This window comes from Papaver somniferum, chromosome 10 (genome assembly GCF_003573695.1).
Source record: "Papaver somniferum cultivar HN1 chromosome 10, ASM357369v1, whole genome shotgun sequence".
Taxonomy (NCBI): Eukaryota; Viridiplantae; Streptophyta; class Magnoliopsida; order Ranunculales; family Papaveraceae; genus Papaver; species Papaver somniferum.
In genome coordinates, this window is record NC_039367.1 from 131,974,778 (window position 1) to 132,046,866 (window position 72,089).

Genomic DNA, 72,089 nt, shown 5'->3' on the forward strand with positions numbered 1-72,089 from the left:
TTTTAGCTTGAGTAAAGATCAAATCAAGAGAGAGATATTAACTCCTTGAGATACTTTTATCTAGATTGAGTCTGACTGTCTAGTTGATTCTCTAGCAAAGTATTTCGGAGTTAGTCCATACAGATTGCTAAGCGAAATATTGGGTGGTGTTGTTAGACCCCCGATTTTTCAAAAGGTTTTGTAGGTACACCTCTTGTAAACCTTCACGAGACTATAACTCGTCCACTAGGGACACCTAGGGGTTCAAAGGCTTGTTATTTATGCTAAAAGTAACCGTAATCTCGACGAGACGGAGTTGTTGTATTTTAGTTTTATTTTATTTGCTCGAGGACTAGCAAAGATAAAGTGTGGGGGAATTTGATAAGTGCCTAAAATACATCTTTTGAATGTCAATTTCTTATGTTTTTCTTAGCTATTTCCCTTGTATTTTCGTATATTATGCTTTGTTTGCATTTTGTAGATATTTTGGAATTATGTGACGAAAAACAATGGAAATCAGAGCTTAATTCATCATTGGACCTGAAGCATAGCAAAGGAGTCTACAATGCGCTGGAAATAGAGATTAATGGAGCACCAACACCATTGTCTCAAGGCAGCCAGTGAAATACAACTGCAGTTTACTAAAGAACAACCTAGTTCTGCTAAGGGGGCACCTCCCTTCTTATAAGCTTGTACCAGAGAACTTGGTCGAGAGTTGTTCTCAAGTCACAACCTAAGTTCTTCTGCCGTTTCTCCTTGTGCTGCATCAAGACCTGCCGCCAGTGCCGTAACTCGTGCATGACTACCATGGGCTAAAGTTTTTGAGACAAACACGGAGATTAGTGAGAGTTCTGTCGAGATTTATACAGGGAAGAAACAAAGCTTTGCAGCCATTGAAATTGATTAGCTGTCAAAGGTTTTGGGAGATTAATGGAACAAGATTCGAGCATACAGATTCTATAGAGGTTCAAGAGCTTTGGGTTCTACCTGGATTTGTAAATGGCAGCTAATAGAAAGGAGTTAATGGATGAATTCGTGAGAGTATTATTGCCGTATACTTGAAGAGTTCTTCCTGCCACTGATGTGCGATGAAAATTAATGTGCGCTTTAGAGTTCTGTTGAGTTTTGAATGAATGGGTTGTTGTCGAAATGGCAATTGTTACAGGTAAGGATATAGAAAGGATCGTTCAAATCAGGACGAAGTGTTTCTCTGGGGAACCAGCAAATGGCACAACACCTGTTCGAGAAAAGGCCTGAACCAGTAGCTTTTCACAAGTTCAAGTTCAGTTGCAATGGTTCAGTAAAGGAAGGGGCTACGCAGCTGGTTTGCCATGAGTTTGTGGGTTGCGTACAAGAGTTGTTGGCGGTGGCTAGGAGTTCATAGAGGAATCGAGATAAACAAGGACATCAGGTACCAATTGTTTCTGTTTTTGTATAAGAGTTTTGAGCCGAGAAACCAGCTGAAGAAGTGAGTTACAGCCATTAGTTTCAGTGATGGATGGAGGGGATTGAGATCTGTTTATAGAAGTCGAGATAATTTAGGAAGGATGGGCTCGTATTAGGTTTACACGCACAAGGAACAGAAAGCTATAAGAAGACCTAAGCCTACATCAAAACATCATCGCATACCCCCTTGCCGCAGTTCACAACCAACAGAGAGAGGAGCAGAGAGCTCCTCTCCAAACCCTAATCCACCATCTCCATCATCATCTGCATATCATATACCACCTGCATAACCTTTATCACCATCAGTCCATTCATATACAACATCACTTCACCACCTGCATCCATCTCCATCATATACCACCTCCATCCATCACCATCCACCATCTCCAAAACCCATCTGTATTCACCCACTTGCATCTCCGCCAGCATAAACACCAACAACAGCAGCTGCAGTCCACCGTATCATCACCATCACCGCCACAATCCATCGCCAGTTCCTTCACGCCGCAGCAGACTCCCAGGCAACTAACTCAGCAGCAAGTTTTCCACTCCACAACCACCATTCCCCATCCAGGCCATAGTTCCAATACCACCAGCAGCGAGCTTCCGTGGTTCACTGCCATACTACCACCCGTTCACATACCTCCACCAGTCCCCTTGCTGTTGTTACTTTGGTTTGCTTAGTTTCATATATTTTGCTGTGTATACCATGAACTCCAGTAGCTAAGCATCTTGATTGGGAACGATTTCGACGTCCGGAACATGAACTCCAATTGATATTTAAACTGCTTTGTTTTCTTGCAATTCTATCGTTATTGCTTATTCTCTACCGTGCCAAAAGTGTTTATGAATTATTTTCCAATCGTTTAAGTCGCGAATTGAATGGTTGATTGATGATTCTAATGCTAATTTGAGAATTCTTCGACCCGTAATTGTCTAGAAATTCTGAATACAAGTAGCAATATATGGGTATTGACGATGGGATTTTGTTAAATATCCATGTGTAGAGATTGACACTAGTAGATGAGTCGAACTTATGTATTTGTCACTAGGAATAGCCTATCTCACGGAACTTAATGCATTTGTTTAAGTCACACCTAGAGAGCGTACTTCTAGGAAACTTGGCAAGTAGAATCCGGTAGTCGAGCGCTTCCGTGTCCGGTGAATTAAGAGATTGCGGAGTATTTGAGCGTACTAAATATTCTAGGGTTATTAATAATGGGTACTTTGCAGAAACATAGCTATATTGATTAGATTCATGTTTCATGGCTTAGAAAGAGTCCTTCATCATTCTCATACTCAGATTTGCATTAATATTCAGAAATTGAATTGACAACTTTAGACTCAACTCTCTCTTAGGAACGAACCTGCTTGTCCTATACTACTAGTTAGTGTAAGAGAAGTAAGAAATTTATTTTTGCGAGTTCGACACCTCGTCAAAAACCCTAAAGTTTTTGTTCCGTCTTTTGATAATAATCAAGGTGAACAGGAACCAATTGATAATCCGGTCTTATATTCCCGAAGAACAGCCTAGATTAATCAATCATCTCACAACAATCTTAATCGTATGGTAGCGAAACAAGATGTTGTGGAATCACAAACAATGAGACGAAGATGTTTGTGATTACTTTTTATATCTTGCCTATCGGAGATATCAAATCTCAAGCCAATCAATCTGATTGTACTCGTACGATAGAAGATGCAAGATCAGATCACACAACTACGATAAAAGTATTATCGGTCTGGCTTCACAATCCCAATGAAGTCTTTAAGTCGTTAACCTAGTTTTAGAAGAAGAAAACCAAAGGTTAAAGGATAACCGACTCTAGTACGCAAACTAGTATCACACGTAAGGTGTGAGGATTAGTTTTGCACAATACTAGATGTCTCCTTTATATAGTCTTTCAAATCAGGGTTTTGCCTTGGTAACAAAGCAATCAATATTCACCGTTAGATGAAAACCTGATTTAGATTCAAGCTAATATTTCTCAACTGTTAGATCGAAAACTTAGCTTGTTATACACAAATGAACTGCACGCTTCTAGGTTTGTTAACCGTACCCAAACGTGTACATTATTGGTTCAACAATAGTTAACCAAAAGGTTAGCCATATGAGCATTTCATATCAACCATGTTCTTTTTCACCATAACTAGTTCAAATGACTCAAATGAACTAGTTAGAGAGTTGTTCAATTGCAAGGAAATCTTATATAACTACACAAAACACAATTGAAGCAAAGATGATTTGATTCACTTGAATCGGTTCATGAACTTTTATAGTCACGGTTTGAAAACTGCATTCCTTAGTCTTTTTAAAGTTTAAGTTCAGAAATCATCTTCAGATATATAACCTTCTTAAGTTCGCACACTAGGTTCGCGGACTTAAGCAACCAGCAGAGTTTACAAACTCCAGCAGAAAATCTCGGCAAGAGACCTTCCGCCGGTTCGCAAACTGGGTTCGCGGACTGGTACTCATGCAACTAGTTTGTCAACTCCAGCATAATTTCTCGGGATGAGAAGTTCGGCAGTTCGCAGACTTGGAAGCAAGTCATTCTTCCGGTTTCTCTTGATCAACAAAGTTCGCAAACTTTGGTTCAAGGAATAGGACTTATACATAAATGTGTTTCCACAACAATGCTTATGTCCATCATTGGTTATGTAATCTAAACTCTCATTTCAATCATTGAAACATTCTTAGAGGATGTTATACAGTTGTTACACCATTTCTTGTCAAAGCAATTTTCAAGATGATTGAAACATATGATGACTTTCTTCACTAGGTAAAGATAAACTTGGTCGAAGCGAAAAGCTTACCAACACATATTTCGAGATATAGATAGGAGAGGTATACTCGACTCGAAATACCAAATGTGTATAATCTAAGTCTATACATGTAGCATACGACTTTTTGTCCCAAGAAGTAAGAGATAGAGTAGATAGACTTTTGAGTGACAGATAAGTTCAAGTATTCACATACCTTTTTGAGAGAAGTTCCATTGGTTCCATGAGTAATTCTTCTACTTGTATGATGAATCGCCATGAAGTCCTTGATCTCAACTACACTTTATATCCTAGTCCGAGACTTAGCTATAATAGACTAGAAATCAAGAATTATAGTTTTGATCACTAACATTGACAAACATGCTTGATATAGCAACGCATGCGAGTTCGATCGAGCAATGCTCTAACACAATTAACAACCAAGGTTGGATTTCAAAATTGATCGATACAACGCACAACCTGTGATATTTCAATTATATAACAAAATATAATGCGGAATAGAAATAACACAGACACCAGAAATTTTGTTAACGAGGAAACCGCAAATGCAGAAAAACCCCGGGACCTAGTCCAGAATGAACACCACACTGTATTAAGCCGCACATACACTAGCCTACTACAAACTAACTTTGGTCTGGATTGTAGTTGAATCCCAATCAATCTCACACTGATTCAAGGTACAATTGCGCTCCTTACGTCTTTGATCCCAGCATGATACTACACACTTGATTCCCTTAGCTGATCTCACCCACAACTAAGAGTTGCTACGACCCAAAGTCGAAGACTTTAATAAACAAATCTGTATCACACAGAAAAGTCTACAGAATAGATAAATCTGTCTCCCACAGAAATACGTACGAGTTTTGTTCCGTCTTTTGATAAGTCAAGGTGAACATGAACCAATTGATAACCCAGATTTATATTCCCGAAGAACAGCCTAGTATTATCAATCACCTCACAATAATCTTAATCGACGCGGCGAAAGAAGATATTGTGGAATCACAAACGATGAGACGAAATGTTTGTGACTACTTTTCTATCTTGCCTATCGGAGATATAAATCTCAAGCCAATCGTTACGATTGTACTCAAAATGATAGAATCAACAAGATCAGATCACGCAACTACGAGAAAGTAGTATCGGTCTGGCTTCACAATCCCAATGAAGTCTTTAAGTCGTTAACCTGGTTTACAAGAAGAAACCTAAGGTTAAAGGAGAATCGACTCTAGCTAATACAAATAGTATCACACAGGAAGTGTGGGGATTAGGTTTCCCAGTTGCTAGAGTTCTCCCTTATATAGTCTTTCAAATCATGGTTTGCAATCAATGTTAGCTTGGTAACAAAGCATTCAATATTCACTATTAGATGAAAACCTGATTAGATTCAAGCTAATATCTTTCAACTGTTAGATCGAAAACTTAGCTTGTTACACACAAATGAAATGTACTATTTTGGGTTTATGTAACCGTACCCAAACATGAACATTTGTTAGTTCAACAATAGTAAACCAATGGTTAGCCATATGAGCACTTTCATATCAACCATGTTCTTCTTCACCATAACTAGTTCAAATGACTCAAATGAACTAGTTAGAGAGTTGTTCAATTGCAAGGAAATCTTATGTAACTACACAAGACACAATCGAAGCAAAAACGATTTGATTCATTCGAATCGGTTCATGAACTATGTAGCCACGGTTTGCATTTATCATTCCTTAGTTAATATAAATAAGTTCACAAACAATCGTCTTTAGATATAACCAGCTTAATTTCGCAGACTTAGTTCGCGGACTTAAGTTCCCGGAAGGAGTTCTCAAACTCCAGCAGATTTTCTCGGGTCGAGAACTTCGCGGACTGAGTTCGCGGATTGAGTTCACGGCTCTTGTTCCGGTTCTCTTGATCAACAAAGTTCGCAAACTTCGATTCAAGGAAAGAAGGACTTATACATATATGTGTTGCCACACAATGCTTATATCCATCATTGGTTATTTAATCTAAACTCTCATTTCAACCATTGACACATTCTTAGAGGACATTTCGTCAAAGTAAGCAATTCTCAAGGTGATTGAAACGTGTCATGACTTTCGTCACTAGGTAAAGATGAACTTGGCCAAAGCAAAATCTTACCAACACATATTTCGAGAAATAGATAGGCGAGTTAAACTCGGCTCGAAATAGCAAATGTGTATAATCAAAGTCTATATAATAAAACGACTTTTGTCTTAAAATAGGAGATAGAGTAGATAGACTTTTGAGTGATAGATAAGTTCAAGTCTCCACATACCTTTTAGTCGATGAATATCCACCAGTTCCTTGAGTAGTCCTTCGTCTTGTATGATGATCGCCATGGAGTTCTTGATCTCAACTACACTTTTTATCCTAGTCCAAGACTTAGCTATAGTAGACTAGAAATCAAGACTTATAGTTTTGATCACTAACATTGACAAACATGTTTGAGATAGTAACGCATGCGAGTTCGACCGAGCAATGCTCTAACAAGTAGGAGTCTGGAAACGAATATATATCATTTTCACATCTCCTCCTGCTGCTGCTACCCGTGTCTCTTCCATTAAATTTGGAGTAGAATGACGACTTCGACGACTTCTTAGACTGCTACTACCATGGAAAATGCCATCATGACCTAAACTCATTTGACAACTTGTTCCTACCAAAGTCTCAGGCATTTCAAAAGTTAAAGGGAAATAGTCATTTCTATCCCAAATTTGTGGGCCGATATACATTCGTGACCCGTTTTTTTCAAAATTATAAAACTTCCCTGTCGTTTAAAGTTACCGGTCAAAGGTGGTTGAGAAGTGGGGACTAGCTGAGCTGTCAGTTGAAGGTACAGGTGTTGTGCAGGTGTAAATATCTAGTAAATGAAAAAAGATGCATACAACCTTCCTTCTTTGTTTCAACTCTATCGAGTATGTGAAGATCAGAAGAAAGATTTTGTTGTTAGAGAAGATGGTGGGAGAGCAGAGAGAACAATCTGATTTGAGAAGATTATAAGCATGAATTTAGGATATATCCCAAACTAATTCAACAGATGTATCCTTATCAAGAAATTTCGTGCCACAAATTGGTTAGGGTTTCTCTCAGATTTTTGTTACTCTATCAGTATATAAAGAACCAAGATCTAAGTTTGTTTTCTATGCGTAAACCAGTTGATAGAGGGTATTTTCTAGTGAAAACCTAAGTAATTTCTAGCGTGTAATTTCTGTCTTTTAGAAGAAATGGGGAAGAAGATAATGGTTGATGAAGGATTAATGAACAAGAACACTGCCGCAACTCCAAGAAGGTATATTTTCACGAACTTAACTTTGTTTCTCTTCTTTGTTGTTATGAAATTTGGGTTTTTTGTTTAGTATAGGGTTTCAATTTAAGGATTTTCAAATCGATTTGAAAATTAGGGTTTCCCAATTTATGAATTTTTCCAATTAGGTCTGTATAGTTGGTTATGAGTTGTTCCTGAAATGGTATATATTCTGTTGTTGAACACGATATGTGTTTTGCTACTGAAATGGTCTATTAATGGTACTTTGTGGGTATGTTATCAGTTTGAAATTGTCATTAGGTTAGCAAAAATGATTTTTTCAGGTTTGAGAACATCTGTTTTATTAGCCTGCTTGTTGTATGTGAACTGTGGTTTTACTAGTTCGATCGAAAATAGTCTTTAAAGAATCCATCTAATTTTATGAAGGTTTAAAGATGATTTTGATTAGAAAGTTATATTCTTATATTTGTGTGGTTGTAGTAGAAGGGGTTTCTGAGATTACATCTCATTAATGAGTTCCTGAAATTGAATCTTCTTTTTGTTATCCTTTTGTCTCTAGATTTATGGGTGTTTCTGAGATTACATCTCATTACTTAGAGCATTATACTTGGTTTTTGATAATATATAGATGTTTATTTTGGTATTGGTATGTTGCATCATGTTTAAGAATTACGAGATTGGTTTTTATTCAAGTGTTTTACAAGCACTTTCACCAAAAAATTTGCAGTGGTCTAGCCAGGGTCTCTTAAACTAGTATTGACTGATACTTACGAGATTGAGAAAGTTGACTGATCATATATGCTATACGCATTTTCTGCTGAAGTTTTGCGTTCAGGCACTTGTGTATCTGTTTTGTTTAGTTATTTTAGCATTTTTGTTTATGAATTTTATTGTACATATCTGTTATAACTTAATAACTTATTATGAAAATTCTCTTGCAGTCACATGGAACCTGATTCTGGACATATAGTTACAAATAGTTGGAAACAGGCCCAAGCAAATAACAGGTTAGATGTCTCTTCTGTCATGTTCTGTTAGTCAAGATGATATGCTTTTATTTAGTTAGTAAACTGATTAATTTCAATGTATTGACGTTAATTTTTAGAGAGATATGCCTACCCCTCATGATTCTATTACCATTTTGCATGATTTTTAATGATATTTTGTCGTGTTAAACCATGCTTTACCTAATTCTTAGAACCTGTTGTCAAAGTGATCATATTCTGTTCTAAAATTCGTTTTTTTAGCATATGATGAATATCTGATAGTGGTAATGCGAGTTTGCACCTGTATCCGAGTTTGCTGGTAATGTGTGTAGCACTTCATATCAATGACCGGCATGTTCACATTTGAACAAAGATTTGTGGTGTGTTGGCTTGTAGTTTTATTTTGTTTCGTACTTTCATCTTGATCACTTTGCTGTGTTACTGTTTAATGCTTCAGATAAAAAGTATCTTTCTTAGCTAATAATTGCTTTGGTGCATATATTTTTGTTTAATTTGTTAGATGGCTAGGCAGTTAAAATCTAGCACACTGTGAGCTGCTATTTAGTTTTCCTCTTACCACAGTTTAGTTTCTTTCCTATTGGTGTATGTGCCTATGCTTAATGTCTCCCTCTGTTTCATCTTCCTACATTTTTAATCAGTCTTTTGTCTAAGCATAATCAAAAGAGAGATTACTTCCATGATACAGTATATTCTTTTCACTGGCCCTGTTATTGGTCTATTGCTTACAGTTTGATTGTTTGTCTGCTAGTGTGATAATATGATGTATGTTGGTGATAATTTTTTTTTAGCATGATGAATATCTTTTAGTGATAATGCTCTTTTGTTATGTAACAGGGATTCAACACCTCAGAAAGGGCCAAGGGTAACTTTATCTCACAGGAAAAGCCCGAGGCTGATTGAAAAAGCTAAAAAGACAGTTGGTGTTAATTTAGCAAAGATGGTTCTGGATTTTGAGAACCATGTTGAGGAGCCGACACAGGCTAGTAGTCAGGGCATTGTGAATCTAGATGATGATTCACTAGGTACTGAATTCTGGAAATCAGCCGCGGATAAAGTAGATGTTGTTGAAGAAGCTGTCAATGCGACTAAGGAATCAGTGTTGCACCTTCAGAATCTTAATGCAGATGATTGTCACCCGGAAGACCAACCATGGAGCCAACCACTCATATACAGTGAGGGTGAAGATGATGCAGATTGGAAGGAGTTTTTACACAATTTTAGTATGAAAAGCAGTGCTGGTAAGGATAGTGAGGAAGACGATGAAGGTAATGTTCATATTTTGAAATTTTAGAAATCATCGATTATGTTATGTTTACAATTTGATATTAATGTGTATTTGTATATGCCTCTGAACATGTAGATGATCATTATGACCAGTTGTTGGAGACGGATGATGAAGTTGAAGGTAGTGTTGGTTTCTCTTTTAAAATTGGTTTTTATAATGATATAATACCCGATGTGTTAATTACTTTTTCCTTGTTGATTGTCATGACTTGCAGTTGTCAAAGAAGTTAAGGAACCACTGATTGATTTTGAGATTGAAAAGGGTAAAGGGAAGGAAATTGCTAATGGATCGGAAGATGATTATGGTCCTGAAATGGTTGGTAGGCCATTACCTAATCATGAAGTTAGAGTGGTTGATAATGGGCAACATTGGTTTGATGACAGTGATTTTGAAGATTTCCTTGTTGCTGCTGATTCAGTGGATAATGAGTTATTCCCTGAACCAGAAAATGAAATACAAGTTGTAGTTGATGACAGAATTGATGAGGGGATGGAATTTCCAGACAAGACCGCTTTTAAGAAACATCTCAGAAAATACTGTGTATCTACTAGGACAGAATGCAGGTTTAGTAAGAGTGATAATTAGAATCAAGGCTGTGTGTAAAGGCTTTGGAGAGCCCATTCTATGTCCGTGGTATATATCTGCAAGGAGGATCCCTGGTGAGGCGACTTGGAGCATAAGAGATTTCCACTTGCACCACACTTGTATTGGGGATCCTTATGGGAGGAATTCATGTGCAAATCCAGAATTTGTAGCTCAACATGTGATCAACAAGCTAAGGGAGTCACATGGAAAGAATGTACCTAAACCTTCTGAGATTGCTGCCGAGTTTTGGACAAGCCACAACACCTTGATCCCGTATCACGTTGCATGGAAGGCTAGAAACAATGTGTTGGAGAGGATAAACGGAAGCTTTGATGAGAGTTTTAGACTCATACCAAGTCTGTGTGAAATGATCAAAAGGACTAATCCCGGATCAATTGCTACTTTCACTTACGGAAGGTAATATTATTTCTTTAATTGTTCGTAAAATTGATTAGTTTGAGTTCTAGTTTTAAAACTTTCCTTGTTTCTTCGTGCAGAGACAATCGCTTTGAATCTGTGACCATATCTTTTGATGCCCCAATGAGGGGTTTTATAAATGGTTGTAGAAATGTGGTTGGGCTGGATGGTTGTCACCTGAAGGGAAAGTATGGTGGTGTCTACTATCTGCCACTGCTCTTGATGGGCAGAATGGATTGGTTCCTTTGGGTATCATGGTTTGTAGAAACGAGTGTGCGGAGAACTGGTTCTTGTTCTTGAATAATCTCAAGCATAGATTGGCCGATCATCCCGTTGAGCCAATCAACTTCATATCTGATAGACAGAAGGGTTTGAGAGACGCTGTCCAAAAGTTGTTCCCTACTTCACCACATAGGTTCTGCTTCAGGTTACAAACTAACCTCCAACCTGATCATTTTATTGTTACAAAATACATAAAGTATGTTCTATATTCATGGCAGGCACATGTATGCAAACTTCAAAATGCACTACAAGGGATCTAAACTACACACACTATTCTGGAATGCTGCTAGAGCTTATAAGCCTAAACACTTTCAGGTTTGTTTTAGTCCGTAAATGAAATGAGTGACATTTTTTATTCGTAGAAAGTAAAATTCTTGTAACACTAAATATGTTCAACTGTAGGCACACATGGATAGTATGATGTCAGAGAATGTTAGTGCTTGTCAGTATTTGATGGGCGAGGATCCTAAAAGCTGGTGCAGGGCCTTTTTTGACCACAAGAGCGCTTGTGAACACTTGAGTAACAACTTTTTCTGAAAGTTTCAATAACATGATAACCAACATTAGGGAGAAACCTGTCTGCAAGCTAGTTTTGATGTATGGACAACTGGTGATGGGGCTGTTTTACAAGAGAAGAAATGCTTGTGTTGGATGGGATTCTGGGGATTTGGTTCCTACTGCCAAAAAATTATTGAAGAAGATGTTTAAGAAAACAGGGGAATATAAGGTAGAAGGAGCGGTTGCTGGCAAGCTTTATGAAGTCACAAGCATATATAATACTATATTCACCGTTGACCTTGAGAAACATACTTGCAGCTGCATGCAATGCCAGCTGAGGGGTTTCCCCTGTCAACACGCAGTCTGTGCTCTGCAGCAAATCAGTCCCAATTGGGTTGAGTAAGTGTGCAGAACACATGTAGTTTTATCTATGATTCTTTATTTATTACCAATATGTGAAATGTTAAACTTGTTTGTTTTTATTGTGTGCATTTTTATAGGTATTGTGCCAGATACTACTCAGTGGATAACTACAAGACCACCTATGCCCCTGATATGGTGCCATTGGAAGGGCCTGAGGACTGGGATGAGGTTTTTTCCTAACTCTCAACTATTCATGTTTACTTGTCCTTAATTGGATCTGATTTATGTGTGCACTATGAACTTAGACAACCTTTTACATTACATTATTAGGTTTACCTTAAATATTTGTGTGTATCTACTTAAAAGTACAATTGTGATACATGAATTCAAAGTACTCAGTGAAATATCTGAACTCAATTCTTCTCAATTCTTGTATGAACCCTGTACCTAGCTACTTAATGGATTTTAGTGTTTGGAAGCCGGATTCCAGACCCTGCAGTAACATATATAGTGTAGATATTTAGGATGTTTAATTTTTGCGGCGGCTAAGTAATCATTTTTAGTATTTTCATTCATTCTTTGTTTTTTTTTGCTATGTCTATTACTTGGGAAGATTATTGTACACCTATTACTTACTAGGTTGTTGATCTCTTTATGCAATATTAACTTCCTTTGTTCTTCTCTTATACAGCCAAGAACAACTATTGTTCCTCCGTTGCTCATTAGGAAACCAGGCCGGCCTAGGAAGAACAGAAGGAAGGCCTATAATGAGACCCTATCCGAGAAGAAAGTCAGGTGCTGCAGCAAATGCAAGCTGCCTGGTCACAACAAGACAACTTGTCCTGGTGGTGCAATTGGCTCTAATACAAAGAGAAATAGGTCTACATCTGAAGAAGGAGGACTGGCATTTCAATCCCAATCATCATCACAAGCTGGAAGTGCTGGTGGTTCTATGCCTGCAACGAAGAAGCCAAGAAAAGCTACGACTCAGCAGTAGTGTTCACTGAAGATTTACTTGAAACTAGTTTTGGTTAGGATGTCTTTTGTTTGCTTTCAAGTGAGACCTATGAAACTTCATGCATTTGCTATGTTTATTTGGTTATGTTTTAGTTTAGCTTTTACTTTGTTTGGATATTAGCTACCTCCCAGAGATATTGTTCTTGGATGTTTTGAGTATTGGATCTTTGATTCAATGTTATCAATAAATGGTAGTATTAGTGTTATTTGCTTGCCTTGCTCTGTTTATGCGATTTTATGGTTCTTCTGTCTGGTTTCTAACAGGTGAACAAGACAAAGTTTTTCGATGAGATCTCCTGAAGAAACGAGGAAACAAGTTTAACTGAAGGGTATATTGGGCATCTTAGGTCACCCTAAATCTGCCACATGTCAGTTAACACCAGTTAACTTGTAACTTGATGGAATCTTTGTAACGGGACTACTTTGTAAGTTATCAAAAAAACGGAATTATTTTGTAAACAACTTTAGAAAATGGGACATATCTGTAAATGACCCAAAGTTAAATTCTCCCTCTGCATATACATCTCTCTTAAGTGAAAATTCTGGAATCCATCGAGAAGATGCGTTAAAGTGTTCGACTGGTTCTGATAATCTTTTGGTGATGCCACCACACCGTAATATGGATACCTTTGCTGGAGACCTTCAGTACAAAGTGGAACAGTAACAATATCTCCAACAAGTGATATAGTCTGGACTTTCCAAGATATTTGAGGGCATATTTGACGAACCCATTTGACTGCTGGGATACATATATGCTTCTCTCGTCGGTGATGGAGGTTGGGATGGAAGGTCCGTGAGTAGCAAATTGCCAATTGCTGAAAAATCAACACTACCCAAGTTTTTTGGATAAACAACAATATTTTGGTACCAACTATAGTAATCAAAGTCATCATCTGGGGTTTGGATCAAATCTTCAGCTTGTTCCCAAGATTGTCCATTATTTATCACTGTTATCCAATCATCATGTGAAATTTTTGAAGTTGGAAACAAGTTGATTGCTTTTACTTTTCTGCCTTGTAGCTGAAACATATGTCTTTCTTTGTAGTACCAAATACCATGACCCGTAATAGGACTGTAAAACACAACTCGCTTGAGGCTTAACTCTAGCATGTGTTATTGGTTCATTGTACTCGTCAATAGAAGAATACGACATTGAGTTAATGTTGATACTAGTTCTGCACAGTTGCTGCATCCTCTGAACAACAAAGACATTTTTCATTTATTTGACCAACCCAATTATCAGCTTTGTACTTGTACACGACTGGAAAAATTAATCGGTTTTCGTGAAGATCAGGTTCGCAAACCCTGAAGTAAGTATACCACCAATACTGAAAATAACATTGATGAACATTGTTGTGTTAATGAATCACCAGTTTAACAATTAACTCGATAGTGAATCAAATAATAGAAAGGGATTGTGGCTCTTACCTCCAATACGAACCAAAATCCATTCAAGTTATATTTATTCCTACACAAGCATTCACCGAGACTTAAGTATAGCTCAGCTAAAATTGCAAACTCCAATCATAATTTGGCGCTTTAGTTAAATCTTTTAAAGACTCGAGAAAACCAATTAATGCCACTGAGCTAGCATTGAGAAACATAACTTGGCCTAACAACCACAACACAAATATACGTTCAAGCTCGGGATAATCGTCAACTCTGTTATTATCCATTTGTGTAGCATAACGGTTCAAAAAAAGCCTTCAACCCAGATACTCTTAATCCATATGAGTGTAATATTATGGAGTCTGGCTTTCCTTCAATATCATTTGCGTACAAGCAGTGACAGAGCTAGACTTTTACTCAAGTGAGGGCAAAATCATGAAGTAAAAATTTGGTCATAACGGCGGTTAGGCGATAGATTCCGCCCGATTTTCTTTTGAATTTTAATTGATTTTGTATCATTTTTTAAGTGCAAAGTATTCTAATTAAAATATAGATAGTACTTTACATTGTTTTGTATATTTATGTCATCTATTTGATGTAGTTTTAATTATTAAGTTTATAATTTTACCCAATTAAGTAGAATTTTGATTTTATCGTACATATTTTCCGTCACAAGTTATGTAATTTACAAAAAAATTAAGCTTAATGTAGTTAAATCTCAAAATCTCAAGTGGGGTCGGTCCTCGTTTCCCTCCATCGGTACGTATAAGGGAAGTAGTTGTATTAATCTTCCTTCCGATGTCCACTTTAATTGGTGTAGTACATCACCCTCACATTTTATTCCTGTCAGCATATACAAATCTAATGGTGTGAACCGTAGAAACAACATGGTCATAAATATAAAGTCTGTATCTAAACTAAAAATTGAATCTTTAAAAAATTAAAGTTTATATCTAAACTAAAAAAATAAACTATTGAATGAAAAAATAGAACTCATCACACTCGAAATCCTTGAAAAAGAACATATCTGCAGTGTTCCACCAACGTTCTATTATAGCTCGCACTACTTGAGTCCTGTGGTTTTTGCTTTTCATGAAATATAAACGCTGTCAAGGATATTTTTGCAAGGACTGTTGAACAACTTAGGGGAGGAGCCCAAACACTTCAATTATCTCAGACCACTGACCTCTTAGTTTAGGTAAATTAACTCGCTCGGGATGGTTAGATATATGCGTAGGTATACACCAAGTCCAACCAGTTGCCTAACATTTGCGAACTCTTTTTCTTTATCCCGGACCTAGACGACATCACTATCTGCAGTAGATTTTCTTTTGTCTTTTCTGTTTCTTTTTCTTTGTCTATTTGTTTTGGTACTCATTTGTAAAGAAATTAGGCGAAAAATCGCTCTGGTTTGCTCTCCAGGGAAGGGAAAAAGAAATTTGTATGAATGAAAACTGAAGAAAATGGTGATATTTATACACGGTAAAGCACCGATCGATATTGGACGAGTCTCAATCGCTGGCGGTCGAAACTAGACCTAATGATTCACAGTCGATCGCTAGGGATCTAAACTCGAACGCTTACCAGTGTTTCCATAATGGCGCGCCCAGTTTACCAGGCCACCTGGCATGGCATATGGTGGGTTAGCCATCCCCATAGGAACCGGCCTTAGCATTTAGAAATGTTGGAAAAACACTATTCTAACATGGGACGAAGGAAGGATGAAACGCAGAGGCCGACCGAAGCTGACATGGGACGAGTCTGTAAAGCGGGACATGAACAACCGAAACTTATCGCAGGAGCAGGCGCTGGACAGACAAACACGGAGAGCGGCGATCCACGTGGAAGAGGTAGAATTTCGGAACGTAGACTAAACGACCCCCATTTCTCTTGTAAATTTTCTTTGTCTCTCAATAAGCGAACACGTAAATGCAACCCTGCAGAGTGTGAAGGAGGGGAATCCCCCTGTAACACTGCAGTTGGAAAGATTGTGAAGGGGAGTCCCCCCACACATGGATAGGGTGTGAGTATATCCACGTTAATGGTCGAGAATTCGTAATCCCATTAAAACAATGTTTCTCCATCTGGTCCCAAAAAACACAAAAACGGCGAAGGTAAGCGTCAAGTAGGTGCCTGTTTTAGTGCGGGTTGTGCATGACTTGACAGGCCGGCATAAAAATTATGTTATACATTTACGAGAAAATCTTTAGTTTACCCCGTACTTGCTACTGGAAAAAGATTTTGGTTAACACTATTCTAAACTCGATACCTCGCGTCACCCGCCTGAACCCTGGAATCATAAGAATCCTCTGATAGTTTACTATTAACAGAATTACCCTTCATCCGTCTTTTTAACATTAGAATTTAGAACCCCGCTAAACCTCTCTTTCTCCATTCAGTCTCTCTCCCCGCAGAAACCCTAGTTTCTTCGACTAATTTACAGAATGATCTGCGCAAGTAAGTATCTTTCTTTTTCATTCTCTACCATTCATCCTGTTCCTCTTTCTAGATCTAGGGTTCTTTCCGCATTAACTTTTCTGTGTCGTTATTGTTTTTGGTTTCGTAATAGTATCTGGTGAAGTTCCGGAAGAACCTGTTGTTTCAAAAAAAACTGGTCATCTTTTTGAGAAACGATTGGTTGAGCGTCATGTAGAGGTTCGTGATTTCTACTATGGTTCTTGATTTTTGCTGTTAATTGTTTTGATATTTTTTTGTTCTAGATCTGTACATCGGTAAACAAGTACTTAGAATTGTTCTCTTGATTTCTGATATCTTTGTGTTTTAGGTGTTTTGGCAATTACTTGCTTGTTCTTGCTGTTCACCAGAATACTGCCTCAAACCCTATATTTGAACTGGTTCTAGTTTTAGGCTTAATAATTAGTTGATTATGTTAAAGTGAATGTAGTTTGAATGATAGTCATTGGTGTTGGTTGACTGTTTTTAGTGTTTGTTTCTTGTACTGAGAAGAACTAGAAAGATTTAGCTAGTGAACAACTGAAACATAGAGTGGGGAACTAGATAGTTTTGCTTAGTGTTGTTTGCTTACGAGTAGATTTAGTATCTCACTTGAAGATAGATGATAGCCCAATATTTGAATTGCTGATGTCATGTATAGTTTAAATGGTGGTCACTGGTTTGGTTGAGTACATTTTCGCCTTTTCTTATTAAAAATGTGGTTTCCAACTCATTCCTTTGCTAGCTAGTGAAATATAGAGACAAACTAGAAATTCGAGAGGGTCAGAATTATTCTGACAGTTCGATTTCTTGTTATTTTGTTACATAGGATTTTGGGAAATGCCCTGTGACCGGGGAGCCACTTACAATGGATGATCTTATGCCCGTGAAAACAAATAAGGTGAGATATGTTAATCTTGTTACTTATTGTAGCTTCTAACATTGATATTAATATGTTATTTATTTTACTTTTTGTCTTAAAAAATTTGTGCAGGCAGTTAAACCGAGACCATTACAGGCTGCAAGCATCCCTGGATTACTTGGAATGTTCCAAATTGTATGTGATCTCAGCGCTTGGTTTGTTTGTTTGTTTGAAGCTCGGTGGTTTCCTTTTGATATTTGTACTAGTTAATAATTATTATGTCTATTATAGAGGACCTTTGTTCATGTTCTAGCTTCCTCTAGCCCAGTTTTTGAATTTCGTACCTTCTTGTTTGTTCATATTGTAATTTTACTTATCGTTTTGTCTTTATAGGAGTGGGATCAGTTGATGCTATCACATTTTGCGTTGGAACAACAGTTACATACAGCAAGGCAAGAGCTAAGTCACGCTCTCTACCAGGTACAACTTTGGCTTGGATGGGAAGCTTAAATTCAGCTCTGCAGTACTTGTGTTTGTTAGACTGTAGGTTGACATTTTATTCCCATTGGGTATCTTAACTTGATTACATTTCTTCCAATCTACATCTACATTTGTGTATAAAATTTTTGATAAATCAGTTTTTGTACTGGTGTAGAGTCGGATTGGCTATTTTGTTTGATTTTCTTACATTCAATTAGATCACCTGGCTATTGTCTCTTCTAGAAACCAGGCTTCATTGAGGGGGTTCTTGTCGTTTCTTCCACCTGTTTGGCGATGTCATTGACCATCTGTTGCATATTATCAATTTAGTCCGCTTCAGTAAGCATAACTAATCTTGTTACCACTAACATTCGTTTGGAGTATGGATATATTGGCGTGTTTTATCTTAATTTCAACAACAAAAAACAAAAGGATCTAAGAATAACATGGAAATGTGGTTTATATTACGTACCCAAGTGTCTTCTTTTTATGTGCCTGATTAGAGAGTGCAACTTAGTTTGGTAAGGAAACAAAGGTGATACCGAGTTTTAGTCTCTGTAGTTTGTTCCTTCTTTTTTAGTCATGCATAACGAAAGCATGTTCTTCTTTCACATATATGGCATTTCATCTTTAATTGCGTTAATTAATGTAGTCTTTGTTGACAGCATGATGCTGCTTGCCGTGTTATAGCAAGGCTGAAAAAGGAAAGGGATGAAGCAAGGACTTTGCTGACTCTGGCAGAAAGACATGTTCCATTGCCAGCATCAACAACTGCAAATGATTCCACATTTAACAACGGGAAAAGAGGTACTTGTTCTACATCTAATAAGGTCGAGTTCTTCCAAGTATTTTCCGAACAATTCCATATCTTACCAGTTACCATGTAATCTTATGTGATTGCAGCTGCCGAGGATGTGAATATGGACCATGATGGGAAGAGATCACTCCCTGGGATTTCAGCTGATATTATTGCCGATCTTACCGACTGTAATACTTTACTGTCACAGCAGCGGAAAAAACGCCAGGTATTGTTTTCAATGTTCTTAGCAAGACTCCAGATCCTTTTGCTTCAAAAGGCATAGTTAGAAGTTCATTATCCCGCTTTCACACACTAATAATTGTCTGTGTTTGTTCGTTTCCAGATTCCTTCCACATTGGCTCCTGTCGATGCCCTTGAGAGGTACACCCAGCTTTCCAGCCATCCCCTTCACAAAACTAACAGACCTGGCATTTTGTCCGTTGACATACATCCATCCAAGGTATACAACTATAAGCTGCCATAGTGCCATGCTGTTTTTGGTACTGTTACATTCATTTCAACTAGCCTCTACTTTTGGAATCCTCATGTAGTTATGAGTCCGAACTTTCTGATCATCCCATTTATTGACTAGCAGGATATCATTGCAACCGGAGGGGTTGACACAAATGCTATTGTTTTCGACCGCACATCAGGGCAGATTTTGTCTACACTCAGTGGCCATTCGAAGAAGGTCTTATTCCTCACTAGGCATCCTTTTATCAAGCTCTTTTATGTTTGATAAGATAATTGTGGTACTGAAGCCGTGTTCTTTTTCGTAGGTTACCAGTGTCAAATTTGTACCCAAGGACGATTTCTTTGTTACTGCTTCGGCAGATAAGGTGATCATAGACTCATTATTTCAATTTTATATATCAAGCTAAATATATTAGACTGTGATTGTTTGTAAGGGTTTGTTGTGGACACCATGTGATCCAGAACTAGAATAAGCTCCCTGAATAGTTTCTATCTCTACGTAGTTAGTTTCTTGTCTTCTTTTCTTTGTCCATTAACTACCTATAACCACCATACTGTGTATTTAAAACACTACAAATCTGTCAGTCAAGGGAGCTATCCTGGTAATATTATTAATTCTTTTGGTTGAGAACCCTCAAATTGTTAAGGTTATTAGTTGATTTTATTTATTATTATTTTATTTTAAATTTTTGACTCCCAACTCAACTGCTGTGTCACCATGTTTGATGTTTTCTTCTTTTAATTTGTCTCTGCAGACTGTTCGTGTGTGGCAAGGATCTGAAGATGGAAATTATAACTGTCGACACGTCTTAAAAGATCATATTGCCGAGGTGAGCTTATTCATACCTGATTGTCAGTGTTTAATAATCAGGAGGTGCTTCTATTGGCATGCAGTTGGTATAAGCATGTAGAAACACGCACATTGGTTGCAGGATGAAGCCATTTATATTGTACCCCTTTATGTATTTTATTTTTACTTCTTAAAGTTAGTAAAATTTAAGTCATGGGTGCAGAAGTTATCATATTGTTGCATGCTAAGAGTTTCATCTTCCAGGTGTTTTTTATGCTGACTGGTGGTTTTTTTCAGGTGCAAGCTGTGACTGTTCATGCCACCAATAACTACTTCGTCTCTGCTTCACTTGATAGTACATGGTGCTTTTATGACCTTACTTCTGGATCATGCCTCACTCAGGTCTCACTCTTTTTGTCACAGACACTTGCACACACATCTTCATCTAAATCTAGCTATCAGTTGAAAGTTGATTGATTGATCATTTGCAGGTCGGAGATACTTCAGATGGAGATGGCTATACATCAGCTGCGTTTCATCCCGATGGTCTTATCCTTGGAACTGGAACGTCACAGGCTAATGTTAGAATTTGGGATGTGAAAAGTCAGGTATAGGTTTTCTTATTTGCTAATAAACCATCAGTCACTTTCACTTTCTATCGCTAGATTGTTTCATGCACGTTTTATTTACTTTGTCTTTTGCAGTCGAATGTTGCGAAATTTGAAGGGCATAGTGGACCAGTTTCTGCCATATCTTTCTCTGAAAATGGCTACTTCCTGGCGGTACGTGTTCCACACTTGGACATCCTTAGACAACAAAACATACACATTTCTCATTTTATTCCTTACTTCATCAGACTGCTGCTGATGATGGGGTTAAATTGTGGGATCTTCGAAAGTTGAGGAATTTCAGGACCTTTGCGCCCTATGATTCAAATACGTCAACTAATTCTGGTATATGCTTCTTGCTAACATTCCTCCACATGGAATCCTTAATTAAGAACTGTCACCTTTGAGTGACCCTCATTGAGTTATTCCCCCCTGTAACCAAATGGTGTTGATGTTTTGTTGTAACTGACTTGATAGTTGATATAACATGATAAACATACTGATTAAACCAGTTACGATTCCTTCAAGATGCTTGACAATATTGGTGGTTTTGCAGTGGATTTTGATCACAGTGGAAGTTATCTTGCCATTGCTGGCTCTGATATAAGGTTGGTAGTGCTTTTGCTGTCAAGATCAGTATTATTTTTCCATAATTTAAGTCCTATTACTGACCAAGTTTGGAACTGCTTTTGCTGTCGCAGAGTGTACCAAGTTGCAAATGTGAAGTCAGAATGGAACTGTGTCAAAACTTTTCCTGATTTATCCGGCACAGGTCTTGTTTTGTTTAATGTTGGCTCTTTCTTTCTATTTATTAGGTGGTTTCTAGCTTCATGCGTAGTTTTGATTTTATGAATGATATTCATTGAAATGATTGATGCAGGGAAAGCAACATCTGTGAAGTTTGGTCCAAATGCTCAGTATTTGACAGTTGGGTCAATGGACCGAAACCTCCGCATATTTGGGCTGCCAGGAGATTCTGCAGAGGAGTAGGCGTTGTTGTTGAGGCACTCCTTTGAAGGTGTTTGATAGCTTATGTAGTACTTCTGACGCTCCCAGAGAAGCAGAGGTACTTTTGTGAAGTAAAAAAGAGTAGAGAAGTTATGTATGGACTTGTAAGCTTAGTACTTGTAAGATGAACTTCTCATGATATTTTAGGTTCTTTCTAATCACAGTTATTCTTCATTGCGTAGTGTTGAAATTACACCAAACAATTCCTTATTTATTCAAATAATGCAACAACGAAAGCTTCCGAATTTTCAAATCCACCCAACAGCACCACAATTCAAACAAGTAGGAAATGATTCGAGGGCAGCATAACAGTGATGTTGGAATAACCAACTAAATTCGTAAACAATGGAGTGGAAAGTATTCTTATTAACACATGGCTATAATCCTGCCGCAAAATAGCACACTCATCAAGCGTTGGTATGTGAAGTTACGTGAAGTTTGGTTATCAAATGACTTGTGAATTGATCAATATATTTTCTACTAGAGTAACTATCGTCGATAGGTTAGACTAGGAACATAGAAATGCCGAGACTCGCTCTTGTTAACATATCTCGCCCGAGATTGGAACTTGAAAACCAGTTTCAATCAAGGCTTTTTAACCCGCATAATCAAGACCGGTTGACGAATGCTGATCGAAACGAGCAAGGTCGTTCTGTTTGGCAACATCTTGGAGGTCTGGTTAACTCGAAGGGAGCCAACCAAAACATACAAGTGATCGATCTGGATAGGCCAGAGAAAGCTTTGTTAGGTAACAACCATGTGGTTATTGAAAATTTACCTAGACGCAGACATGTACGACCTGAAGAGCAGACACTCGATCACGGCCAGAAGTAACTCAACAGAGTACGCCCAGAACCGTCGTCGGGTCAAAATGCCCCAGGAATGACGATGAAGTGGTTCGAGATCGGTACGACGAGAGAGAACCGTCTAGAAGTGAATCTTCAGAACCCGAAAGAAGATGACCTAGATGCAGAATGGAGATCCTTAAGGATAGGTCAAAGCAAGGAGAAAATTCCTCCGATGTGGATGTTAATGCAATAAGAGAGGCTAGTCTATGTAGGATGATCGAGAAAGTAATAACTAAAAAACATTCCAAAGAGGACAAGCTAAACAGACTTCACCGAGCCGCTGGAGTGCCTTTCATAGATAATATCAGAGAGTTCCGGCCACCAAGGAACTTTCAAGCACACAAGTTACCAGACTTCGACGAGAAAGTGGACTATCCAAATCAACATGTCTTACACTATGAAACTGCAATGACCCTCTGGTAATACAGTGATGAACTAATGTGTAAGATGTTCCTGCAGTCATTGAATGGTGGAGCAATAACATGGTTCAACCAGCTCCGGACACAGTCGATTAGAATTACCAAAAGTTGATTGATAAATTGTGTTTGTATTACAAACACAATCTATGTGATCGAAAGGGATGTCATACACTATTTTTTCTGAAGGTTCAAAAGGTGAGAGCATCAGACAGTTTACCTGACGCTTCAAGCAGGAATTGACTGAAGTAGATGATGTTCACGATAAAATTGTCATCAGGCCTACCAATAGGCATACCCATGTGATCGAGCGGGTATATATAATTCCTTAGTTCATATACCAGCCAAAACTTTGGAAGAATTGTATGATAGAGCAGAACAATATGCTCGGGTATAGGATGATTCAAAGGCTCGAGAAGTGACAGCAGTAGACTGAACATCCAATCATCAAAATGATGGGAATAAAGACAAGTCAAAGAATTATTCAAGTGGACAACCCAAAGATCAAGGTGAAGCTCGAGAGAAAAATCATGGTGAAAGAGGGGAAGCTGGATATCAAAAATAACATGATAAGGCCGACGCAATTGAGCATCCGACTAAGTGAGTTATATGAAAAAATAAGCAAAGATTTGAGACCCCCTCGACGTATGGCAATAGACACACGTGAAAAACGTGACAAAAAATACTGTGATTTCAACAAAGACATTGGTCACGCGACTGAAAATTATCGATATTTACAGTCCTAGGTCCAGAAGATGATAGAAGTTGGTGAACTACATGATATCAAAAAAGATAAAGGGAAAAGCTTAGGAGGATCCAGGCACATCACATGTGATTAATGTCAGCCATGCCATGATCCATTCAATGTCCAGACGAGCATCTGAAGATAAAACCAGGAGAAAGCTGAGGCAAGTGAAAGAATGGTGTGTGATGAAATACATCGATTTTTTCAGTGGACATGGTGCAGAAGTTTTGTACCTTGGATGCTCAAAGATCGAGTTCATTGAAGCAGATATGAGAGGAGTGTATAGTCCCCATAATGATGCTATCATTATAATTGCTTGGATTTGAATGTTCCGAGTCCATCATATCCTAGTAGATACGGGAAGCTCAATGAGTGTGCTATTTTGAGGGACCTATTCCGCTATGAACCTCTCTCACAACTTGATGATTGAAGAGGACAAAAGTCTCATAATTGGTTTTACTGACGAAGTTATAAAGGCGATTGGAAAAGTGAAGCTACCCATTGTTGTTGCTAAAAAATCGCTTTTGGGCAATTTCTTGTTGTTGGACTGTTGAGCACCTTACAATGTAATCTTGGACGAGACTGGACGCATGAGATCAGTGTAGTCACATCCTCATATCACCATTGCTTGAAGTTTGTTACATCTAAAGGAGTCGTAAAGGTGAGCAACGAACAGATGATATCCCATAAACGTCATGAGAACGCGATGGACGAGTACAAGAAATCAGAAGTCAGTGGGAATCATATCACGCGGATCCAAAAAAATAGCAATTACATAATCCTCTCCCACCAGAATCATATGTGGGAAAGGACGTGGATGATCCTCTAGCAGTGGAGAAGTTTTTCCAGGTCCAGATTGGAAACGAGAAGCACAAAACTACGTTTGTAGAGGCAGATCTACCCGCCTCCGAGCTTGATAATTTGCTTACACTGTTAAGGTAAAACGTTGGTGTTTCTGCATGAAGTTTTGCCGAGATGCCAGGGATATATCTGGATCTAACCTGTCACAATCTAAATATGGAGGAGAATTTTCGACATATTCATCATAAAGTTCGTAATATGGTGCAAAGTAAAAAAGCCGGAATGGCTGAAGAAGTCGAGAAGCTGTTGGATGCAGGATTTCTTCGAATAGCCCAATATCATAGCTGGTTGTCTAATATTGAGTCTATTTCAAAGAAGAATAGTAAAATATGTGTCTGTGAAAAAGCGAGGGTATAACAACCACGCCCAATATTTCGTTCGGCAATCTGTATGGACTAACTCCAATATAATTCCGAGAGCACCAGCTTATAAAGAGAGCTCAACCAAGAAATATATCAAAGAGTTATATCTCAATTTCTCAATACAATTTGCAATCGAACAGATAGAAATCTGTGAGTCCGATTGATATGAGAAATAACTTGGACGGTACCAAAGACCAATGCCCAAGTGTCAATCAATTTATATCAACAACCAAAGGTTGGATTTACCAATTGATTGAACTGTGCACAACTTGTGATATTTCAATTATATAAACAAATATTATGCGGAAAAGAAATAACACATACACCAGAAGTTTTGTTAACGAGGAAACCGCAAATGCAGAAAAACCCCGGTACCTAGTCCAGTTTTGAACACCACACTGTAATAAGCCGCTACAGACACTAGCATACTACAAGTTAACTTCAGACTGGAATGTAGTCGAGTCCAAACCAAGTCTCACACCGATTAAGGTACAGTCGGGTTCCTTACGCCTCTGAATCCCAGCAGGACTCTACGCACTTGATTCCCTTAGCTGATCTCACCCACAACTAAGAGTTGCTACGACTCAAAGTCGAAGACTTATAAAACAGAAGTACATATGAAGTTTTTGTTCCGTCTTTTGATAAATCAAGGTGAACAGGAACCAATTGATAATTGATAGGTGACAAATATTGCATAATTCTCTAACATTTGATTGGCATTTACCTCATCTCATGTGCCTTAATTTCCCATTTTATAACATATTATGTGTTTTACTGTCTTCAAGAATAATTACTTAATACTAATTGATTTTGTGTTTTTAGGTAGTAAATAAAACTTGGATGCTTAGAAGAGGAGATGAAGAGCATAGAAATGGTGGCCAGAGACAACCAAAGGAACAAGAGGATCCTGATAAATTGGCATGAAGAGTATAGGAAAAGCATCACACAAAAGCTGCGTTCGCTTGCAAGAGCTAAACCAAATGGTGGGCTTGGAAGAAGAATTATCAAAAGACCCAAGACCTTAGCCCACTTCCATCTTTAAACATAAATCCTGATGCTCCTACTGAACACCCAGCAACATTTCCACCCAGTACATCAATGATCGATGCAACTGCTCCACACTGAATCACCTCCTATTTTCTCTCCAATTTCACTCCATCGACCGGAACCTAACTCCACTCTCACCTTCTCCTTCTCTGTATCTGTGTACTCAACCATCACCAATCTCACCCTCTCCATATACTTAATCTCCCATCTGAAACCAACCCCTCTTTGTACACGACCTTCCTTCACCATCAATACCAACTAAACCATCTCTCTCCCTCATCCTATTTTATCTCAAACAGTAACCCTAGCTAGGGATATTCATAGGTTGAGGAAAATTGTACCATTCATGGAGACAAGATAATCAACTGTTGCAGAAGAGGAGATGAGGAAGAAGATAAGATTATCAGAAAAACAATTATGGTGAGTAAGTTTGGGAGTTTTTGAATTAAAACCCAATTGGGGAATTTATGTATAAATAGAGAGGGGATTGTAGAGAGAACTCATGCCCGGAGTAGCCGGTGCACCAAGCCTTAGTTATAATTTAGGTTTAATTTCAGTTTTCTTCATGTTTTAGTTTTCTAACTAAGGTTGAGATGAAACCCCTAAATAATTAGAATTGCTTGATTTTGTTCTACTTATTCTCCATGAATTTATACTGAGAAGCATGATTTAATCTCTGAATTCATAACAATTTACTTTCACCTTGTATGTCATGCATCCTTGGTAGTTTGATCAATTCTTTGTTATGTATTTAAGATTTGTAAACTGATTTAGTTCAATTTGTGATTGCCTATGCCTTAAACAGATAGGTAATGCTAGGAATTGACACTTATTGTTCAGTCTTTGATTGGTTGTGCCGTAACAAGACAACCAATGCTTGGGCTTGACAAATTTTTGGCTTGAGGTTAAATCGTCAATTTGTGCAAGTGATGTATCACATCTTCAAGGTAGTTTGAGGCTCGAACCTCTATAACTCCTTGATTAAAAGAGAACTAGTATATCAAATTAAGGAGTTCTAAGCATTTAGGTGGCGGATTCGAAACCGTAGTTATCTTTGTATTTGTTTTACATTTGTTGCTTTAGTATAATCATTAATCTTTGTCGCATCGATGCAAAAAACAACCCCCTTTTTGATTACTCCTTGTTAGAAGTCAGTTGTAGTAAGACCATAAAATCAACTCTACACCCACCTTGTCCCTGTGGATCGACGTGTATTTGCATTATACACAATAAGGAACTGTGCACTTGCAGTTTATTATAGGCTTGTTTAAAGACCTAACAATAATCCGGTCTTATATTTCCGAAGAATAGCCTAGAAATATCAATCACCTCACAATAACTTAACTATATGGTAGTAGAAGAAGTTATTGTGGAATCACAAAGAATGAGACGAAGAGCTTTGTGATTACTTTTTATATCTTACCTATCCCGAACAAATCTTAGAGAAGATAGTACTTAATAGGATAGAACATGTAAGATAAGAATACACAACTACAGAGAAAATAGTTGGGCCTGGCTTCACGAATCCCAAATGAAGTCTTCAAATCGCTAACCTATAATGGTTTAAAAAAAACCTAAGTTAAAGGAGAATCGACTCTAGTCACAATTAGGACACGGGAAAGTGTCGGGATTGAGTTTTCCAATTGCTAGAGTTCTCCATTATATAGTCTTTCAAACCAGGGTTTTCTTTCAATCAAAGCTAAGATATAGCTTAGTAACAAAGCATTCAATATTCACCATTAGATGAAAACCTGATTTAAGATTCAAGCTAAGTTTGCTTAAAACCAAAGCAATATCTCTGCACCGTTAGATGGTCTTAGCTTGTTACACACAAATGAAATATACCTTCATTTAGATATGTGTAACCATCATATACGTGTATATTGAGTTGGCTCAACAATAGTTAGTTAGCCATATGAACACTTTTGTCTTAACCACATTCATCTAGCACTTCTAGATCAAATACGATGATCAATCAATCATGAAAGATAATCAAATGAATCTAATTGTGTTACTAATAGAGTTGTTCAATTGTTCATTGTCTTATAGAAATATATATGAACCAGTTGAAACAAAATCAGATTGATTCGTAATAGTACAAAGTACTTGTATAAGAATCAATTCATGAACATTAAGCCACGGTTTGCAAAGATTGCATTCCTTAATTTATTAATGTATTTGTTCATGAGTATGAGAATCATACTTAACCTATTTTAGAACTTTAACCACTAAGTTTGCAAACTGGTACGCAAACTGTTAGAGCATAGCTCGGTTGAACCCACCAAGCGTTGGTATGTCAAGTTTGGTTGTCATATTTTAGTGAATCAAAACTCATTTAAAGAGTCGCTTGATTATTTACTAGAGTCAACATCGTATAGGTTAGTTAGAAAGTTATTAGGATATGAGACTTACAAGTATTACATGAAGATTTGAAGAATCTGAAGAAGTAAAGAGCTACAACGATGACATCATCCTTCCTCTTGAGATTAGTAATATTTGACTTGAACTGTTTCATTCATAACGTATCTTTCAAGTCGTGTATATTGAAAACATAACTGCGAAGCTGTGAATGATTATACTCTAGTTAGACAAATTATTAAGGAATTACAATACAAAGTATAACGTCTATCTTTTGAACTTCGTAAATAAGACATAAACATAATCGTATGAAAGCTATTGTGATTATGTGTATGGGTGAAGATTTCGTCCTAGGAAACAATGTTCTACATTCGTTTAAAGGAAGTACAATTCATAAACTTGTTTTATGAATCGAAAGGTAAATCACTAGGCTTATTGGTATTGTTATTCATTGCAAATCTTTGGTTAGCCAATATGTGTGTTTAGTATAACCGCGCATAACTTGTTTATATATCTTGGTAAAACTATTCACAATGCCTGACTTTTGTATTGGTATGAATTTTATTGGTGAAACCGATCTTAAGTAATCACCTGAGATGGTATGATCGATATTTGTAATTGGTGTGACCATTCCTAGTCATTGGGTAACCGATCCTAGAACTTGGTTGGGACTAATCACAAGATGTGTAATCGATCCTTGTAGTAGGTTAACAAGTTTTAGTAATTGGTGTAACCGATCCTATAACTTGTGCAACCGATCACAAGTAAGTACCATAAATAAGTTGTAAACGATCCTGGTACTTAGTTAACAATGTTTTGGAAACTAATGTGACCGATCCTAGTAGCCACTTGGAGGTAGAACCGAAACTTGTTTTGGTAGAACCGTTAAACCCATGAATGGTGATTGAATGTTTTTGATCAATCACATAGTTCTTGAAATCAGATGAAACGATTCTAAACTCGTTTGGAAGTGTGGCAAATCGGTTCCAAGATGGTAAATATGAAAAAGGATTTACCAAGTAAAGATATCGACATACTTTAAACATGTGCAGTAACTCTTATCTTTTATTGTTCAAAGATATTCCTTAATAACTAAAGGAGAATCCCGGATCGAAATAAATTGAGAATCTTTTAATTAAGGTTTTTAGTTTTATATGCTTTTAATTTCCAGCAATTAAAATGCATATCTTTAGAAAATAAAAATTGGTAATGTGCATTTACTAATTGGAGATTTTCTATTGAGATTTCGGTCAATAATTGTACAAAGCATTTCCAGGAATTATGAAAACCGAATTTGGAAATATATTGCATATCTTGAGAATATTTTCGGTTTTGGAAATTCCTTGGTGTCCAAACTTCCTTGGTCTATAAATATTGAAGTTTTCATTTCATGCAAACTATTCCTCAGAGCCATCAAAACTACCTAGTTGTGTTGTTACTGGTGGAGCCGTCTATTTGGAGAGGAAATTACCCTAATTAGGCGAAATCTCTTATGACCGCTAGTTTTAAAGACTTCTTTGGGATTGGGAAGCTCTACGAGTAACGTTGGTGGGAAACTAGATAATTGCAGTTTATTATTAGTTTTCGATTGATTTGATTGACTAATGGTCGTTGAACTTTGATTGCACCTAGTTTGTTTATGCTTGGGAATCTTTTCTTCTGATATAAGATTCACTCAAACTAGATCGAACTTTCGACGGGGATCTTTAGACTGTTTGTAGATATTAAGACGTCTTGTGATAATCCATTGTTAACAGACTCCGTTATGTGTGTGATTGATCACAAGAGATTCAAGTTGATTGTGTGCAGGTGTTATTGAAGATCAAGAAGATTTGAAGACAAAGAAGATTTCTTATTTGAGTTCTTAATCTTTGTGTGCACAAAACTTGATCGGTTGGGGATCTAACTATAATCGGTTTATCTTTTGATAGATTGGATTGATTAGTTGTGTAGATCGGCATCAATATTTAGTATCTTGATCATATCCTATTATTGATTGCATAGTTTAAACAATTACTTTGGCAGTTGTATATTTATATAGATCTAAGAACCTTACAAAGGAGTTTATTGGGATAAACGGAAGAGCCTTTAGTCAAACTCATATCACTTGTTTGAAACGAGTTGTTACCGAACAGATTTGTTATTCCTTTACTATTTGGAATACGAACCAAAGGAATTGTTCCAAGTGCATGACTTATTGCAAGTTGGAGGCGTAGGGATACAGACGGAACTATAGGTTTAGTTGTTTGGTCCCAACTATACGAAGTTGGTTTAGATTTTGTATAGCGGCTTAATCCTAAGAGTATTCAATTCTAGACAAGGTCCCGGGATTTTTCTGCATTTGCGGTTTCCTCGTTAACAAAATCTTGCTGTGTCTTTTACTTTTCTATTTCCGCGATCATAATTGTTTTTACTATAATTAGAAGAAAAATACACAAACTTTAATTCTTAATTACTTGATAGCAATCCTATTGTGTTTGGTTAAGTCCGAACCTATTATCAAGTAATCATACTTCGTTGTTGTATTGTCTCGATCTTGTATCCATAGTCAATCACGCTAGTTATCTTGTTGTCGTATTGTCTCGATCTCGTATCCATAGACGATCACACGAATTGTGAACCGATTAGTTGTATTGTATCGACTCAGTCCATAGACAATCACTTTCGGAAAAAGGACTTATAGGTGGAAAAGTTTTAGATTGACGTATATTTGGGTACCATCATCTTTTCACAAACTATAGTATCTGGACTTGGTCTTGTCCATCCGTTTGCAAATGAGTATGCAAACAGCAGTCCCGGACCTAACTCAGGTAGAACCGTTCGCATACTGGTATGCAAACTTGGTTTCCGGACTTTAACAGTTAAAACCGTTCGCATACTGGTATGCAAACAAGGTTTCTGGACCTAAATCATACCAAAATAATTTGCACACTGGTATGCATACTGTGATGTATCCAGACAAAGGTTAATTGTTCTAAACTCCCATTTCAATCATTGAAACATCCTTAGAAGACGACAATAACTGTCTCGCACAAACTATTAGCTTATAAGTAATTTTCAAGTGATCGAATGATCAATACGAAACTTTCCGAGTCGACATCAAATGACTGTCTCACACTGACGAGGTGTCAAACTCACAAAAAATATATTCCTTACTCTTCTAGCCTTGATCTCAAGTTCATTGCTGTTAGCTTGAATTCCAGACAGAACCCATATTTTCTTGCTGATTTATGTACTTAAATCTCTTCCTGAATGTCTTCGTTCATTGCCTATTTTCAATGGTAACAACTGCCGCTCTTCCATGCATTCTTGGCTCGAAAACACCCCAATTATATGTAATCATATGTAACTCATACCTATTCATCTTTTCTGTAGGATTCGAACAGCTCCTAACCCATCGAACACACATACCAGGGCCAGGATTACGCCGGCAACAACCCCTGGTTCAGTATTGAATGAGACGGCAGTGAACTGAAGAACAAATGATGCAAAGAAGTGTTCGTAGCCAACTTCTATCTCTTGCTTAATAGGAAGTGGGTGGTGGCCCTGATCCGAGAAGATTGGGTGCTTCAGTAATTCTTGCTAAGCCTAATATCCTTGCCAGGCTTCAAGTCAGTTAACTCCCAAATTTTCCAAACAATGAATTAAGCTTCTATTTGCTTTCTTTTACGCCACATGACTCTAAATACCTATAAAATGCAAACAAAGCGTAATACACAACCAAAACGAGAAAATTATCTAAAAAAATATAAGTAATTGATACTTAAATGATGTATTTTATGCACTTATCAAATTCCCCCACATTTAATCTTTGATAGTCCTCGAGCAAACAAAACAAAACTAAAATACAACAACTCATTCTCGTCGAGATTATGGTTACTTTTAGCTAATGTAACAAGCGTCTAAAACCCTAGGTGTCTCTAGTGGACGAGTTATAGTCTCGTGAAGGTTTACAAGAGGTGCACCTACAAAACCTTTTACTTAAAATTCCAACTACTTGTGTAGAATCTATGAACGAATCCAAAATGACTACATGAGGAAGTACCATGATGCAAATCCAATACATATATAAGTAAACAAAGCTCTACTCAGAAAGTCGTACAAACCACAATACTCGGAATCTAACTAACCACAATCACACATGAATAGACTAAGAAGATGGATATAGAGATAGATGTTTGCGAATGTTGACTAAAGTGAACGGTGTTTCCCATATCTGCATGAAGGTCACTGCCAAGATGAACCTATGAATCCTAATGGATTGAGATACTGGTATGAAATCTAATATCAACTCAGCTAGCATATACAAGGAAACCAGTGGTCGACAATCCTAATTCTAGATCAACTCAGCTGGCATATACAAGGGAACCAGCAGTCGATTTTATTGAACAATAATAATAATTAATTCTTTTTTTTTTCTTTTTGAATCGACAACATGATTAGATCTTTTGGATCCAAGCACATGCTTCTTGTCAGCATATTACATGTTAATTCCCATAGATCCTGCATTCCACGCTTGTTTAGGCGACGGAGACAGGGAGAACAAGCACATATTGCTATCCGAGTGTAATTTTTTTTTTTCAATTTTTTTTTATATATATATATATGTATATACTCCGGTTGGTCTAGTTGGTCTGGTCTGGTCTTTTTTTTAGTAACTCAATCACTCTATTTCATCCTAGCAGTAATAACAATTCGATGTTAGTGATCCACCAAATCACTTAGAGAAACAAACAGTTTGCAAAAATAAAAACAGAAAGTGATACGGTGATGATTCCGAGATATGGTAACAACTATCATGTTATTTCTAACACCTGAGTTCCGTCCTTTTAATTAATGGGTGCCTCAACTCCTGTAACCAAGATGGGTCCATCCACTTATATTGTCTAGTGTCATCCTGAAGGCACAAGTTTCTAGATTTTGAAGTTTATCATGCAATAATTTATTTTATTTTTCTATTTTATTTTTGTTTATTTTTTTTAACTAAAGGCATCAAACTCTACAAATTATATACAAATTACATAAACTGATATTCCAACTCATAGTTGTTTCTGAACAATAGAGGATAAACACTAAACAAGCTATTTAGTTGGCATCTAATCCCAACTCAGCCAATATATACCTCATCATCAAGAAAAAAATGCCATCTACTTAGAAAGGCTAGTGTTTATTCTAAATTGTTACAAAATCTCTAAAAGTTGGAGTTTTGTATACGTCAATTTTTTTTGTTCATATTATACCCTACCCCCGCACTTAAATCAAACATTGTCCTCAATTTTTCAAACCATTGCAAAAGTAATAAGAGGAATACTTGAAAAAGACAAGGAAGTAAGAATTGGAATTGTGCACCTGATTGACGCGTACGAGTAATATTCAAAATAGATTCCCCGTATATCATAATCTGAAAATTTGGGGGTCTACTCATAAAACAATCTGCATATAAAGCATTAGTTTCACAAGAAGATTAACATATGGTGGGGAAAATAAAATTATCATCCCACGAGAGTCACCCCCACACTTAGTCTTTTCTACAGTCGAAAGTGTATTCAAAACATAAGTGGAAGGCACTTCTATTCGTTCCTCTAGGCAAACCTGCATGGTATTAGACTCAAACACATATGGTGGATACTTAGATGCAAAGAATTCAGAAAGAACTTTAGAAGCACATAATTCCAGCCCCAAATGAGGTATCTTCCTAAAAGATGGATTACCAACTCTATGAGAAACTACTTCAAGTTTGGGAGGATCATCATTAGATAGAGACTCATATAAAGGGTTAGACAAACCTTGCGAAACCTCATGTATTACGGGATCCTCGGCACTGCTGGACATTTCCATTCTCACATCACAAGTATCATCATTCTCACTCAAACTCTCGTTAAGACATTCATTGGTTTCTTCTATAACCAAGTACTCCTCATCGGAAAAGAAATCAGAATCTTCCATAAGCAAATTATCGTAATCCTTACGTTCTTCACCACAAGTTGACTTCTCATTCAAAGTATCGACTATCTATGAATTTGGTGTAGGGTGAACAAAGAAGTCATAATCATCATCGCTCTCATACACAACATAAGTCTTACCATGAATAACTGTAGTGTTTCTAGAATCAACTTCTTCCTTTTGAATAGGAGAATGATCATTATGATCATGAGTTGAGCTAGTATCACCATCATTATCAACATTTTCCAAAGGTTCATCATCTTCAGAATCTTCTTCTTGGGGCTCCCCTCCATTATCGACACGGCGGTTAACCTCCAGAAATTGCTTGAAGAGTCTCTTCCATTGCTCCCTCTTCTTCTAACTGCTCATATTGTCTAAAGAGTTTCTTTATGTTAATACGTTTTCCGCTACTATTCACAATAGGTTCTCTAGACCATGTATATTCCCTTTGAATGGGTGAAGGATCATAAGTACGATCCGGAACAGGTCTAAATACAACTATCATAGGTTTCAATTGGTACGAAACTCGATACGTTGGGAGTTGAGTTAATCTGGTTCCATGTACGTCGCAAATCCATGAATTCATTAGGCATCTGCAAGAAACTAGATTGGAACGTATGAGAAGTATAACTATCCCCCCATCCTTATGATTGTCCACTTACATAACCACCAAAAGGTTGCTGCGATGTATGAGAAAAATCACAAGGTCTTGTAGAATCATAACCAAAAGATTGGTTTTGATTGTATCCGACATATGGTTGGAAGTTATTGTGAGAGTGAGATTGAAAATCAGAATTGTTACCATATTATGCTTGATCTTGTGAACCATATATGATGTTTCCAAAAGGATACATCTCGAAATATTATGCACACAACTCGTTTAGAGACTTACCTCTTTTTCCCAGTTGTGCACACGCAAGAAGAATTGTTGTACCTGAAAGATAAGATTCTAAAAGGATAAATTAGTAAAAGCTACAAAAAAAGTATATAAAAAAAAAAATTAAATAAAAACTCAAGCTACCGACTGCTCCCCGACAGCGACCCAATTTTGACGAGGTGTCAAACTCACAAAAAATATATTCCTTACTCTTCTAGCCTCGATCTCAAGTTCATTGATGTTAACTTGAATTACAGACAGAACCCATCTTTCCTTGCTGATTTATGTACTTAAATCTCTTCCTGAATGTCTTCGTTCATTGCCTATTTTCAATCGTAACAACTGTCGCTCTTCCCTGCATTCTTGGATCGAAAACAAAATCTAACTGTATGTAATCATATGTAACTCATACCTATTCCTCTTCGTTGTAGGCTTCGAACAACTCCTAACCCATCGAACACACATACCAGGGCCAGGATTACGCCGACATAAACCCCTGGTTCAGTCTTGAAGGAGACGACAATGAACTGAAGAACAAATGATGCAAAGAAGTGGTCGTAGCCAACTTCTATCTCTTGGTTAATAGGAAGTGGGTGGTGGCCCTGATCCGAGAAGATTGGGTGCTTCACTAATTCTTGCTAAGCCTAATATCCTTGTCAGGCTTCAAGTCAGTCAACTCTCAAATTTGCCAAACAATGAATTAAGCTTTTATTTGCTTTCTTTTACGCCACATGACTCTAAATACCTACAAAATGCAAACAAAGCGTAATACACAACCAAAACGAGAAAATTAGCTAAAAAAACATAAGTAATTGATACTTAAATGATGTATTTTATGCGCTTATCACACACAAATCATGTAGGATGTTTCAAGAAAATTTTCACATGATCATCTTTTGACTTATTATTTAGTTTCCAACAAATAAATTGTTTTCCAGCTAAACACGTCAAGAATATTTATGAACGTAGCTAAACCAAAAGGCTTCCAATACATATTTCGAGAAATAGATAAGCGAGATAAACTCGACTCGAAATATCAAATGTGTATAATATAAAAATCTATATAGTTATATGACTTAGTCTCATTAGGAGTTAGAATAGAATAGACTTCTGAGTGATAGATAAGTTTTAGTCTCCACATAGCTTTTGTTGATGAAGTTCCTCCAAGATCTCCTCAGTAGATCTTCGTCTTCAATCGATGAACGCCGTGAAGTCTAAAGCTCAACTACACATTCTATCATAATCCGAGACATAGCTATAAGTAGACTAGAAATCAAGACTTATACTTTTGATCACCTAAATTTGAAAAACAAGCTTGAGATAGCAACGCTTGCGAGTTCACCGAGCAATGCCCTAACAATTCTCCCCCTTTGTCAATTTTAGTGACAAAACTATCAATACATATGGATTAAAAAATAAATAAATTGTATATGTTCTCATCCAACATGCTTGATTTCCTTGGTTCTTCAACATTCCTTGAATTTTTCGTCACTTTAAGTACTCCAGCGATTCTGAACGTGGTCAACTCAACATCATTTTTGTTGAAGATCCGTAGCCATAACTATAAGAAAACAATTGTTCTCAATTATTGTTATACAGTGTCATAATATTATTAAACATCATCAAAGTCCAATTGTATCACGACTTTGACAATAATACTATGGTGATATGTATCACTCCCCCTTAGTCAATACTTCATCACACAATGAAAACCACTCCCCCTTACATAATGATCCGTAAACCATATGTATATAGTGTGAACTACCAAATGATTGTCCCCTTTTTTTTCAATATAAATTGGCAAAGGTACGAAAATTACGGGATCATAATGAAATTCTCAAAGAGATAATTCATGATTAATAAAGAACATATCAAGTTGGTTTCGATGATTACATAGTCGAAACTTAGTGTATTCATCAAGGAGTTTATAAAGATATAAGATAACACCTACAATATTCCACAGCCGCACTCACCACAAAGATTTGGCAATTAAGCACAAGTTCAATTAAGAACTCTCCCACATAAAATGTCATTCCCGAAAGAACAACAAGAGCGACCTTACTTTTACAAGAAAAGAAGGATTTCTTTGGACATTAGCAAATTAAATGAAACATGAATTTGTATCCAGAAAACTCGAATAAATTAACCACAAGAAGACCTTATTGATTAACTTAATCGGAAATGCTCAACATAAGAAAACTTACGGAGCCATACAGTACTTTCACATAGAAGTGGATCAGGGGAAGATCAATAATTCAGAGTATTCAAAAGTTCATTCTATCTTTTATCAAAATTTGCATAATGACACAATAGACTTAACTTTTGAGCATATATGAGATAATCATAGTTCACAGAAGTAAACACACCTATCTCATAAAATGTTTTTGCAATATATAAAACCAATAAAGATTAATACTGAAAAATCATCTTCAAAATAATTTAGAATTTAAATAAATAAATCTAAAAACATTGCAAGATGAAAATCGTTGGCAATAGATATGTGTAATCACAATATTTGCTATTCCAAACCCTAGTTGTCCTTCTTAAAACACAAGAATTAATTCTCATAAGAAATTTCCTAAACATTAATAAAATCAAACTCCTAAAACCAAACTGAAAGACTCAGCAACCAGAGATCGAACAAGAGCAAGTTCATCAGTTGCTTTTTTCAGTTCAATTTTCAGAAAGACAAGGTTCTTTGTTGCAATTTCAAGTTGATCACGAACAACTCCAAAATCTCAAAGAAGATTTCCAACCAATTGAGATGACATCTGAACATGTTGATTGTCTTCAAGATCGCTTGCATAGAAACAGGTTACGATGAGAGGATCTTTATGAAACTCAATCACCTTTCCATCTTCAATTTTGTCTTCCTTTTTGCATCCATCCATCATGCATGATATCACAAGAGAATTCTTGAGGTTACGGAACTTACGTATATCTAATAAAGAAAAGAAATCTTATATATATATATATATATATATATATATATATATATATGTTTTTTATAGGGACAAAACCCTAGAATCACATATAAAAATTTCCAAACACGCCGGTGTTAGAATCATACATTCCAATATGGAACCGGTGCACGAACCGTTCGTGGTTGTGAACCAAAATTCTGAACCAAGGAACCAATGGAGCCTATTTTAGAAGCATGTTTTGAAAAAAGATCAAAAGCAAGTTCTAAACTTATGACAGAGTGTCTTAGCTCAAATAAATTTAGGGCACAAGACATTTGTTGATAAACAAAAAGTCAGTTGTCTTAAAGGAAAGACAAACAAAAGTTTTTCAAAGCAAGCAACAAAGAGTATTATTTAAAGAGTTATCGATCATTTATATTACCAAGAGTAATAATTAACCGGGGCAAGGCTCAACAATAAGATGATCATTTATTTGAAAGAAAAAAGACAAAAACAAATACAACAAAGACCACTTTGTAAAGAAGAAGATATCTTCTTGAGAATTATGTGCATCCTCACACGGTCTCAAAGAGGACGCATGTAAGCAGTAGTTGTAATTCGACGAGCATATTGCTCATCAAGGGTATTGATATTCTCTCTTTTTCTTTCTTGAATAACATCAGAGAAGTTAATAGAGTTAGTCTCAAGAGAATTAACAAAAGGAGGACAACATATACTTGAAGTTGTTGCCTTCCTTGCCTTCTTAATGCTACGCTTGAGTCTATTTATACTGGTATTGAGTTCTGAAACACGATTATTGATATAAATATATTCAGGAAAGGTTGACACTTTTGATCCAACACTTCCTTCACAGCCCAAACCTAGCTTTTCTTCCTTGTGTTCTTCTTTCCAAAATTTTGATTCAAGATTATAAAGATTGAAATTATGTTTTTATATGTGCCAAATAGTAGATGCGCCCGTGTCTCGAATCCAGTGCAAAATGGTTGCCGAAACTCGCCAAAACTTCCAAAAACAGCACACGTCCAAGTCTGGCCGTGCCAAAGTGGCTTGAGAATTTTGAATGGGATTGCGCAAGTGGCAGAATCCCAGTCCATCTCGTCGTTGGCTTGTATGATTCCGTGGAGTCGCGGACACTCACCTCTCTGTGATTTATTTTTTCCCCTAGATTTTCTTTTGTGGGAATTAAGTGTTTGACCCCCTCTTCACTCTTTCTTACTCTTATGGTTTTGGGAGTAAAGCCCATTAAAAAATTCTTTAACCTATTTATTGAAATGACCCTTAAAAAAGAAGGAGGGTCATATGAATAAAGATGTTAAATGATGTTAAAATTTGACATAAATTCTATTCTTTAAGGGTATAATTGTCAAATCAACTTCAATATAACATATCTCACAAACCATACGTAGGAATTTGACAAATTTTATATATTTAGAAAGGTTTTTGAAAGACCAACCCAACGAGCGTAAATACAAATATCAAATTATTCGTATTTTTAGAAATTTTTATTCCTTAAATGATTTTTATTTATTTTTTCTTATTTGTGTGTAGATATATCCATGAATTTTTTTTAAAGTACAACTATTATTCAAAATATATTTTTTTTAGTGTGCAGATATTATCCACGACTTTTTTGGGTGTGCAACTATTATTCACAGTGTTTTTCTAGTGTGCAGCTATTATCCACAATGTTAATTAACCTTTCATAATGGTTTATACTATAATATGTATACATTAAATAAGTTTATAAAACCGTTTTTTAAAGATGAACAAATACATTGATATGAAGTTGTGTGAAAAATATCCACGACTAGAATCGTGCAAATATGCACAGCTAGAATGTGTGCAGGAAATATTTACAATTGTTTCAGGACCAAGCAGGGACGGAGGTGGGGGTGGCTTACCCAGGCTGCATGCCCCCTCCCCCCCCACCCAACCAACAACCCAAAATCGGTAAAAGCTCATTTTCACCTTAGCAAAAAAGGAAAAGCCCAGGTCAAAATAAGGATAGCCCATTAATCAAACTTGAAGTATCTCGAAGAAGATCTAACGACCTGTAACATATGTATATGTATAGTTGTATATAACTACTAATGATACAGTATAGTTTACTGTTAAATGGTATGAAAAGGGAGTGAGGACACGTCTACGTGTATGCATGGACCCAAAGAATTAATTTGCATGTAATTTAAAATCTTAAAATGTTTGCATGTAAATCTTAAAATATTGTACAGTTACGTGGATTAACATAAAAAATATCGCAACTTTTCATGTTTGTATGCACATATTTAAAATATATTTTGATTTAACAATTAGTTTGCACCACAAAAAAACATAAAAGACCATAAATTTAAAACATTTACGAAGAAACAGTTATTTTAATGTTTTGGCAAACAAAAAACAATTTACAGAACCCAAAAAAAAGTTAGCTTATCAAACTAAAGTAATGACTTTCGATACCCTAATTTATACTGTAGTTATGTTCGCGTATCTCATTACAATGTAACGCAAATTTGATTCAAAGTTTGGCGCTTCGAAGGAAATACAACGTATCCATGTACCTTGTTCATTTTAGATATTTTGCTGCATCATTCTTATTGAGTTTGAGATTAATGAATTTTAGAATTCATGAAAAAAAAATAGCCCACCCAAACATAAATTTTTGGTTCGGTCGCTGGGGATAAGACAATAATTTGCAAAATTATTTTCATGATCCAGGGCCAAAAGAGTAAGACTCATGTTTTTTAGGGTCATTAGAATAAGTAACCCTTTTCCTCCTACTCTGTTAGTATCACGGACAGTCACATTTCTGTGAAAAACTAAAATTACGGGATTTGAATTCATGTCTTGTTTTCCCTCGGACACTCATCTATCAGTAAGTACTTTTCTTCCCTGGATTTTGTTTCTTTTCCGGCAGCAACTCACTTATACCAGGCCCTCTGTGAAAATGATTTTCTTCTGAAATTTTCCCTTAACTCGAACTCCATCTCAGCTCCTTCTTTCTCATATAACAGCAGCACCATTACGAGCTTCTCTTCTTCACTGTCATTAATTCGAGCTGTTCCATTACGATCACCATCATCACTGCTATCAACGGCAGTGACCCAAAACCATCACAACCTCGAGCTCTAACTCCATCAACCTGGTTTACTCGAGACCAACTCCTCTCTGTACAAACTCTATCTTCTACCATGCAGCGCCATCATTATTCTGATCATCAGGCTCAACCTTTATATCCATGCAACCAAACTTATCATCATTGCCAACTAACAACAGCAAACTACATCCCTGGTTTCTCGAGCTCTTCCTTAATTATCTGCACCACGGACTCGAGAAACACCAACACAACTCAGTTCATGCTTTATCTCGAGCTGTACCTTTCCCTGACTCTGCCTAGCTCGATCTCCATGCCATAACTACAGCCTTCTGTCATCTCTGCCTTAACTCGTCAATGGCAGTCACCATTATTTCCCATCTTTCTCGAGCTCCGGCTTCTATGTAATCTGCCAGCATCAATCCACAAGCTCAACCCATTTTCTGTTTTTGTTCTCGAGCTTCACCACGTCCCTCCTTCCAGTAAACTCATTCTCTCTGCGGTCACCAAGCTCGACTACTTCTCGTCATTACTGCCAACACTATTTATTTAACGTTGAGATGACTTACAACACCTCTCCATGAACTGTTTTCATGCTCGTTCCATGTCAGCAGAAGCTCTTTCGATGGCAGTTGCAACCACCGTCTTCTCTGCCTCCATCACTTCTTCAGGCTCATCACCTCTGTTTGTCTTCAATCAGATTCTCGCCTGAGAAGTTTAACCCAAAACCGTAACTCATGTGAACTGAGAAGATGATGATAGCCCGTAGTAAATTATCCTGGTGCCTTTATAAAATCTGTGCTTCGACATCCTCGCATCTTTGACTCGCTTCAATCGCCCATAAAATCTTCATGCGATGTCCGAATGACTCCGTTCTTTCACCGTTGACTTCGTCTTTTCGTCCTCTTCAAGATGATAGCAAGAACTCCTAGACTTCAACGAGTTCCACTTGTCATTTGGATCTTCTCCGCTTGCGGCTAACTTCTTTTAAAAAAAAAATTGCACAATTAAGTGCCAATTCGCTTCTTTTGGATGATTCACCTATAAACCACAAATAGAGAAAAAAAAACGTAATATACAATAATTCGCAAGAATATGAGCAATTGCTAGCATGGATTCGACACTAAATATATGCAAAATATGCACTTAACAAATTCCCCATACTTGGGATTTGCTAGTCCTCGAGCAAACTATCTATAATACAACAGCTCATTGTCGTCGAAGTCACGGTTCCACTTAGCATGTGCAACAGGCCTTTAAACCCCTAGGTGTCCCTAGTGGACGAGTTATAGTCTCGTGAGGGCTTACAAGAGGTATACCCACAAAACTTATTTTTCCAACTTACTAGTTCTCCCGAATGATAACATCTAACGCGCTAAGAAGACATAGAGATTCTGCACACTAGTCATAAGAAGTTAGCATATATATGAACACAATCTCATCCTTAAAAGTTGAGAGAGAAATAACCATCCCTTATCGAAAGAATCCGGGTTCGAGAGTGATCGAAAGTCTCGACTCTGCCTCACCAGAAAGGGTTTTATGAAGTTGCTCTCAATAATAAAAAACTTTTTTGTGGGTCACACATGTGGCCAGGTAGGAATGAAGAGAGAGTCATGTGACACGTTGAATACTAGGAAGGAAAAAACCCTCCGAATTGTTTTGGAAACCCACATCTTTTATCATTTTGAAAACCCTTTTTTTCACGATCTCTAAGAAAGGAAATCAACCACTTAACGAAGGTGGGAATATGCTTACTTACCTCGTTATCCGTTCGACGTGCAGTTATCACCACTCTCACATCATCGATAGAAACGTCTTCAGTTTTCAATCCTTGTCTTCATCTTCGTCTTCTGTCTTCAACTCTTGATGATAACTCTTGAACTTCGTAGAATCATGACAATGTAACTCTTTTTCTCCAAATCTTTGTTGTTTGAAACTTCATTATAAATATTTCTTCTTCCATTGACATTATTGAAAGAACACAACTAAAAACAAACCACAATATGATACAACGAATTTTTCTTTTTTTTTTTTTTTGCATTTTTTGCATTTTTTTTTATCTTTTTGTTTTATATATATGAGACAAGAAAAATAAATTAGATACAAAATGAAAACAAAACAAAATAATAAAACTAGTAATGAACCTAAAGAAATTTTCTCTTGTCTTTTTTTTTTTTGTTTTTCTTTTATAAAGACAAGAGAAAATAAAACAAATACAAATAAAGATAAAAAATAAAATTGCAAATACAAAGGCCATGGAGTAAGTACTTTACCACTTGATTCTTCACAACTTGTATGTATTGATATCATAAACTTCTTGAACTCTCATCTTGATAATTTTCGCTCTTGTACACAAGTCTTCAACATGTAGAAATTATGCTCCTTTTCTTGTTGCTTTACTTGAATCTGAAATCTGCTCATATGTTGTACCATTGCCTGTAAACCTTGAACGTCTTCAACTTTCCTTCGAATTTGTGATGTTCCTCTTGTTGATGATGATGGTGTTTCTATGGACTTGTTAGTGTAAAGAGAGATAAAGTGGATGGTGCTAACTGCGAACAAGATTACAAGTGGTATGAAAGTTAGCAATTCGATGTCGCCATCATGATTGATAAAATAGCACTCAAGATATCAAAGTAGTGCTTCTATTGGTGGGAGGTTGGGTAGCTCACCATTCTACCCAGAATTTAGGTACGGTGACACACACTCTAAAAGCACATATTTAGACACGTACAAATAATTAAAGTTTGGTGCCTCATATGATGTAACAATGGGTAGTCTCCACTATAGGGGATTACAACTCTAATACCGAATTCAGTCTACACCTCATTTGCCACTGGTACGGTTAAATCCAACTCTAACTCTCAAACAAGCAAGAAACCCGATCACGTCCTCTGGCATCTTTAAGTTCAGTCACTCTTGTGAGAATTTCGATGTAATCTTAGCGACATGTATACTATGTGACTCTAAACTAACTAAAAGTTGGAGTTTTTCATGCAAATATGTACAAAAAAATGAAAATTCTATATGCAAAATACTCCCACACACTTAAACTTCACATTGTCCTCAATGTGTAAAACCGAAAGTTCTGAATTCTGATGTAACAGTAGATAAAACGCAAAAACGGTACAAATTGGTAAGGAATTTGGAAATATTCCATTTCACAAAAAATTTTCATCTACGTGTTTTCTACAAAGTGTCAAAATGGCACAGTGTTTCGATAAATGGTCTGACAGTTATGGTCTCTGGACTGAACTACGTGCAGTCTGAAATTTTCTGACGAAAAGGTATTCGTCATAATTTTCTTCTAAAATAGATTCCGGACTCAATTGAATTAAACATGGGGATATGCAAATATGATATGAAAACAATAAAAACAATAAATAAAAGGGTTTAAGATACAAAACCTATGGGTTGCCTCCCATTTAGCGCTTTTAAAGTCGTCAGCTCGACTTGGCATTCTCCTTACTACTCCTCCAGAGGGAGTAAATCTTGAAACTCAAGGGACTATACATCCACCGTATCGCGTTGAACCTGCCAATATACCAATAGTCTGAAACTTTGAGGATCCACCTAGAAAATAATATGCAATGCAAATGATAGCTTCACACCGATGTTAGCACAAAATAATAATAGTGATGTTATCACTCGATAGAAGTTTGACACGATTATTGCAGTGATAACGAATTATTGGTGCTTGGAAAAATTGATGAAGCAGCTAAACAAGCCAAGCATCAACAGTTAATAGCTCTCCAAGCTAAAATCGATTCTTTCATCAACAATTAATAGCTCTCCAAGCTAAAATCGATTCCTTGAAAGATATGGATTCTATGTTAGACTCTGAGGATAATTCTGATTTAGAAATTCGTGCTCGAAGGGGGTTCTTCACCAGGACTCAAACCCTCCTCAAATACTGCTAACCAATCGAAGCTACGTAAGAACCAAACTCCCAAAATTTAATTATGCGGGTGTTGTTTTGGAATATAAATGGTGTTACTCGTGAGGCAGCACAATCTAAACTTAGTGAGTTGATTAGAGATTTCAAGCCGGATGTTTTTTGTCTAGCTGAACCAAAGTGGCATGTTCTGTTAACTTTGGTAGGAGACTTCAGATTGAAGGTTATTCTCCATATATTATTCACAATTCTTTCAATTCTAGTATCGCTAATCTCTGGATTTTTTTCATGAATGGGATGAATCCGTCTGTTGTAAATGTGAGTAAACAGGCTATTACTATTGCAGTTGAGGGTGTTCACATTTCTTTTGTCCATGCTAGTTATGCTCAAGTGACTAGAAGAAGCCTTTGGCAACAACTTGTTATGCAAGATATTTTTACTCCTTGGTTGGTCATGGGAGATTTTAATTGTGTTTTGCATTTGGAAGAGAAGAAAGGGGGTCTAGAAATTCGTACTTCAGTCATAAACGAGTTTAGTGATTGGATGGATGATAATAACCTCTTTGAAGCAGATTCTTTGAGCAGTCAGTTTACTTGGACGAATAGTCAGTCAGGTAATAATAGAATCGTTAGCAAACTTGATCGAGTTGTTATTATGATGCATGGTTAGCTAAGTTCGAGAATTAGCGGTGTAAAGCTCTTCCTAGGGAAGTTTCCGATCATTATACTCTTCTTGGCTATCCTTTGGTTGTTCCTAGACCAAAGAGAGCTCATTTTAGAGTTCAGAAAATGTGGTTCTTACATTCATATTTTAACCAAATGGTTAGTGATAGTTGGAATGCCCCTGTCCATGGGTCGCCGGATTTTATTTTTACATATAAGTTGAAGAGATTGAAAGTAGCGATGAAGGATTGGAATCTTAAATTTTTTGGCAATATTCATTCCCGACTGAAGCAGGATCAACTTCATTTTGAGATTGAAGCTAGAAACTCAGATGATGACCCTAGTGACACAGCTAAATTAAATGTTATGAAAGATGCTATGGTTACCCTTTCTGAGACGCAATTACAACAAGCTACTATGCTTAAGCAAAAGTCAAGGAACCAATATCTAGTTGAGGGCTCAAGTAACACGACTTTCTTTCATAATAGTATTCGTATTCGAATGAGTAACAACAAAATTTCTGAATTGGTTGATGCTAATGGCGATACTATTTATGATTATGACAATTTGCATGATCATGTTGTGTAGTATTATGAGGAAAAATTCAATAGCCAGGAGTTGGATTTCGAGGAAGAATTATTTAATATTAATCATCCCAGCATTTCAGCTGAAGAATGTATAGCTATGGACAGAATTTTTAATGTGGAGGAAATCAAACAAGTTGTTTTGAGTTAGGGGATTATACTGCTGCGGGTCCGGATGGGTTCTCTGGTTGCTTCTATCATCATTGCTGGGACATAATCCAATATGATTTGATTAAAGCCATTGTTCAATGTTGGAGTACTGGTCATATTCCTAATGGTGTAAATTCTTCCTTGATTATTCTGCTAGCCAAGGTAAGAGGTGCTAATAATCTTCGTAACTTTCGGCCCATAGGTTTTAGTATTTTTCTTCAAAATTTTTACTAAGATTTTATCTACTAGACTAAGCAGAGTCTTGGATAAGCTTGTGTCTGAGGAACAGGTAGCTTTTATGAAGGGGCGCAATATCCATGAGAATATCAGTTTGGCTTCTGAAATGGTTAATGAGCTGCACATTAAGCAAAAGATGGTAATATTGTTCTTAAACTTGATATAACTCAATATTTTGACACGATGAGTTGGTCTTTTGTTTTAGAAGTTTTTCGTCGTTATGGCTTCTCTGGGAAGTGGTGTGCTTGGCTGCTTGACATTCTTAGTTCTGCTAGAATATCTATTCTTTTGAATGGCAACCCTGAAGGCTATTTCAAAATTAGTAGAGGTTTGTGTCAAGGAGATCCTCTATCTCCTTTGATTTTTGTTTTAATTGAATATGTTCTTAGCATGAATATTACGAAACTCTTTCGTGATAAGAAGATGACTCATATGGTTACGAGGAATGGTTTTTCTCCTACTCATCTTTTCTTTGCTGACGACATTATGATTTTCTGTAAAGGCAATCTTAAAAGTGTTCATAATCTTGTGGACTTGTTGGGTAAATATCAAGCTACTTCGGGTCAAACCGTTTGTCGTGAGAAGAGTAAGATTTATTATAGTGGTGGGTCTTTGAGTAGGAGAGCTTATCTTGCTGATTTTTTGGGAATGGGTGTAGCTACGTTTCCGTATCGTTACTTGGGAGTTCAAATTATGCCTGACACGGTTAGATATGTCACATTTGTAATGTGATTGAGAAAATTAAAGCTCAACTTGCTGGAAGGGGCGTTTGCTATCTTTTCATGCCTGTATAGTCCTAGTTAAATCGGTTATTGCCAGCTATTTTATACACAACATGGCAGTTTATAAATGGCCTAGAAAATTCATTTTGCAGTGTGAGAGGACAATTAGGAATTGTATTTGAACTGGTGATTCCAATATTAGCCATGCTGTGGTGGTGGCTTTTGACAAAGTCTGTTGTCCTTTTGAGGAGGGGGGTTTAGGCTTAACTCGTATGGCTACCATAAATAAGGCTCTTCTTATGAAGTTGTGGTGGAAAATTCGAAACTCCAAGAAAAAATGGGATGGTTTTCTTAGAACTAAGTTTTTTTGGAGGAATGGTCGCATCAAAACAAGTGGAGAGAAATCCACAGTGCTGCCTGGTATTCGCTGTGTGTATAATCTTGTGGAGAACAACACTAAAGTCTTGCATGGTGACGGTAGGTCCACTTCCCTTAACTTTGATATTTGGTGTGTTGATATGTGTCTTGCAGACATTCTCAATGACCAAAATTTGGATAGTACAATTATGGTCAGTAATCATTGGGCTGGTGATCATTAGACATTTACTGACGTGCAACTGGAGCATTTTGAAACTGCTGGATTGGACATCACTCAGATGCCTACACCACAAGGAGGTGAAGAACATAGGATTTGGAGGACAGATTTCAAGGGTGTTTTCAGCGTCAGTTCAACTAAGGAGCTTATTCGGCAAAAGTACCCAATTTTGGAGGGTTCGTCTCTGATTTGAAGGAAGGAAATGCATCCAGTTTTAGCGGCTCAGTATTGGAAGTTCATCCGTGGTGTTTGTGCTATTTATGATTTACTCAAAGACAGGTTCAAAATTCAGTTATCTAGCATGTGTTATCTTTGTGGAATTGTCGAAGAAACTCTAGATCATGTGCTGTTCAACTGTAGTTTTGCAGCTCGTGCTTGGAACTGGATCTCTCATATTTTTTGTTTAATTCCTAACATGAATCTTGTTATTTTTATAAGGCAGCAAAAGGTCGAAATCAGATGATTCGAGATCTCTGGGTGATTGCTAATCTCATGATCAAATTTGAGTTGTGGGCGTTGCGGAATAAGGGTGTCTTTGAGCAAAATAAACCCAACTGGAGCATGTTTTTTAAACGAGTTTTGAAGATGATTCAAGATTATTCAGTGCGTCTCAAGGACCACATGAAGAATTGTGCTGAAGATGTTATTATTTTGGACTACTTCTGGGTTCAACATAGGAGTGTTAAATTTCAACAACCGGTGGAATGTTTTTGGTATCCTTCAGAAAATAATGAAATTTCAATTATGTTGTGATGGTGCAGGAGGGGAAATCCGGGTAGGGATGGTGCAGGGGTTGTAGCTAAAGATTCTTCTTGTAATGTTATAGGAGCTAGGTTTATTGGCTTGGGTATTACAACAAATTATTTGGCTGAATTATATGGAATCATTGTTGGGATGGAATGGGTTACAATATGGGGAGTAAGGTGTGTTTGCATTTGTTCGGACTCTTCAAGTGTGGTGGAGGCTTTTACTAATTCTAATCTGCCTTGGTTTTCAAGACAAATGTGGTTAGAGGTGTGTAGGAGTTATGATTCGATAAGGTTTATACATACCTATAGGGAAGCTAATTTTGCTGCTGATACCATGGCTAAGCGAGGGTGTTATCTTGATAATGGGGAAGGAGTTCACTATGATGAAAGACCTCATTTTTTAAATTCTGTTGAATATCCAAATGTTATTTATTATAGATTCAAGTAGTTTGCAAGTTTTTGGGGTTGCTGTGACCTCTTTTTTTGTAAACTATTTTTTGTAAATTTTGTTATCTATTAATACAACTTTTAGACTTATCAAAAAAAAAAAAACCCAAACCTCGTGTATCACGATGTTTCTTACATGCTCCCAGCATAGTGGATAACTTTTCCATGTTTTCTTCCAGCAACTTGACCTTGTTCTTAGCAGCATGTAGGTCAGCCTCCAGTTGTTTTTCTCGTACGAGAAAATCGTTTTCTCTGTCATTAAAAAAACTTTGTTGAGAGCTACGTCTTTCTTCAGATTCTGCAAGTTCTTCTTTCAACACAAAGAGATTTCGACGAATATTTTCACATTCAGAATTCTTTGAATGCACATCTTCTTCACGATATTTAAGAAGATATTGTAAGAGATTATATCCACAATCGTAACCGTTAAAGAGTTTTCTCATTTTCTTGTTTTCAAGACAGAGATGAGTCAGAAACTAAGTCAAGCAAGATGTTGACTTCTTTTTCTTTATGAGATGGTCAAAAAGCTTGATGTATTGCGAGACTTCCTCATCAACATCTTTTCCATCGTCTGAATCACTTTCGTCCGAAAGATCATCCAAATGTTCATCTAGGCGTGTTTACCAGTTATACACAGTTTCAGTCAATGGAGAGGACGTGAGAGATTCCTCGGGAGAAACAAAGCTTTGAACCAAGTCAGAACGTTTATAAACTGGTAGTGCGTTGTTTGGGATAACACTTCTGTCCATAGATTCAGATTGCTACAAACACAAACTTATGAGGTCTTAACGTGTTTTCCTGCTCTGATACCAGTTGAAAAAGAGGGGGTATAACAACCACACCCAATATTTAGTTCGACAATCTGTATGGACTAACTCCGATATAATTCCAAGAGCACCATCTTATAATGCGAGATCAACCAAGAAATATATCAAAGAGTTATATCTCAATTTCTCAATACAATCTGCAATCGAACATATAAAAATGTGTAAGCCCGATTGATATGAGAAATAACTTGGACGGTACCAAAGACCAAATCCCAAGTCTCAATCAATTTATATCAACAACCAAAGGTCGGATTTACCAATTGATTAAACTACGCACAACCTGTGATATTTCAATTACATAAACAAATATAATTCGGAAAAGAAACAACATAGACACCAGAAGTTTTGTTAACGAGGAAACTGCAAATGCAAAAAAAAACCGGGACCTAGTCCAATTTTGAACACCACACTATATTAAGCCGCTACAGACACTAGCCTACTACAAGTTAACTTCGGACTGGAATGTAGTTGAGCCCTAACCAAGTCTCACACCGATTAAGGTACAATCGCGTTCCTTACGCCTCTGAATCCCAGCAGGACTCTACGCACTTGATTCCCTTGGATGATCTCACCCACAAATAAGAGTTGCTACGACCCAAAGTCGAAAACTTATAAACAAATCTGATTCCCACAGATAAGTCTATTCTGATAGATAAATCTGTCTCCCACAAAAGTACCTATGAAGTTTTTGTTCCGTCTTTTGATAAATCAAGGTAAACAGGAACCAATTGATAATCCGGTCTGAAAAAGAGGGGGTACAACAACCACACCCAATATTTCGTTTAGCAATCTGTATGGACAAACTCCAATATACTTTCAAGAGAATCAATAAGACTCAATCTTAATAAAGTACATCAAAGAGTTATATCTCTCTTTCTCGATTCAATTCTTACTCAAGCAAATAAAAATTTGCGAATCTAATTGAATACAAGAGAAATCACTTGAACGGTACCAAAGACCAATGTTCAAGGATCAATCAATTTCAATCAACAACCGAAGATCGGATTTCCAATTGATTGATTCAAACGCACAACCTGTGATATTTCAATTATATAACAAAATATAATGTGGAATAGAAATAACACAGACACCGGAATTTTTTTAACGAGGAAACCGCAAATGTAGAAAAACCCTGGGGCCTAGTCCAGATTGAACACCATGCTGTATTAAGACACTATTGACACTAGCCTACTACAAACTAACTTCGGCCTGGACTGTAGTTGAACCCCAATCAATCTCACACTGATTCAAGGTACAGTTGCGCTCCTTACGTCTCTGATCCCAGCAAGATACTACGCACTTAATTCCCTTATATGATCTCACCCACAACTGAGAGTTGCTACGACCCAAAGTCGAAGACTTTAATAAACAAATTTGTATCACACATAAAAGTCTACAAAATAGATAAATCTGTCTCCCACAGATAAACCTACAAGTTTTTTTTCCGTCTTTTGATAAATCAAGTTGAACATGAACTAATTGATAACCCGGATTTATATTCCCGAAGAAAAACCTAGTATTATTAATCACCTCACAATAATCTTAATCGACGCGGTGAAAGAAGATATTGTGGAATCACAAACGATGAGACGAAGATCTTTGTGACTACTTTTCTATCATGCCTATCGGAGATAAGAATCTCAAGCCAATCGTTACGATTGTACTCAACACGATAGAATCAGCAAGATCAAATCACACAACTACGAAAAAGTAGTATCGGTCTGGCTTCACAATCCCAATGAAGTTTTTAAGTCATTAACCTGGTTTAAGAAGAAAACCTAAGGTTAAAGGAGAATCGACTCTAGCTAATACAACTAGTATCACACGGAAGGTGTGGGGATTAGGTTTCCCAGTTGCTAGAGTTATCCCTTATATAGTCTTTCAAATCAGGGTTTGCAATCAATGTTAGCTTGGTAACAAAGCATTCAATATTCACCGTTAGATGAAAACTTGATTAGATTCAAGCTAATATCTTTCAACCGTTAGATCGAAAGCTTAGCTTGTTACACACAAATGAAATGTTCTATTTTGGGTTTATGTAACCGTACCAAAACATGAACATTTGTTGGTTCAACAATAGTTAACCAATTGGTTAGCCATATGAGCGCTTTCATATCAACCGTGTTCTTCTTCACCATAACTAGTTCAAATGACTCAAATGAACTAGTTAGAGAGTTGTTCAATTGCAAGGAAATCTTATACAACTACACAAGACACAATCGAAGCAAAAAATGATTTGATTCACTCGAATCGATTCATGAACTATATAGCGACGGTTTGCATTTAACATTCCTTATTTAATATGAATAAGTTCACAAACAATCATTTTTAGATATAACCAACTCAAGTTCGAAAACTTAGTTCGCGGACTTAAGTTCCCGGAAGGAGTTCACAAACTCCAGCGGATATTCTCGGGTCGAAAAATTCCGCCAGTTCGCGGACTGGGTTCGTGGACTGAGTTCGCGGACACGCCACTATTCCGGTTCTCTTGATCAACAAATTTTGCAAACTTCGGTTCAAGGAAAAAGGACTTATACATATATGTGTTACCACACAATGCTTATATCTATCATTGGTTATATAATCTAAACTCTCATTTCAATCATTGAAATATTCTCAGAGGACGTTATATAGTTGTTATTCACAAACCATTTTTCGTCAGAGCAATTTTCAAAGTGATTGAAACATAACATGACTTTCGTCACTAGGTAAAGATGAACTTGGCCAAAGCAAAAGCTTACCAACACATATTTCGAGAAATAGATAGGCGAGATAAACTCGGCTCAAAATAGCAAATGTGTATAATCAAAGTCTATATAGCAAAACGACTTTTGTCTCAAAAATAGGAGATATAGTAGATAGACTTTTGAGTGATAGATAAGTTCAAGTCTCCACATACCTTTTAGTCGATAAAGATCCACCAGTTCCTTGAGTAGTCATTCGTCTTGTATGATGATCGCCATGGAGTTCTTGAGATCAACTACACTTTCTATCCTAGTCCGAGACTTAGCTATAGTAGACTAGAAATCAAGACTAATAGTTTTGATCAATAACATTGACCGACATGCTTGAGATAGCAACGCATGTGAGTTCGACCGAGCAATGCTCTAACAATCTCCCCCTTTGTCAATTTTAGTGACAAAACTATTAATACATATGGAATATAAAAATAAATGAAATAACTTTTGTAGCTCCTATTCCACATGCCTAATCTTCAACATTACTCGAAATCTTTGTCACTTCCAAGTACTCCAATGATCCCAAAGGTTGTAAGTTCAGCATCATCGTTGTTGAAAATCCGTAGCTATAACAACGAGAAAACAAGAGTTCTCAATCATTGTTATACAATGTCATAGTATCATTAAGTAATATCAAAGTTCAGTGCATCATAACTTCGACAACAATACTATGGTGATATGTATCACTCCCCCTTAGTCAATACTCCATATCACATGGAAACCACTCCCCCTTACATAATGATCCGAAAACCATATGTATTTGTAGTGTGAACTACATATCAATTCTCCCCCCTTTTTGTCAATAAAATTGGCAAAGGTACGAAAACGGGATCCTAATGAAATTTCCTAAAGAGACATTTCATGACCAAAGGAAAGCACATATCATCTTATTTAGATGCAATCATATAGCCGAAGCTAAATGCATTCATCAAGGAGTTTATAAAGATACAAGATAACCCCTATAATATTCCACAGCCGCATTCCCCACAAAGATTTGGCAATTAAGCACAAGTTCAATTAAGAACTCTCCCCCATAATATGTCATTCCCTAAAGAACAACAAGAGCGACCTTAATTTCAAAATAAAAGAAGGATTTCTTTGGACATAACAAATCACATACAAGTATGAATTTGAATCCAAAATACTCAATTAAATCAACCACAAGATAACCCATGATTAATTTAATCGGAAATGCTCAACATAAGTGAACTTATGGAGACTCAAAAGTACACAATTATATTAATCACAAGAGAACCCATAATTAATCTAATCGGAATACACAACCAAATTAACCACAAAAAGTAATCAATTAAATTGGTCATGCTCGACATAAGAGAACTTACGGAGCAACAACTAAATAAGCAAACGAGAATGATTAATTTAGTTGTAAATGCTCGACATAAAGTACCTCACGGAGCAACAACTAAGCTAAAAATAACTCAATTGATTATGCTCAACATAAGACACTTTATGTAACAACACAATATGTACACAAAAATTGTGGATCGGAGATCGACCTTATACCGTGGAATAAGCAAGGATTCATTCTATTTTCCATCACCATTTGCACAATGACATACAATAGACATAATCCTTGTAAACAAAAGATTTTAACCTATCTTCCATAAGAAATTGACATAATAGGCTTAACTTTTGTATTTGTCAAAAGTTCATTCCTTCTTTTATCAACACATGCATATCGACATATAAAGGACTTAACTTTTGACAAGGTATGGGACAATCGCAGTTCACGGACGCAAACACACATATCCCATAACAAATTGCAATATATAAAACCATAAAGATTAATACTGCAAAGATCATCTTTCAAACAATTTTAGAATTTAAACCAATAAATCTAAAAACATGAAGATGAAAACGTTGGACATACCTATGTGTAATCACAATAATGGCTATTCGAAACTATAGTTATTCTTCTAAACAAAACAAGAAAATAGAAGATTTACTAGATAAATACACTCCTATAAAGCATTTCACTTACTTTGAATACTCTTATCATATTCTCTGTATTCATCAAGCTCATCTTCAATCAGATTAATTCTAGACTCCAAAGGATCCATCTTTTCTTCAAGTTTCTTGGAAGAGGTTTCAAGTTCACTTTTTAGGGCACGAACTTGTTCCAAAACGAGATTCATGGTTAAAGAGAGATTATCAAAATGAGAAACAGAGATGTTACCGTACAGAGAAGAGCCGTGAAGATCAGGGCTCATTGCATTATCAGAAGAATCAAACCGTATCTTCTTAGATGGAAAAAGAACAGTCCAAACATCACTTTCTTTGCTTGAAAGACTTGAAGAGGACATGATAGAATAGATAGATGAAATGTTTATGCAAAGGAGAAAAACTTCATTTTAAGAGGAACTGAGGATAAGGGATAAATATCCAAAATAACCTTTGACCAAAACCCTAAAAGGATTATCCTCAGAACGGGTCTTAAGAAGAAACCGCTTGAAAACAAAGGAAAACAGCTCTAGACTAAAACAATAACAGAAATAACACAACCCTCTTGAATATTATGATTTTTGTCTAAGAGGGATAGACAAGAATCATTAATACAATTTTACAAACTGTGGTTGTTCCAACCCTCTGTAGGACTGGAAACCTTCTTTCGAGGGGATAAAGTATTTGTTATACTTTGTTTCTGTCTTGTCTTTAAGAAAGATTAGTTAAGTACATCATTATTTCTTTATTTTAGCACAGATTTGAATAACTTGATTGTTGATTTTCGTAAACTACGCATTCTTTTTGAAATCTCTTTTATAAAAGATGAGGATTTTGTATGAGATTTCTTTTTCTTCTTCTCCAAATGACGTTTGACAGAGGAGAACTTTTCATGTTTCAAAGTGCCACAAGTTTTAGGATGTTCCTGATTATCACATGAGGAAATCTTGAGATTAGACAAATCCTTGTGATCTTCTGTATGATTCTTGTCATTAAGATGACTTACGAATGATAAAGAATCAGGAGAAATTTGCTGGCAATACAAAGATGTCTTGTAAGAATCACGATTGATCATCTCCAATTTTAAGTTATACAGTTGGCATTCCAGGTTTTCAATCCTTTTAATTAAGACTTCCTTTTCAAGTATTTCTAAGGAAGTAAGATTGTTTGTCATGGAATGATCAGGACTGTTAGGAGGACACACGTGATTCTCAACAAATATATTAAGAGAACCATCATACATTTCATCCTCAGGACAGTAGTCAAGAGTAGCCATCCATGCTTTAGTTATCTCGCTTGTCTCCGTATCAGGACAAATAGAAGTATTGTGAACACTTCTATAGCACTTGAAACTAGAATTGTTGACATAGTTTTTTTTGAACCCTTTTATTGATTGACTGAGCTTTCTTTTGAGGCTTTCTTTTTCTCTGTCTAAGAGATTTCTTGAGATGTTGTATAAACAGAGCTAAGATTGAATTAAAGCAATTCTCATTTCTATTGTCAGTCAATTTAGAACTTCGAGACTTACGATCAGATGCAGCAACAATATTGTTAGCCAGATGATGTTTTTCTCTTTGTTCAAGTTCAAGATCAAAAATTTTCAACTTTCCAGCAAGGGAACTTCTGGAAAGTATATTAAGGTTATTTCCCTCAACGATGGCATGCTTCTTAGAATCGTATCTAGATGGCAGCGATCTGAGAATTTTCATCACAATGTCCTTTTCAGGAATAGTCTTACCCAATGCAAAAGATGCATTAAAAATTTCAGACATTTTGTGATTAAACTCATCAAATGTTTCTTCATCTGCCATACGAAGGTTTTCCCAATTGGAATTAAGGTTTTGAGGCCTAGCTTTTCTTCAAATACGGTTTCTAACCCAAGCTTCTTTAGACTTAGTGCAATTTGACACATGGTGCTGAAGATTTGGGGTAATGGCATGTATGATGGCATTCAAACCGTCGGAATATTGCTTTGCAGCAAGTATCTCGACAGGACTGTATTCACCAATATTCTTGGGAACATTTACATTTCCAACTGCCACAACGGGAGCATCATATCCATTAATAACATATACCAATGATTGAAAATCACGTGCTTGAATAAAATCTCGCATAAAAATTTTCCACCATAAGTAATTAGACCCATCGAAGACTGGTGGTACGTTGATAGAGATCACACCTCTGTTCATAGAGTCAGATCGCTACAAACACAGACTTGTAAGGTCTTAGACGTGTTTGCCTGCTCTGATACCAATTGAAAAAGCGGGGTACAACAACCACACCCAATATTTCGCTTAGCAATCTATATGGACAAACTCCAATATACTTTCAAGAGAATCAATAAGACTCAATCTTAATAAAGTATATCAAAGAGTTATATCTCTCTTTCTCGATTCAATTCTTACTCAAGCAAATAAAAATCTGCGAATCTAATTGAATACAAGAAAAATTACTTGAACGGTACCATAGACCAATGTTCAAGGATCAATCAATTTCAATCAACAACCAAAGGTCGGATTTCCAATTGATTGATTCAAACGCACAACCTGTGATATTTCAATTATATCACAAAATATAATGCACAATAGAAATAACACAGACACCAGAATTTTGTTAAAGAGGAAACCGAAAATGCAGAAAAACCCCGGGACCTAGTCCAGATTGAACACCACACTGTATTAAGCCGCTACAGACACTAGCCTACTATAAACTAACTTCGGTCTGGAATGTAGTTGAACCCAAATCAATCTCACACTGATTCAAGGTACAGTTGCGCTCCTTATGTCTCTGATCCCAGCAGGATACTATGCACTTGATTCTCTTAGGTGATCTCACCCACAACTAAGAGTTGCTACGACCCAAAGTCGAAGACTTTAATAAACAAATATGTATCACACAGAAAAGTCTACAGAATAGATAAATCTGTCTCCCACAGATAAACCTACAAGTTTTTGTTCCGTTTTTTGATAAATCAAGGTGAACATGAACTAATTGATAACCCGGACTTATATTCCCGAAGAACAACCTAGTATTATCAATCACCTCACAATAATCTTAATCGACACGGCGAAAGAAGATATTATGGAATCACAAACGATGATACGAAGATGTTACTACTTTTTTATCTTGACTATCGGAAATAAAGATCTCAAGCCAATCGTTACGATTGTACTCAACACGATAGAATCAGCAAGATCAGATCACACAACTACGAGAAAGTAGTATCGGTCTGGCTTCAAATCCCAATGAAGTGTTTAAGTCGTTCACCTGGTTTAAGAAGAAAACCTAAGGTTAAAGGAGAATCGACTCTAGCTAATACAACTAGTATCACACGGAAGGTGTGGGGATTAGGTTTCCCAGTTGCTAGAGTTCTCCCTTATATAGTCTTTCAAATCAGGGTTTGCAATTAATGTTAGCTTGGTAACAAATAATTCAATATTCATTGTTAGATGAAAACCTGATTAGATTCAAGCTAATATCTTTCAACCGTTATATCGAAAACTTAGCTTGTTACACAAATGAAATGTACTATTTTGGGTTTATGTAACCGTACCCAAACATGAACATTTGTTGGTTCAACAATAGTTAACCAATTTGTTAGCCATATAAGCACTTTCATATCAACCATGTTCTTCTTCACCATAACTAGTTCAAATTACTCAAATGAACTAGTTAGAGAGTTGTTCAATTGCAAGGAAATCTTATGTAACTACACAAGACACAATCGATACAAAAAACGATTTGATTCACTCGAATCTGTTCATGAACTATATAGCCACGGTTTGCATTTAGCATTCCTTAGTTAATATAAATAAGTTCACAAACAATCGTTTTTAGATATAACCAACTCAAGTTCGCAAACTTAGTTCGCGGACTCAAGTTCCCGGAAGGAGTTCACAAACTCCAGCAGATATTCTCATGTCGAGAACTTCCGCCAGCTCGTGGACTGGGTTCGCGGACTTAGCTCGCGCCACTATTCCGGTTTTCTTGATCAACAAAGTTCGCAAACTTCGGTTCAAGGAAAAAGGACTTATACATATATGTGTTACCACACAATGCTTATATCCATCATTGGTTATATAATCTAAACTCTCATTTCAATCATTGAAATATTCTCAGAGGACGTTATATAGTTGTTATTCACAAACCATTTTTCGTCAGAGCAATTTTCAAAGTGATTGAAACATAACATGACTTTCGTCACCAGGTAAATATGAAATTGGCCAAAGCAAAAGCTTAGCAACACATATTTCTAGAAATAGATAGGCGAGATAAACTCGACTCGAAATAGCAAATGTATATAATCAAAGTCTATATAGCAAAACGACTTTTGTCTCAAAAATAGGAGATAGAGTAGATAGACTTTTGAGTGATAGATAAGTTCCAATCTCCACATACCTTTTAGTCGATGAAGATCCACCAGTTCCTTGAGTAGTTCTTCGTCTTGTATGATGATCGCCATGGAGTTCTTGAGCTCAACTACACTTTCTATCTTAGTCCGAGACTTAGCTATATTAGACTAGAAATCAAGACTTATAGTTTTGATCACTAACATTGACAAACATGCTTGAGATAGCAAAGCATGCGAGTTCGACCGATCAATGCTCTAACACGGTCTTATATTCCCGAAGAACAACCTAGAAATATCAATCACCTCACAATAACTTAACTATATGGTAGTAGAAGAAGTTATTGTGGAATCTCAAAGAATGAGACGAAGAGATTTGTGATTACTTTTTATATCTTACCTATAGGAGATAAATCTCCAGCAAATCTTAGAGAAGATAGTACTCAATACGATAGAACAAGTAAGATCATAACACACAACTATAGAGAAAATAGTTGGGTTTGGCTTCACGAATCCCAAATGAAATCTTCAAGTCGTTAACCTATAATGGTTTTGGAAAAACCTAGGTTAAGAGAATCGACTCTAGTCACAACTAGGACACAAGAAAGTGTCGGGATTGAGTTTTTCAGTTGTTAGAGTTCTCCCTTATATACTATTTCAAATCAGGGTTTGCTTTCAATCAAAGCTAAGATAGCTTAGTAACAAAGCATTCAATATTCACCGTTAGATGAAAACTTGATTTAAGATTCAAGCTAAGTTTGCTTAAAACCAAAGCAATATCTCTCCACCGTTAGATTGTCTTAGAATGAAATATACCTTCATTTATATATGGGTAACCGTACCTAAACGTGTATATTGAGTTGGCTCAATAGTAGTTAACCGAAGTTAGCCATATGAACACTTTTGTATTAACCACATTCATCTAACACTTATAGATCAAATTTGATGATCAATCAATCATGAAAGATAATCAAATGAATCTAATTGTGTTACTAATAGAGTTGTTCAATTGTTCATTGTCTCATAGAAATATATATGAACCAATTGAAACAAAATCGGATTGATTCGTAATAGTACAAAGTACTTATATAAGAATCAATTCATGAACCATGATTTACAAAAATTGCATTCCTTAATTTATTAATATATTTGTTCATGAGTATGAGAATCATACTTAACCGATTTTAGAACTTTAATCACTAAGTTTGCAAACTGGCACGCAAACTATAGTATTCGTACCTGGTCTTGTCCAGCCATTTGCAAACGGGTATGCAAACAGCAGTCCCGGACTTAACTCAGGTAGAACCGTTCGCATACTGGTATGCAAACTTGGTTCCCGGACTTTAACAGTTAAAATTGTTCGCATATTGGTATGCAAACAAGGTTTCTGGACCTGAATCATACCAAAACAATTTGCACACTGGTATGCATACTGTGATGTATCCAGACAAAGGTTAATTGTTCTAAACTCCCATTTCAATCATTGAAATATCCTTAGAAGACGAAAATAACTGTCTCGCACAAACTATTAGCTTATAAGTAATTTTCAAGTGATCAAATGATCAATACGAAATTTTCCGAGTGGACATCAAATGACTGTCTCACACAAATCATGTAGGATGTTTCAAGACAATTTTCACATGATCATCTTTTGACTTATTATTTAGTTTCCAACAAGTAAATTGTTTCCAACTAAAATCGTCAAGAATAATGATGAACGTAGCTAAACCAAAAAGCTTCTGATACATATTTCGAGAAATAGATAAGTGAGATAAACTCGGCTCGAAATATAAAATGTGTATAATTTAAAAGTATATATAGCTATACGACTTAGTCTCATTAGGAGTTAGAATAGAATAGACTTCTAAGTGATAGATAAGTATTAGTGTCCACATAGCTTTTGTTGATGAAGTTCCTCCAAGCTCTCCTCAGTATATCTTCGTCTTGAATCGATGAACGCCGTGAAGTCTAAAGCTCAACTACACATTATATCATAATTCGAGACATAGCTATAAGTAGACTAGAAATCAAGACTTATACTTTTGATCACCTAAATTTGACAAACAAGCTTGAGATGGAAACGCTTGCGAGTTTGACCGAGCAATGCCCTAACAGTCTGTATCAATTTTATTGATCTGAATAAAGCATATCTGAGGGATCCGTACCCGCGTCCACGAATAAGTGATTTGGTGGATGTAACTTGTGGATAAGGGATATTGTCATTAATTCAAAAGACGAGGGTACTCAAATACACCACAATCTTTTTGTTTCAACCTATAAGTCATCTTACCAAGTGTGATCGTCTATGGACAAATTCGAGGCTGAAAATACGAGGGTACCCAAATATACCTCAATCTAAAACTTTTCCACCTATAAGTTCTTTCTCCGAAAGTGATTGTCTATAGACCGAGACGAGACAATACAACTAATCGGTTCACACTTCGTGTGATCGTCTATGGATACGAGATCGAGACAATACGACAACAAGATAACTTGTGTGATTGACTATGGATACAAGATCGAGACAATACAACAACGAGGTATGTTCACTTGATAATAGGTTCGAACTTAACCAAACACAATAGGATTGGTATCAAGTAAATAGAAATTAACGTTTGTGTATTTTACTTCTAATTATAATAAAACAATTATAATTGCGGAAATTGTAAAAGTAAAAGACACAGCAAGATTTTGTTAACGAGGAAACCGCAAATGCAGAAAAACCCCGGGACCTTTTCCAGAATTGAATACTCTCGGGATTAAGCCGCTATACAAAATCAAACCAACTTAGTATAATTGAGACCAAGCAACTAAACCTATAGTTCACCTAGTTCCGTATGTATTCTCACACCTCCAACTTGTAATAAGTCACGTACTTGGAATAATTCCTTTGGTTCGTATTCCAAACAGTAAAGGAACAACAAATCTGTTCGGTAAAAACTCTTTTCAATCAAGTGATATGAGTTCGACAAAAGGCTCTTCCGTTTATCCCAATAAACTCCTTCGCCAGGTCCTTAGATCTATCCAATAACAACTACCAAAGTAATTGTCAAGATTTTGCAATTAATACTTTTAATCACAAAGAATTGTATTGATGTCGATCTACTCAACTAATCAATCCAATCTACTACAAGGATAAACCAATTTGTAAAAACGTGTTGCACATGTTCATAAAATCGGTTCACAATAACTAGAAACTTGTTGCACCTCTTACAAGGATCGATTCCCCTCTTGTGATCGGTTGCACCTCTTACTTGGATCGGTTCCCCTTTGCCTAGAGTTGGTCATACCAATAACAACAAATCGATCATACCATCTTAGGTGATTACTTAAGATCGGTTTCACTAATAAAAGTCACACCAATACAAAATTTAGGCCTTGTGAATAGTCTTACCAAGAACATAAGCAAGTCATGAGCGGCTATACTAATCACACATATTGGTAGTTCAAAAGATATGCAATGAATAACAATACCAATAAGCCTAGCGATATACCTTTCCATTCACAAAACAAGTTCATGAATTTACTTCCTTTAAACGAATGTAAAACATTGTTTCCTAGGATGAAATCTTCACCTCATACCGATACATAATCACAATAGCATTCAAATGATTATGTCGATGTCTTATATACGAAGTTCAAAAAATAAGCGTTATACTTCGTATTGTATTCCTTAATACTACGTCTAACTAGAGTATAATCATTCATAGCTTCACAGTTATGTTTTCAATATGCACGACTTGAAAGATACATTAGGGAATGAAACGGTTCAAGTCAAATATTACTAACCTCAAGTGGAAGGATGATGTCGTCGTTGTAGCTTCTTACTTCTTCACATTCTTCAAGTCTTCACGTAACACTTGTAATGTCTCATATCCTAATACTTTTAAGCTAGCCTATACGAAGTTGACTCTAGTACATAATCAAGCGACTCTTTAAATGAGTTTTGGTTCGCCAAAAATATGACAACCAAACTTGACATACCAACGGTTTGTGGGTTTAACCGAGCTATGCTCTAACGGAACAATGCAAAAACTTACGCATTCACACTTTCTGTGATTGTCTATGGATACGAGATAGAGACAATACGACAAAAAAAGTGTGATACTTGATAATAGATTCTGACTTAACCAAACTCTCTAGGATCACTATCAAGTATATCCGAGTTAACGTAAAGTGTAATTTACTTTAATTATAATAAAACAATTATAATGCGGAAAGATAAAGTAAATGGCACAACAAGATTTTATTAACGAGGAAACTGCAAATGCACAAAAACCCCAGGACCTAGTCTAGAATTGAATACTCTCAGAATTAAGCCGCTATACAAAATATACACCAACTTCGTATAGTTGAGACCAAGCAACTACCCCTACTTCACTTAGTTTCCTCAGTATCCCTGCGCCTTCCGACCTCGAAGGTCACGCACTGGTACAATTCCTTTTGATCATATTCCAAATAGAAAAGGAACAAGAAATCTTTTTGGTAGCAACTCTATTGATTCTTTAAGATAAAGATATCTTAAGTCATACACAAAGGCTCTTCCGTTTAATCTAATAAAATCCTTTGCCTAGTTAGATCAATCTATCCAATAACTACCAAAGTAGTTAAGTTTTGATTCACAATCAATCCGTATAGATCTCAAAGAGAAACTATAAAGCGATGCCTATCTCATGCAACTAATCAATCGAATAAATCTGATTACAGTTGGATCCCAGCCGATCAAGGTTTGTGCACACAATAAGATATGAGAACCAATAAGAAATCTTATTCGTCTTCAAATCTTCTTTAATCTTCAAATAACCTGCACAACACCACTTGATCTTGTGATCAATCACACACAGAACGAAGTCTGTTAACAATGGATTATCACAAGATGTCTTTAGATCTAACAACAGTTCTAAAGATCTCATCGATACTTCGATCTAGTTTGAGTGAATCTTATATCAGAAGAGAAGATTCTCAAGAATAAACAAACTAGGTGCAATCAAAGTTTCAACAACCGTTAATCAATCGAAAACTAACAACACTGCAATTATCTAGTTTCCCACCAACGGTACTCATAGAGCTTCTTGATCCCACAAAAGTGTTTAAACGAGCGGTGGTAAGAGATTTCACCTAATTAAGATACTTTCCTCTCCGAATAGACGGCTCCACCAGAAACAACAAGAAATGAAGTTTTCCTGGCTCTTTGGATAGTTTGCTAGAAATGCAAACTTAGGTACTTATAGACCAATGACGTTTGGACATCAAGGAATTTCCAAAACCGAAAATATTCTCAAGATTTGCAATGAATGGCAAAATTCGATTTTCCTAATTTCAATAAATGCTTGTCCAATATTTCCGAAATCTCTCGATAGAAAATCTCCAATTGGTAAATGTACATTACTAATTTTTATTCTCTAGAGATATGCATTTAATTGCTGGTAATTAAAGCATATAAAACCAAAAACCTTAATTAAAAGATTCTCAATTTATTTCGGCACATGATCTCCTTGAGTACTAAGGAATATCTTTGAACGGTAAATGATAAGAGTTAATGTACGTGTTCAAAGTATGTTGACACTTTTCCGTTGTAAATCCTTATTTCATATTCACATGGATTTACATTATTGGAATCAGTCATACCACACTTTTAAGGAATTGGTTTCCCTGTATTCCAAGACAACTATGTGATTGATCAAATATCAAATTACATGCATGGGTTCAATCGGTTCTACCAATCACTAGGATCGGTTATACCTAATTATGTAAATACTTGTGATCGGTCACACTAGTTACAAGGATCGGTTCCATATTCCCATGGTATTGCTTGTGATCGGTCACACCAGTTACTAGGACCGGTCAAACCAGTTACCAGGACCAGTTACCAATTACAGGGATCGATAACACAACACTTGTGATCGGTCACACCAATTACTAGGATCTGTCATACCATCACATGGTGATTACTTAGGATCGGTTACACCAATAAATAAAAATCAGTCATACCAAATCATAAGTCAGGCATTGTGATTAGTTATACCAAGATACATAACCAAGGTTAAGATCGGTTCTACCATCTCACACATATTGGTCATCCAAAGATTTGCAATGAATAGCCGGATCAATAAGCCTAATGATTTCCCTTTCGATTCACAAAACTAGTTCATGAATGTACTTCCTTTAAATAAATGTAAAACATTGGTTCCTATGATGAAATCTTCACCATAACTCATTCACATAATCACAACAGTATATACAAGATTATGTCGATGTCATATTTACGAAGTTCAAAAGATAGGCGTTATACTTCGTAGTCTAATTCCCTAATACTATGATCATACAATTATGACCATGCCACATCACTAGAGTGTTATACAATATGTACAGTATATACAACTTCCCAGTTATGTTTTCAATATAGCACGACTTGAAAGATACGTTAGGAATGAAACAGTTCAAGTTAATATTACTAACCTCAAGTGGAAGGATGATGTCGTCATTGTAGTTCGCTACTTCTTCACATTCTTCAGGTCTTCGGAGTAATACTTGTATATCTCAACATTCCTAGACTTTCTAGTCTAACCTAAACGAAGTTGACTCTAGTATTTAATCAAGCGACTTTAGATGAGTTTTGACACACTAAGATATGACAACCAAACTTGACATACCAACGCTTGGTGAGTTCAGCCGAATTATGCTCTAACATTAATGTATGGTTACTCAAGGTATAATAAAATAACTTTATTCAAAGAGGATCAGGAGAATATTTCCTTTTTGATTGACATAAGAGCTTACCGTATACTGTTATACCGCTCGGGATTAAAAACGCAGGAGCAACTGGTAGATGACATGTTCAAAGACTTGATTGGGAAGATGATGGAGGTATATATCGACGATATGGTAGTAAAATCTGAGCAAAATGAGTCTCACTTGCTCGATTTATAGAAGACGTTCAATATTTTGAGTCGATATCAGATGAATCTCAATATAGCAAAGTGTTTGTATGGGCTATCTTCAGGAAAGTTCCTTGGATACTTGATGACCCATAAAGGAATCGAAGAAACTCCATAAAAAATCAGAGCCATTTGAGATATGTTATCCACGAGCACGAAGAAGGAGGTACAGAAGCTGGCAGGGCGATTAATAGCTTTACACCGTTTCGCCTCACGCTTATCAGATCGATTCAAACCCTTCTTTGATGTCTTGAAAAAAAAATGAATGAACAAGACCAACTTGACCGTGATAGAGAGAACGTCACACAAACCAATTTCTGCAACACTTTTTCTTACCCGACTCCAGATCGTAGTTATGATCATTCACCCATTCAAAGGGAAGAGTCATGGAAAAGAGAACCTATTGTAGACAATTGTGGTTAGCGTGTGAACGTTAGAAAACTTGCACAAAAAATTATACAAGTTGGAAGATGATGGAGCCTCGGAATAACTTGTCGATGAAATTAGTAGGACCATTCGTATGGAACTTAAACGACGTCGTGATAAAGGTTGGGAAACTGACGACGATTCTGATTTCGATAGGTCTGAAAATGAAGACGAAGAGGAGTATGTTGAGAATATGACCGAATTAAGTAATGTTGTGGAAGACCCAATTGAGCTTGCACATGATTGTAATGATGATGTTGATGTCGAGACTTTGGTTGAGGCAAAAACGGACGAAGAATGCTTGCAAGTTTTGATAAAGGACCACGATGTGCAAGAGGTAAGTAATTCACTTGAATTCTTTAAGGATGAAGAGGATACCATAACACAAGAGTTGCAAGGTTTGTCTAACCCTTTGCCTATTAATCCTTCTCCTTTACCTCTTATTGGCTTGAATGTATGTTCTTTGAGAATATTGTTAAATGACTTTGTTTCTCGATATCCACCATTAGAAACATTTGATTCTCATACTATGCATGCTTGCAAAGAAGAAACCATAGAATTTCCTGAATTTTATGTTCTTTATACACTTCCAAGTGTAGACAAGATTAAGTGTGGGGGAAACTTCTATTGGGAAATAGCTTCACTTTTACTTTATTGTACTAATGTTTGTGTGAAGTTATTATTTGTAGCTCTTCTTAGGTCCAAGTAGTAGTGTACGTAATAATCCCAAAGAAGTAGAAAACTTTCTTTTTTGTAGCTCTTCTTAGGTCAAGTCTTCAAAAGTCCAGTAGATAGAAGTCCTTCAAGCGCACGTGTGAGAAATACCCATAGCAAAATCTCTGTCCAAAAGTAGTCGCCCGGGACCCCATAAAAATGGTCGGAAGTTGACCGGGAATCATCCAGCAAAGAGCTCAGATGACTGGAAAAGTTATCTCAGGTGACCGGTCAACCGTTAAAACTGACGGCTGACTAACGGTCACTAACGGCGCCTGAGTCAGGGTCTGAGTGGGAACTGAGTCAGGGTCTGAGTCACCTTGGCCTAGGCCATTTGCAGTTTTCACAGGCCATGCCTCAGCCATGCGCCATGATTGCGCACCATTCCTTCTAAGCCTTCAGTTATGCATTTCTTCACAGCTGCAAGTCCGGACATCTCAACACACTGTCACAGATTCACATCCCTTGAGTAACTTCATAACCACGTTGTTTCAGCTAACAAAAACCATTCTGCACTTGCAATTACTCAGCATCTCAACCCCTGCTCTTGACTGCAATAGTCATAACTTGCAGTTCACCTCCATTGCAGGTACCACATTCTCCATTCATTTCATTGCTCCAACTCAACTGTAATGTATCAGCATCACTGCCTGCATTATCACCACTTCTGCCTCAGACTCACTACTCCAATCCAACTGTAGTTCAGCCAATGCATCTGTCACAACCATCCAGCTCAGTTCATTTCTGCTCCAATCACCACCAGTATCCGTTAGCTCGCAGCCATCAGTACATTCTCCACTTGCAACTGCAAAGACCCTCTTCTACTCAGCATCCACAGCATCACTGCATTCCTGCGACTTCATCTGCAACACAGCCTCAGACCAACACCTTGTTCTCAACTGCAAAACACACAGCACCATAGCATTACAAACGCTCTTTTGTTCTTTTGTCATCTGAGCAGCACCAGATCCCATCTTCTTAGCCATGAACTGCAACATCACATAACTGCACTACATCTTATTCAGGCCACCTATAGTTCAAACCACCACCACCTGCCAACTGTAGCTGCGCCAACACCTGCCAGTTTCAACCTCGTGAATCACCTGTTCTTGCAACCACTGCCATTCATCTCCATTCCTAGCAAAGCCAGACCACCAACTTTGCATTCAGTTGGCCACGAAACCAGCTTCTGTTCTTCTTGTCATTCCCTGCTACAGCAACCAACTGCAACATACTCTCTAGTTCAAGCCTTCAATGCATTGCAGCACATTCCCTGTAGTTCTCAGAACAAACCCATCCTGTCATACACAATTCCATTTCAGCCTTGCAATTCCATGGCTTCACTGTAACAAAACGCCACCAGTTCTTAACCATTCCGCAGTTTCATCGAATCTGCAACCACTGCACTTCCTTCTTGTTTCAGTCAACCACCAACACAGACAACCAGATCCAGACTCCATCATTTTCTTCCGTTACAGCAACATCACTATCACCAATTAGTTCCATTGCTTGCTTCCATCTTAGGCAAACCAACAGCACCACCAGTTCATCCAGTTCAATCACCACAGGCTCAATTCTGACCAGCTTCAAATCTCAGTTCAAACCTTAAATCTGAGTCATACCCATCTCTGCACTTCAGTTCAGCTTCAATTTATCCTTAGAGTTGTTCTTCATTGGAACCCTAACTTCAAGCTCATCTTGAACAGCAACAAATCCTCTTCTTCAATTTCTTGACTCAAATCAATAAACCCATATGCTTAAAATCATCAGAATACCTAATTTAATTCCATCAATTTCCCAATAGAAGCACCAATAGGATCAATCAAACCCACGACTCAACAAACCCGTCACACAGAGACTCTTGAATTCAATCTCCTTCTCAGACTCGGATCCAATCTATTTCACTATTCAACAACAGCATCATCTCACTTCTTCCCTGTTGTCTTCACCATCATAGCATCAGTGGAAAACGAAATCGATTCACTGCCGTTTCTACATCGAGATTTCTTCACCAGCAATCTGTCTCCGACAACAGCTGCTTCTCCTCTCTGAGCCGCCATGCCTCTCTCTCTCGGTTTCAGATATCAGTAAAGAGAGGAACTTCGCTTGAAGTTAGGGCGTGGTGATGATAAACTAGATTACTGTCGCAGTAGTGTAGTCCGACCAACAACGATTTCACGACTTTTTACTGGGGACTGATATTATAATCAAATGCATAAATATTTGCTCATTACTATCAGACTTGTAATGTTCATGTCAACAACAAAAATAGGGAACAGCTTGGGCAGTTCTAGAAAATCTCATTTTTTCGTATCCCTCCAACAAACGGACGCATGTGCGAACTGGTAGTGTTGAAATATGGACGGGTCCATGTATCATTGTTCCTTTGCTACAGAACAGACCATCAATTTCATGACTCTTCTATCGCTAGCACACACCACATGTCCTATGAGCCTCTATCTGTTTCCCGTATATCCACATGTGACTGTTCGGTTGTAAATGTGTACATCATATTTTGATATTTTCTTGAGTACCAAATTCATGGTCCTCTAAATCCGATAAAACCAAGGTCTCTCTGTTTAAGAATAAAATCTAAAAGCTGCTTGTTCTAGTTCTAAGTCTCTCGGTATGTGTATCTCAACACCAAAAATACAGAATCATTGCTTTTTAGTGATGGGTTCTTAACTAATTTGTTTTTCCATCAGTGTTTGATTATTAGTTAAAAACCATGGAAATCACTAGACTTTCCCAAATCTAAGGTGTAGAAGAAGAAATTCTTTCCATGGCGATTTCAATATCACAACGTCGCTAGTGAAAGCAATCAACTTGGAGGATCAGAGGTCCTAATAATCTTCAGTAAATTGATCAAATAAGTAATGTTTTTTTTGTATTTAATATAATCATCTTCTTCTCCATTAATTCTTCTTCCTTCTCTGTAATAAAAATTGAATTCGTTTGTAAATCAGTTGAATGGGCTACTCAGATTAATTTTCCTTTTCAATTTCACGAAATTTCCATTATTTTTATGAAATTCTAAATTTTATGTGCATTTGTTTTACGGTTTTTAATGTGGGTCGAATGTGGGGCATTGGTCGGATCAAGTGAAGCCCGTTTCCGAACACTTCATCTTCTTTACCCGTTTTTCTGCTGCTGAAGTTTGTTTAAGATCCGTTTCATTTGATCGATTCAGTGGATAATCACATGAACTATGCGCTGAAAATATGTTTATATGATTGCAGTTAAAAGAAGTTTGTGAACGATTTGATTGATTATCTGTAGATGAATCTCAATTTCATGAAATTAGAACCAATTTTATTTTCTCTGCACATTTGTTGTGACTGACATTTTTGGTTTTTTTCCATCACATAGGGACTCCCTTTGGTCGTCCAAAAATGATGTAGGCACCCAGCTTCGGATATAGGTCTCCAAAAGTGATGGCGTTTTCCATTCATTGTCGGTCTTTGCGAGACTGACAGTTCAGATCCTTTCATAATTCAATAATTCTTCTTGTACTGTCAGTTATAGAGAACTGACAGGCTTGATCGTGAGTGACCTAATTTCTTCGCTGCTGGCTTCGTATTTTCATTCTCTTCAAGGTGATGAGAAGAAATCCACTATTTGAGCGAGTTCCACTTTTTTTTGCTCCAATGACTCCAAATTAAGTACCTAAATACTCAAAAGTAAACATAAGATACATATTTTCTCAAAAGTAAACATAAGATACATATTTTGCAAGAAAAATAGCAAAGAAATCATAAACAATAGATATGAAATCAAGATGTTTTAGACACCTATCAAAGATGTGCCCCAAAGTCAGTTTCTTTAAAGATCATATCTACAAAGATCATATCTACAACAACTATCCGATACATCTTCATGAAGAAGCTTTGGAAATTGAAGCCCACATATAAGCCTACTATAATGGTTTCTTGCATGACTTGCAGAATAAGAAAACCAAGTGTTTAAGGATATTTTTGTGGTGGATGATATGGCTTATAATCAACTAAAGAAACAAAATAGTCAAGTGTCTCAGTATCAAAGAAATAATGCTTCTGCTAATGACACTCATGACTTGAAGGGAAAATTTAAGATGGGAGATTACATGGGTGCACAGATTTCTTATCAATTTTCTTAAAGATTAGATGATGGTTCTTCTCAGAATACCAGATCAGACTATTCTATAACTAGAATTCTCAGGTCGGAAATACATGTGGCTGATATATCAGTTTCTGAAAAAAAATATTTGGAATTCTGAATTTCCGCGGAAACGCCTGGACGTTCCCATCAGCAAGCCTATGTGTCCCTGTCAGCAGCAACGCTAGGCCATTCTCGGGGCAAGTTGGTCGAGCTAACAAGACATTGTCTTCCATGCCAATGCCAATGCTAATGCCAACACTAGGCCGTGGCCATTGTTGTAGCACCAACATGGCCACTACAATGATCGCAGTCGTATGCGTCAAAGATAATTTCACTTTCTTACTTAACTAAAATAAATGAAGTACGTGGTAAGAAAGAGTTCGTTCCCACAGAGAGGCAATTGTTGTTATAAAAATTTCAGTTTCTTAGTAACCAATGGGGGGATTTTTGTTTTAGCAAAGTAATAAGAATAAATTGACAACAAAGTAATAATTGGAATAATTAATAGAAGAAGATATTGGTCACGGGATAGTATCATTCACAAACATGTATTTTCATCAATGACTAGAATTGATATTTTAATCTCTCATTTACTAAAAGTCCTAGGATACCTTGATCGCAAGTATATCCCGTTAATTCCCTGATTTCATCACAACCACATTAAAAGATGTATATGTGAATTCTTCCT

General features: G+C 36.6%; 1 protein-coding gene and 1 long non-coding RNA gene across 2 annotated transcripts; both read left to right on the top strand.

Annotated features, from left to right (window-relative positions):
- Positions 1-9,637: 9,637 nt before the first annotated feature.
- On the top strand, positions 9,638-10,048 carry LOC113318280. Its single transcript, XR_003344389.1, has 3 exons — positions 9,638-9,752; positions 9,848-9,892; positions 9,987-10,048. It is a non-coding gene; the product is annotated as an uncharacterized LOC113318280 (long non-coding RNA).
- Positions 10,049-16,641: 6,593 nt separating this feature from the next.
- Positions 16,642-22,029, top strand: LOC113318584 (pre-mRNA-processing factor 19-like). Its single transcript, XM_026566770.1, has 18 exons — positions 16,642-16,780; positions 16,893-16,978; positions 17,607-17,678; positions 17,772-17,834; positions 18,033-18,119; positions 18,785-18,926; positions 19,023-19,144; positions 19,262-19,378; positions 19,514-19,609; positions 19,698-19,757; positions 20,148-20,222; positions 20,480-20,584; positions 20,674-20,790; positions 20,887-20,964; positions 21,039-21,135; positions 21,347-21,398; positions 21,492-21,562; positions 21,671-22,029. The coding sequence occupies exons 1-18, from the start codon at positions 16,768-16,770 to the stop codon at positions 21,778-21,780; spliced, it is 1,563 nt and encodes a 520-aa protein (XP_026422555.1). The 5' UTR covers positions 16,642-16,767; the 3' UTR covers positions 21,781-22,029.
- The last annotated feature ends 50,060 nt before the right edge of the window (positions 22,030-72,089 follow it).

What these genes read in the sequence shown, in the direction of transcription:
- LOC113318584 (XM_026566770.1), top strand. An exon ending in TAAGTCACGCTCTCTACCAG is followed by an intron (nt 18,120 to 18,784) that starts GTACAACTTTGG and finishes CTTTGTTGACAG; the next exon opens with CATGATGCTGCTTGCCGTGT. An exon ending in ATTGCTGGCTCTGATATAAG is followed by an intron (nt 21,399 to 21,491) that starts GTTGGTAGTGCT and finishes TTGCTGTCGCAG; the next exon opens with AGTGTACCAAGTTGCAAATG.